This window comes from Nesoenas mayeri, assembly GCF_963082525.1.
Source record: "Nesoenas mayeri genome assembly, chromosome: 8".
Classification (NCBI taxonomy): Eukaryota; Metazoa; Chordata; class Aves; order Columbiformes; family Columbidae; genus Nesoenas; species Nesoenas mayeri.
Window position 1 is genome coordinate 11,788,786 of NC_137554.1, and position 60,948 is coordinate 11,849,733.

General features: G+C 38.0%; 5 protein-coding genes across 5 annotated transcripts in view; 4 read left to right on the forward strand and 1 right to left on the reverse strand.

Moving 5' to 3' along the window:
• MTF2 (metal response element binding transcription factor 2) overlaps positions 1-1,249 on the forward strand; it is a 25,311-nt gene extending 24,062 nt beyond the window's left edge. The window contains exon 15 of the mRNA XM_080348935.1: positions 1-1,249. This exon is cut by the window's left edge and continues 1,408 nt beyond it. The gene's annotated coding sequence lies outside the window, so the exon portion shown is untranslated.
• Positions 1,250-6,866: 5,617 nt separating this feature from the next.
• Positions 6,867-15,659, reverse strand: TMED5 (transmembrane p24 trafficking protein 5). The gene is made up of 4 exons (XM_080349250.1): positions 15,439-15,659; positions 13,046-13,143; positions 12,245-12,428; positions 6,867-9,864 (listed from the first exon to the last, which is right to left on the reverse strand). Exons 1-4 carry the CDS (start codon positions 15,628-15,630, stop codon positions 9,646-9,648), a joined length of 693 nt encoding a protein of 230 aa, XP_080205376.1. The 5' UTR covers positions 15,631-15,659; the 3' UTR covers positions 6,867-9,645.
• A 515-nt stretch (positions 15,660-16,174) lies between these two features.
• On the forward strand, positions 16,175-37,514 carry CCDC18 (coiled-coil domain containing 18; the record flags this gene model as incomplete). The annotated part of the gene is made up of 23 exons (XM_080348688.1): positions 16,175-16,966; positions 17,128-17,284; positions 17,488-17,655; positions 18,468-18,577; positions 19,208-19,336; positions 21,281-21,377; positions 22,076-22,197; positions 23,589-23,898; positions 25,216-25,319; positions 25,404-25,564; positions 26,217-26,437; positions 26,886-26,996; positions 28,161-28,292; positions 29,015-29,149; positions 29,739-29,816; positions 31,256-31,372; positions 32,722-32,889; positions 33,353-33,495; positions 33,964-34,127; positions 34,954-35,167; positions 35,736-35,835; positions 36,753-36,869; positions 37,332-37,514. Exons 1-23 carry the CDS (start codon positions 16,836-16,838, stop codon positions 37,512-37,514), a joined length of 3,372 nt encoding a protein of 1,123 aa, XP_080204814.1. The 5' UTR covers positions 16,175-16,835.
• Positions 37,515-40,330: 2,816 nt separating this feature from the next.
• Positions 40,331-46,104, forward strand: LOC308043239 (retinol dehydrogenase 8-like; the record flags this gene model as incomplete). The annotated part of the gene is made up of 6 exons (XM_080349180.1): positions 40,331-40,439; positions 41,651-41,816; positions 43,060-43,235; positions 43,580-43,673; positions 45,432-45,615; positions 45,871-46,104. The coding sequence occupies exons 1-6, from the start codon at positions 40,343-40,345 to the stop codon at positions 46,102-46,104; spliced, it is 951 nt and encodes a 316-aa protein (XP_080205306.1). The 5' UTR covers positions 40,331-40,342.
• Positions 46,105-48,139: 2,035 nt separating this feature from the next.
• Positions 48,140-59,843, forward strand: DR1 (down-regulator of transcription 1). Its single transcript, XM_080349183.1, has 3 exons — positions 48,140-48,728; positions 54,325-54,488; positions 57,726-59,843. The coding sequence occupies exons 1-3, from the start codon at positions 48,509-48,511 to the stop codon at positions 57,870-57,872; spliced, it is 531 nt and encodes a 176-aa protein (XP_080205309.1). The 5' UTR covers positions 48,140-48,508; the 3' UTR covers positions 57,873-59,843.
• The last annotated feature ends 1,105 nt before the right edge of the window (positions 59,844-60,948 follow it).

Sequence of the window (60,948 nt, forward strand, 5' to 3'; positions counted from 1 at the left end):
TTCCTATGTATCTGTAGAAACAGTCATATTTTGATAAATGTAGTATGAACAAAGTGTATTATTGCACAGGGTCAACAGTTTGTTGCCATTTGAAGTAACGTTACTGATTTTATTACAACATTACCTCTTTTGTTTTTATAAAATGTACCAAGTTTTAAATTGATAAGTTTGTTTTACTTGTTAAAAAAAAAGTCGAAGTCTCTTGCCAGTATTAGATGTTTTTTCTTTGTCTGCTACTTTTCGAGGGGGTTTTAGCCAAAGAGTAAACAGAATACTTTGGTGGTTATTCACTGTACTGCGTAAAGTTAGTTTTCTTACATGCTTACGGTTTACCAGCGGAATAAGATTGTGACATTCACGAATGACAGAGTGGTTTAAATTGTACTGCCTAGGTTAGTACGTATTTATTCTATTACTTGATTATTTGACTTTTTCTGCTGATCTTGAACATCTTGAAAAGGTGACTACTTCTTTTCCTGTCACCTTATAGCCAAAGGATGCAGAGAAAGCTTTTTATCCTGTGCTTGGTTTATGGCTGGCTGAGTAATATTAGCTTTATAAAAATGCTAATTAAAAACTGCCACTTCTGTTTACCTTCACTAAAATGTGTGTTGATTTTCTCACACCCTCAGCTATTAATTTAATGTTGCCTTGCCTATAGCTGCAATATTTTGATAACACAGCAAATTCATGTTAATTTTTGAATGTTTATATCTTGGGATAATGCAAAATGTAAAGCCTTTGTAACCTTACTCACACCATCTGTATCTGTCTTTATTGTTTCACTTTATCCAAGTCCTTTAATTCTAACTGAACACCAGCAGTGTTTTTCATAAAGTTTCATTTAAAGATAAATATTGGAATGTACTTGGGGACTTTAGTGGGGAGGGGAGAAAATATTTGTCAAACTTAAGCTGTCCATAGACTTAACTATTGTGAATGTCATTGTTTCGTTTTATTATGGTGATTGACTTGACTCTGATGTTCAGTTTGTATTTTTGGAATTGCTTTTTTCTTAGAATTAAAAGACCAACATTAAATGTGTGTATTTTTTGAGAGAGGAATGAGTTCTGATTCTGTATTCTTGTGAAGTACCTGTTTGGTGGCATCTTCCCATCCATTGCTTCTCTCTCCAGCTTTCCTGCTGCTGCTCTGGAGACCCTTGCCCTGTGCATAGACACTGACTGGTGTTCCAGCTGTGCTTGAGGGATTCGTTGTTACAGGTGTCATGTGCTGGAAAATGCTGCAATAGTGCTGCTGAAGATACAGCTAGAGTAGTAATTCAAGCACACCTACAAATGCCTTTCTCTCATTTGATGTGAATTTCATTGTATGTAGTAATGGAGTCTCTAAAGGAAAAATACAAATGTTGCTGTATGTAAGGATTTCATTTTGGTACGGCTCGATCATTGTATGTATGCATGTGTGTAAATATATGTAATTCAACTTCATTGTGGTCACTGCTTTAGAAGCATTTCTGTGTGTATCAGATTTAATATTTTTCCATATATATTATTTGTGTTACAGTGGTATTTAGGTAGGTGATTGTATCTAGGCATCACATGAACAAGACAGCAAAGAAATAATGGCTCATTACTGATCGGAATTGTAAAATAATTGTCACAGCAAACTTCTTGTCAAATCATTGTTCTCAACAAAAAGTTCAAAAGGAATTTTGAATAAAAGCTATGCTTTTCTATGCATAACAGATACTTTGAGATTACAAAGGAATTTTGAAAAATCTCTGTGTGATCTGTGAAATGAAGGTCAGTATTTTACTTTATTGTGAAGACAGAAATGAACTGAAAAAGGCCTTGAATGATATGACTTAGAGCATGGGGGGAAGGTGGATAAATAGAAAAATAGTCGTGCCTTTGGAACATCCTGCTAAAGTGATCTTTAGTGTTATATTTTAAAAGGAAATTGGTGAATTGAGATGGAACATGCCAAGGCTGGAGATGGAGCAATAGTCAGGACGTAGTGACAAGGATGAGCTGGGCAGCAGCATCAGTTCTGTGCACAGAGGGAAGAGGATGAATCTTGCAAATGCTGTGCAGGTAACACTTTCAGGCTTGAAATTGGGTCACTTCTCTGGTTCCCTCACATCTGCCTGAATGAAAAGTAATGCTGCAGTTAAGGGTATGATGGCAGAAAAAGGTGTTTTCTAGAAATGCAGAAAAGGGTTTGGGATGGTGAGTTGTGTTTGATGCTGAACTTCAGCTGCCACCTAAACATCCGTGTGGAGGTGTCAGATCTATTGAGATCCCAGTTACTGCATTTTTTTGAAATGCATGAGGAAAAAAAATCCCAAGTTGTCAAACTAAAGTTTACAGAAAAGCTGATTTCTTTTTTTGTAAATTGGATCATCTATGGGTGAGGTATAAAAGAGAGAAAGGTGGAGGAGGAGACTCCTTTGAAGTCCCTGCAGAAAGTTGAAAGGGGAATGACTGTCTTCCAGGAAAGGTAGTGCAGGACAATAGAAAGAGAAGCAAAAGATGAGTAGAAGCTGTGCACAGTCTGAGAATGGACTTGGAATTCGATGCTTTTGCTAATCTTTTGCTTCTGTTGTTCAGCAACAATGAAACAGAAGAATTTTGTATTGTCACAATTATTTTTTTCTGTTTTTAATTTCTGAATCCCTTAATATTCTTCTCAGGTAGCTCACCTCTGCTATTTTTTTTCAAGTTTTTTCATATTCCAGCATTGAGATCCATATACCATAACATCAACGGTTGTTCCCATTTTCATTGATACAAAGATATTTTGCCTTGCAGATCCTAGTTTTTAAAATACTGTTGTAGCTCATATAGTTCATATCCTCTTTCTCCTAATTTGTTCACTGACATTATTTTACCAGTGTATATTTCTTTTCACTTGTTCTAATTTATGTTTCCAGCTTCTAAATTGGAAATATTCTTTAATCTTTGCATCATCAGCTATATTGTGTTTGGCATTAATTGACTTCCATGTGGTTTTGTTTCCTAGTCTTCATGTCCAGTCTGGTGGCATTAACTTGTGATCTTGATATCTGCAGTTTTACTCTAATAAGCTCACTTGCTTCAAAACCTGTTTTGTAGCAAGAAGCTACTTAATAGCTCTATCTTTCTCTAAATAAAGTTTGTCATTTTATAAGCACCATTTCAAAGTACTTCATTTGTGCTCTGCCATTCCTAAATGAATATTCACAATACTGTTGCGATTATTGCTTTCACTCCTGTCATTATCCAGTGCGATAGTTACTGTTTTGCTGTGTACATGTTCATGGGCACTAATCAGGTTGCCTACTTTGTGTTTTGCCTGCTTGCTCTAACTCGGTATTTGTAGCTTCACGAATTGTTTGCATGATAGCTGAGATAGTAAAATCCTAGAGAATGATAAGCAGTGGTTGGAAATTCAGGGGAAGAGAAATAATGAATGATTGGGAAGGTTTTCAGGCTGTAGGATCTTAAGATATTTTCATAGTGGCAGCAGGAGGAAAAGGTGAGCTTAAAAAGGGTGAGACTATAAGGTAAAACTAAGAATTGATTAAGGTAACAATGGAGGATTTCCCTTTATTAGGGAAAGTACTGCTTGTTTTACAAAATCCACACTCAGAACTCTCCTTTCTGACAAACTGGCTAGGGAGACTGACTGGCTTGTTGCAGGAAAGTACATATATATAAATATATGTAATGTGTGTACTTATGTGTAGAAATACACAAGTCCAGGTAATACAATGAGAAACAACTTGGATGTATTTATTTACAATGGAAATCATTAGTTTTTAAGGAAGTTTAAATGGGCTATGAAATGTTCATTAAAACCAGCTTTTGGGCTGTAAAATATATATATATAATTTGCTAATTCAATCATTGCCTTCTTTCCTCCTGTGCATTTCCTGCTGTGGTAATGAGTCAAGGTATCGTAGGTGCTTACCTGCATGCTGGTCATTCAGAGGTAAGTGCTGAAGCTTTAGAACTCCTACTTGTTCAGCCGCTTGGCCCCTGAGCCAACTTCTTCTTCCCCGTCTTGTGGTGCCAGCTTGTAGGAGAGAAGTGACGGGAAGAATGGTGTCAGGACAGGCAGCATCAGTTCTAGGGGCTGGGTCTGCCCTCTTCCTGTCCAGAGAATGCGATCAAGAGTCTTCTCAGTAACTGTTTGGAACTGGAATTGCTGGAATTGACTGAAGCTTTTGGTATAGACTGTCATAAGTATTTTTCAACTTAAGACTTTGATATTTACCACTCCCTGAAATCCTCCAGCATAATAGAAAAATGTCCTTAATCAAATGGTTAATGTCAGGTCCTTTAACATAATGTCAAAGATACAGACTACAGATATGTGCTTTTAGAACTCTTCTTGGCAGCTCTATGCCTTCCTTAAACATCTGTGTTCCAATTTGGCAGGTAGCAGATGGAGAATGGAGGATATCTTGTTTCTAGAAACTCGTCATGCTCTAAGGGAAGAAAGGGACTTCTGAGCTGGGTCAGTTCCAAATCTCATTAACTGTCCTCAACTATAGCAATTGAAAGCATGAGAGAAGATGATGCTGTTTAGGTGCTTCTGGTGTAAGTTCAGCGGTCTAGGTGTGTTTACTATTGTATTTTAATTATTTTTTTTTTTTAACCATTTTATTTGTCTTTATTTGTGACAAAAATCAACAGGTACGCAAAGTAAACTGTTGGTTTTGAAAACAAAATCATAAAATAAGGCATATAGCTTTCTATTTGTTCTGCAAGAATTTATGAATGTGGTGCTTTCTCCCCTCTGTGGTGGCGTTCCTCCTGTCCAAATAGTGAGTTCCTGTGGTAGGATATTACTGCAGCAAGGAGAAAGCTAGGGAAAGGAAGGGGTTAACATAAGCCATTTCTCAGCGGTAACTAAAGCTGCATGTTTCCTGCCTGTGCCAAAAGTTGGTAAGTTTTGACATTAAACAATCTCAAAGAGAATTGTTCTTGTAGGGAAGGCACAGGAACTGTTAGTTTTTAAAGGCATCAGATATAGCTCAATCTACTTGGTCCCAGGCTGTCTTAAGTAACTGTTGGGGATAATGAGTCTTAGGACAGATTGCCATGTAAGTATTTATTTTAAAAATACTCAGGAAAGGGAAAAAAACTGTAATTGCTGTGGCTGATGGAGTAAGATTTTTAATGTAGTGGTGCCACCGTACCACGTGGTCCTGTACTCCCGGGATAGTGCTGCAGCCCGCCAAAGGAGCTGACTGAACAGGCAATGCCGCTCTGCGGGCACAGGAGGTGCTGCCGTGGGCTCGGGCCAGTCCGAGGGGCGCATGGTCTGTAGAAGGTAAGGCAGATGGTGTCTCCTGTCACGGTTGAGGGACCAAGAAAGGGAACTTCTGCAGGTGTTTCTCATGTCTATCCAAAATGGCTTTGGAGAGTTTTCACTGCATGTGTACCTTTTCAAGTCAAACCACTGTTTCTTCTACCATTAATTACACAATCTGGCAGCATAACATTGTACCTTGGTATTTTATTTTATCTACTTCATACACAGTACGAGAAGGAAGTTCCTGTTTCATTATTGGAACAATGTAGTTTGCAGGCTTCCGGGCCGGCCCAGGTTTCTCAGAAGTCTTATGAAATGGTAAACAAGCTTGGATTTGTCATGTGCATTAGTCGGTAAAGCTGGAAAAACTGCTCCAAAGTTCTGAGCTTTCAGTCTCAGGATCTTCCATATTCTCTTAAGAAGAACGTGAAATTATTACATATTAGTAATCATAGTAACGGCATTGTTAATTGCTAGAGTTTGATATTCTGTGATATTAGTTTCCTGTTTTCCTTCTGTTTTTCCCTATGTTTTTAATGTGTTTGTTATACCAAATCAGAAATGAAAATACATCGTGAAATTGTTTCTTTAGAGGAGAAAAATGTAAGAATTACTGGAAGCACTCAACAGGTCATCAGATTGTCTTGATATGTTATTGTAACTTGTATACCTGTTTGTGCATTTCCAACTAACAGCGGTACATAAGTCGCATGAGACTATGAGAAGAGTTTTAAAAATTTATTTTTCAGCAGCAAACATCAGCAGATAAAGTACCTTCTGTAAAATCCTTTTTAGAGTGAGTTTGTGAGGACAGATGCCCACTGGGTTAGAGCAGTGAAGTGTTTTTGGAGCTCAGTCATTACTTGCTGCTGTCTTTCTGTGGTATCACAAGTTTACAAATTCCCTTAATCTGTTCCTTGGGATACTTTACTTTTGGGTTTTTTTGAGGTGAGAAACTTTGGACTTAGTTACTAACAAGTAACACTCACCTAGACAAACAGTTTCCCAAACTTACAGGTGCTGATTTAATACCAAACTATCTTGATTTAGGCTGGCCTGAGAGTCTTATTGTCTCTTGTTTTGAATGCAGAACTCTACAAGTCTCAGTAATATTATTGACCGCTACAATAATTTTGTTCAAGACAGTACCTGCTATCCCTTCTGCAACTGTTCCTAATCTTATGGTCTGCCTAACCGGGAGCTATGCTGTTCTGCTTAATAAGCTGCAGGTGCCATATGGAATAGAAGTATTAAGGTGCAAATATTGGGGGGGGGGGAAAGAAAGGTTTGTACCTGCCATGCATCTGATAACTGCAAAACTAAGTGTATTTTCTGTTACAAAGATTGGACGTTGGTGTCATTCTGATCTGACACCTATGTAAATCTTCAGTTATTTGCACTGATAAAGTTGATTTTTGGGTTACAGTAAGAACAGGATTTGAATGCTGCATGAGGAAGAAATTTAAAAGCTGCATTACTATAAGTGCGTGTTAGCTTAGTATCCTTGATCTTTTGCAGCATTCATAGATAAAACATTCTTCCTTTGTTATAAAATAAACACAAACACAGGTTTGAACTTTATTTATTGAAAATTTCAGTTTTGCATAATTTTATTCAACACCTGCAAGTCTTAAAACATTTAATTCTGAATAAAAAGTCCATTAAGAAAAAAGTATATTCTCCTCTGTAAATTTTATACAATCAAAAACAATCTACTCTTCAAAATCCTAATGAAATTTTATTTAACTGCAAGTTGAAATGCCAAATTGTTCACCTTTTATAAACATATTCCAGCTGCCAAAGTCAAAGCACTGTTAGCCTTCTAGTTATTCCATTTCATTTTCTGTAAAGAACCTTGAATGGGGAGAAAATACAGAGCTCTTGGTTGCAAAATAATAATTTCTTCCAGATGAACTCCGCTGCCAATTGCTTTGTTATTTTCCTTCTAGCAGAGCCTGCTATGTGTAATCCGAGAAACCGCTGCAGTTCAGTCTTGTGCCTTTGATCAGAAGTCTGCATTCATTAGCAGCTTAAGCTAATACCCCAGGCTGTTTCGCCACCGGCTTTATAACCACAGTCAGGGAGCCAGCAGAGCAGCTGGGGAACCAAATCCCCTGAGGTGCCCTTGCAAAACTTGGCAGAGCTCACCTGGTGGAGGTCTAAGCTGCAATCTAGTTGCTTTGCTGTGAGAGGTAGATGTCTTAGTGGCAGCTTCACAGAGCTGGTTCAGCGTTTTGCAGATGGTTTGTGGCACCACGCTCATGGTGGTGCAAGGGAAGATCGCTCTCCTCTTTCTTCTAGCGAATAGGGCGCAGCCCTAAGAATCTTATTTGCCTGTCTTGAAGGAACCTGATCAAAACCTTGCAAGTAGACTTCGGTAAGCTTTGGCTTATGCCCTCATGTAGATATGTGGTATATTGGTACTGGGAGATGTCCAGGGAAATGGCAGAAAAATATTATTTGCCACTCTAGCAGGAAGAATTGACTTTTCCTAGACTTGTCCTGATCACAGACATAAGCTTTCTAGTTCCAGGCAGTTCAGTATCAAAAGCAGCATGTGGGAAAAGAAAATACCCAGAACCATAAAGAAAAACAATCTTACTTTGGACAAAGCTTTGCTGAAAAAAAAAAAAAGGTAGCTCAACAGCCTTTGAGCATTCAGAGCTCTCTATAGCAAATTCTGTGAGGAATAATACATCTGCTTATAAAAACTATTTAGAAATATTATTGCTATGTCCCATTGTCTGAAGTTAAAGCTGAAGTGCTGTTTCTATGTACTGTAGCACTTGCTAGCATCTGCTTCACTTGAACAAAGTGTTTCTTCATGCAGCTATTGACCCTGTTTTATCTCCATAAAATCATTTTTAATCACAGAAAGTCTCAAAGTTGTAATTCTGCTGTTCATACCCAGATGACCCAATGACTGGCAGAACACTAATACATATACTTTTTTTTAAAAAAGTGGGTTGTTTTTTCTTTAAAGAAAGTTTTGTTTTTTTTTTTAATGTGACAAAATGTAGTTTAACACATTTATACAGGAAATGTCAGTGACTTGGCACATTGTAAAAATGACTAACTTTGAACTAGTAAACGTTAATTCTTGCACACTGGGGTTTTGGCAAAAGTTCTCTCAATTTGGCAAAAATACCCTCACTACATTCTTAAAAGCCACTTTGTCTAGAAATTACAAATTGCTGATCTGAGGATAAGCTTTGCTTAGTTAAGTGATATTACATATTCAGTTGAGCCTAAAATTTGAAGCTTGTATTTATTGTTCGTGTAATTCATGACTTACTCATATAAAGAGCCAGACAGGAAAATACTGCACTGTACTTGCACAGCTCAAAGACTTAGGAGGGACAGCAAAAAGGGAAAGCTTAGGTGAACAGCTTTGGTTTTTCATGCCTGTGTAAGTCACCCTATTAACTGCTATGTTAGTCTTTGATGTAGTAGACAAAAACAAATAAAAAATAAGTTGGCAAATAAGAGGGATTTTGAGCTTACAAAAATTAATGTGCAGATAATGTTTTCACATACTGTGACACCCCCCCTTTAGGAAAGGGAAAGAATAATATGGAAATCAGTTATTGGAAAATTATCTATTACATGAGGTTACAGTAACTAAAAGTTTGCAAAGCATAATTCAAGGTCTGTGTGCATTTCTTTGTGTATCATATGGTCACTGTCTCTTGAATCTCATGTGACAGTCAAAAAGGAAAATAGGGCTGTACAACTACAGGACAGAAAGATTTATGAACAGGAATTGCACCTATTTTCTCCAATTCTTTTCAACACTGACTCTATCACATTGACTGTGCTTATTTAAAGTGCTAATGTTAGTCATCCGTATATAAAGAGAGTTGCCATTTTGTTCTTACATGTTAGCCCAGTGTTTCTCCATGATGCCATACAACAGAAGCTGAGGATTTTAAAAATCATGTAACTTTGAAGATAAGGGACAGTAACTACAGACCACCCCTGTAAACACTTAGGCACATGTCAATTCACTCAATGTTTAACAAATAAACCAATGTCTAAGTTACCATTTGAAGTCTTATGTGAACACGAAAAAAAGGCGGTATTAACATTACCTTGCATATGCACCAAGCATCCTGTGCACTTTGCAGAAGTTAGTCATTAACAAATGCTACAAGTACAAAAAAATAGTTAGTAGCACTTGCAAAAATGGAAGAGCTTGGGGGCAAGGCCTTCTGTTCATGTTAAAAAAAACCCCAAAATAACTAAAAAGCCCACCATGAATTGAAAACCTGATGTCTACTGCCTGTTCAAAACAATCTGAAAGGTCATGTTTTCTTTTTTTTCTTTACTGTGGTAGTTTATTGCTTCCCCTCTCCCATTATATTATGGTCATACTGAATGTTAAGTTCTACTTTTCCTCTTCTCTTCAAAGAGACTCTTCAGCATGTAAACCTGAACCGCTGATACCACCACCATTACTCCCAGGTTGACCATGGACCAGAAATTCACTCGGTCAAAGTTGCTTTCTTGGATATTTCGATCACGAGCTTCAAATGCTCTCAGCAGGGTCTGTATCTGGACACTTTTGCTTAATCTGGCTTTGACACTGTTGATGGATTCCTGATAAGTAACAAAAGAATATTTGTAGAAGAAAAAAAAACAACAAAAAACATTTAATTAAATGTATAGCTTGCAACACATAAAATATCAATACTGTGTTACTACCTATAATCTAAGTTCTTGCCAAGTGGACAGTTAATTTCACTTTAAAATATATACCTCATCACAGAATTTTCATTAACTTGTCTAGCTTGTGTATTGTGTATCACCTAAAAAGGCTTAATTAACATAGGATTAAGGTTCTCTAGTATGGCGTGTTTCAAAAAGATGGACCAAATTTGAAACCACACTGCTTTGAAATTGGGTCCATCTTTTTGAAACACCCTGCAATTTGTTTTTTCACTTTAACAGACTAGGGAAGTGAGACAGAAATTAAACCTAAAATAGTTTGTGTTTGTTTGTTTTAATAAGCCATGTACCTTGGAACTGTGATTCCAGGTATTCACACAAGTAAAAAGCAGTGATCTCTACGGGAGTCTCTAAGCGAGGTACAGAGCTGCAGGCAAATATAGGATATTTTTTCCTGCTGGATAATCAAATGAAGGCACTTTAATGCAAACTACCATGAGGACTCTAGTTGTAGCAAAAGAAAATTAGAACAATAATCTTATATTTCTATCTTATTTTATGCTTTCCCTGTGGTGGCTATAAACTGCCACTTCACCTTTGACAGAATTTCAGTAATAAATCAAAGGATGTGCACTGTGTCTCTGGGAACCAGAGGAAATACGTGAACACTGTGACCACAACAGCAGCTCAACATCCACTCCTTATGCTGCATTTACAAAGTAAACAACTGATGCTATGATCTATTAATGTTTAATCTACCGCATAATAGTCACAACCTAAAAGCTCATCTCACGAAGTGCTGACTTATGTTCTTGATATAATTTTGGACCCTGAAGTAACTCTTAGTGAGAAGAGTAATGTGTGCACTAACAGGAAGCTATACATTTAAAAAAAGAAAAAAAAAAAGCTAAACCCAGCAGTAACATTTTCTCCATGGACATTTCCTCTATTGCATATTTCGCAAATATTTCAAAAGAGCTATTTTTGGAAGCCAAATAATTTTATGGTGATACTAAAGTTCATATATTACACAATAAGGAACATCAACACCATAAAAGAGCTTTAAAAATAAGACTAATGGTAACTTTACAAATATTACCTACTTTATAATATCTGCAAGGACCTCAAATAAAGACAAGTTCTGCCCCCCCCCCCCCCCTTTTTTTTCTCTTTGGAAGAGATACCAATATGTACCCAAAAAGCTATCAAATCCATTCAAATATTTATGGAGATTAGTGTGAGAGGGATTTTCTTTACAATTTCCCCTATAAACTTTGGTTTTTTCTCATTGTCTAAATGCCAATTTTAAAGATCTGGCCAGCTTTTCAGATGCCGTATTTGGTTTTAACTATTTAAATGTGTATTGAACCCCTACAAAAGATCTTAAACATTAACTCTGTTGTTTTAAAAACCTGCATTTTGTTTACTACAAGAAACACAATACAAACAATGTCATTCTCTACACCAGTGTCTTCATTAAGTGTTTGTGCATGGTGGCTTGGGTTTTTTGTTTGTTTGTCTGCAGCTATGAGCAAACAAATGATAGCCTACTGCATCCTACCAAGCACTAACACCACCAAATAATCCTCTGTTTCTAAAGTAATCTCAATATTTAATGATTGTGAAAGGAAATAAAAGCTTTGAGTCAGCAATAGTCTTCATCCTACAAAAAATGGGGTCTGCGTACAGTTGAAGCAAATGTTACCATTCATAGAGTGTCTGCAGGAATGAACCTGCAGTGGACTACAGATTAACTCCTGCCCTGTTTACTAGTTTGAAAAGATGGAAATAAAAATGTTGGGGGAAAAAAACCAAACAAAATAATGTATAAATTACTGAAGATAGAAATATGAATCCACATGCTATTTGGAGCCCTTCTGCAAAGGTGGGAAGAAGAGTCTGAGCCAGTACTTTATTTTCAAACACATGATAAAAATCTACGCAGTGATTCCAACTACACTGTTGAGATTAAGCACTATGTTAATATTATAAATATGCATTTCATTGCTGCTAGGGAAAAATGCCCCATTTCAGCAGAAGGAATAAGAGAAACTGGATTGGAAACAGAGTGACTGAGTGCTATGCAGTTTCTTCTTGCTGATCACAGGGTCTTTCTGAAAATACTGTCAAGCTTCTGTGTGGAAGCAGGAGATCCACAGTGCGGGGCTTCATGTGTCAGTAAAAGCAATATATGGAAATGGAATAATTTCCAGGATGACGCACCACCAGACCAAGGCAGAATGGCTAAATGACACTGAGGGGTTTTTAAAAAGGTTCTTCCATTCAAAAGAATTAAAGATCAAATACTAACCAAAATGTCTTCCAGTTTCATATCTAGGAGATCCGTGCCCGTAACATACTTCTTCCAATCTTCCTGATCTTCTCCATCTTCTCCCATATTGTCCAGAATCAGTTCAAAGAAAATCACCTTTTCAGAAATTGTACTGAATGTGTTGTCAAAGCAGAACATGTAATCGCCATCTTCTGTTTCCACCCTGTGTATAAAAGCAAAATATAATCAAATTAACTACAGTTTTGTGCTGGATAACCTTTTCATATGAAAATAAGAACTCTAAAGACATATTACAGATTGCAGACAGAGCAAAACAATCTCACTGACTCTAAAGGCTTAAAACAGCACTTTACTTTCATTTGCCTTTATCAGGAGTTTGAATCACTGTTAATCATGACAAAAAAGCTATAATATGAGTGGAATTCTTATACTTTATAGTACATTTACAATAATTATTACATATGTTGATAGGAGACTGGAAAAAATACAGGACTTTTCAGCTTATTATTTAGATGACCTACAAGATATTTTGATATTACTAAATGCAGAGACCTTTTTCAGCTCCACAATAATTATTTTTGTTCACTGACCATTAACAGCTATCATTAAAACAAAAATATCCTTCACTTCATGATAAAATCCATGTAAAAAGTACTCAGTGTTTATCAAAAGGTAATGGGTATTCTCAAACTGTCCTATTAGAAAGTCTTTTGTAAACTAAGGAATAAAAAGTATTCAACCTTTATTTTAGTTACATTTGTTAAAGAAAACAGAAGTTTTACATAAAGTACTTTTTAAGTTTGAAGATTTTAAACTTACGTATGAACTCCATCTGATTTTCTTTCCTCAAAAACTAGAGTTTCACCTTTTGGAGACAGTAGATGAAAATCAACATCTAATCCTGCTCCATCTAGAACCTGTGAAATAAAGAAAAACAAGCTTCCAGCCAGTGAAATTCCTGTTTGCATTGCTGATGGCAACATTTTTATGCAAGGCAAACGTTTTTAGGTAAGGGAACTGACACAGAATCTGAAACCTGAATCTGAGTTCACACCAAGTTAATTGGAAACAGGTGAAAAACTGGTTCAACCCAAAAGCATTTTAGCCATTTAAAATCTTAAACTAAATATGATCTAATCATGCTAGGCTGGATTATACTGAACCTTTCCCTAATGGTTTTTAAGGCTGCACACAATTTTATCAACAGGCAGGGTTGGACAACCTGTAAGAACACCAACAGATGGCTAAATCGAGCATTTCTCTGGCAGCTATCATCGATGGGTAAGTACCAGTGCTAGGTCCAGTGGTAGAGAAGAAACCGTATAACAAAGATGTCACATTTATGTATATGCACGTATATATTTGTACAAGAACACAACCTATGCCGTGTCATCCCCAAGATCTTTTATTGTGTGAATTAACAGTGTAGATGACAGGAGCAGACTCATGGCAATCCAAGCTGTACCACAGATATTTTCACTTTTTAATGCAGGTTTAATGTCTGAATTCTCCCAGGGCATTCTCACTTCCCAAAGGGAGAGGGAATTCAAGTTATTTAGCTTCCTAAGCTGATCATAAGTGTATACAGTATTACAAAGCTGTGCTGCTTTAACTGTATAACAGACTACAGTTGTATCACCACATTGGTTGTGTTGTAGGAATTCTCTATAGGGAAAGCAGTAACTGCATAAGGGGGCAGAGTGGGATCATTTTTATGACATTACTAAGGCCCATGCTAGGGGATTTTTTTGTTTGCTTGTTTTCCAGTGAGCTATTTGAGTATAGTGGTCTGCTCCTGCAGAAACTGAGGGCAAAGTTTACACCGACTCAAAGTGACACTGGAGATGTACCAAAAAAGGGAAAGGACGATGACAATTAGTAGCTAACAGCTGATCAAATTAAAAACCATACATAGTGATATACCTTTAGGGCTAAACAAAACTTTATATCTGTGTTTATTGCACTATGTCTTTGGAGAACGACCTGCATCTCTGTTAAATATTCCTACGTTTTAGCCACTAAGAATTCAGGATAATTAAGTACAAAATAAATATATATTTCCAGTAACATACAGAGGTCCATTTGTACACATTCAAATATAAAGATGAATTGCTACTGTTTGCAGCTGTGCTGCGAAATTTACGCCCGAGTAGATATAAGTTCACTGTTATACACGTTGGTTCTCTCTGAAACATTTTTTTATTATGATTAAAAGAAAGCCCTACTTTGTTGGTGCAAAATAAACTTCTGTATTTCTTAGCCAAGGCTCTGAACAAAGCTTGAACACCTCCATCTTTCTTGTTCAGTTCTGCGTGTAACAATAACTAGAAAATAATCAAGCATTGTATTTTTAGTTGGGAAGCACAGAGGAAAAAAGCAGGTGGGTAAGACAGATCCCAGACAACTCTGAGGCACAGTAGCAGGATGGGAAAATATTCAGTGCAGCTTCTCTCACTGTGCCTGTTCTACTGAAAAAGGTCTTTATTTTAAGGAAAGAAAAAAAGAAAAAAAAAAGGCCGAGATCTTTCCCCGAGGTATTTGGGGAACTCTGCTCTTCCCAAGAAGGGCATCAAGACTTTAATGTTAGTCTGTTAAATAAGTCTGTTATATAAGACTTTCTGAAAAACTTTCATCATTGAGATAAAAGGTGTTTAATATCAACACAAAGATAGGTGAGGGTTTGTGCATCACCGTCAATTCTGTTGGTGCTTTAGAGCCACTGCACAAGGTCACAGCCATCAGCTTTCTACCTCCTTGCCGTTCTAAAGGACGGCACCCTGAGATCTTACAAAGAAAAAAAAAATAAAATCTACTAGAATTTTTTGTTAAGTTGCTAAAGTATTTTTGTTCTCGCAGAGACAGAGTTTTCAGCGGTGTGCACCGGCAGCGCGGACCAGCAGCGGCGCCCAGCACCGCGGGCAGCGGGGCGGCCGCCGGGCAGCGCCCCGGGGAAGGCGGCGGGGCCGCCGCTGGAGGAGCGCAGCGAAGAGCCGCGGGGAGGGCCGGGCCGGGCTGCCGGCAGCAGGGGCGGGCGGTGCCGCCGCCGGGGCACCCTCGCCTACGTAAAAGGAACCGGCAGCCGAACCGCCCAGCACCGCCCACGGCCCGGGAAAGGCAGCGAGGCCACCGTGACAGGATGCGGCGCCCTCCAAAGCTGCTTGGCCGGGAGGCCCCTCGCCTCCCCAGGGAGACCGCGGCCGGCCCCGCCCCACCTGGTACTCCAGCTCCAGCGAGGCCTCCTTGCGCATGGGCTGGTAGAAGCACTCCTTGCGGCCGGCGGGGAGCGTGAACGTGAAGTCGCTGTCCAGGGAGGGGCTGAACTCCGCGGCGCGGGGCGGCAGGAGCAGCGCCAGGCACCCGAGCGGCAGCAGCAGCCGCGGCCACGGCAACAGCGACCGGCCCATCGCGCTCCCGCCCTCCCTCCCGCCGGCGCGGAGCGAGCGAAGGGCGGACCCTGCCCGCCCCGCCCCCCGCGCCGCTGCCCAATCGCAGCCCCGACAGCGCCGCTCCCCACCGCCCACAGTGCACCGCGGCGGGGAGGCGGGGGCGGGTTTGCCTCCGCTCCAGCGGCGCTTCCGCCTCCCCGGTGCGGTCGCGGCGGCTGCGCACGGTGCGCGGGGGGCGGGGCTGCGCGTGCGCGGTGGGCCGCGCGGGGCGGGGTGGTGCCGGCCGCCGGTGCCCGCGCTGTTTGAAGCGGGTGAGGCCGGGCCCGGGGCCCTCCCGGCGGCTCTCCTCAGGCTGAGGTACGGCCCCTTCCCGCCGCTCCCTTCCCTGCGGGCCGCCGGGCGGGAGGCGCTGAGGCAGGCGCGGGCCCGCTGCCGCCCGCTCTCAGCCGGCCTGGGCGCTGTGGTTCTGGGTCCTCGGGGCGCGGCCCCTCCGCCGCCGGGCACCCTGCAGGAGCAGCGGCTGCTGTCGCTGAGCAGCGCCGGTGCCGGTCTGTGCGGGGGAGGGGCAGCCGTGGCTGAGGGCGGGCGGAGCGGCGCGCAGGCGGGCCGGGTGCCGGGCAGCTCCGGCCTGCGCAGGCGGCGGCCGAGGGACGGGAGTGCTGGTCCCTCTGAACCCCGACTCGTTCCCCATCAGAGCATCTCCAGGCTTGTGTGCTGTGGTGGAGCGGCCCGGCCCGGCCCGGCGGCCCGTGCACTGTGCGCGGGCGAGTCCCGGCCGCCCGGGTTTGTTCGGTTCCGCTGGTCGCCGGATGGCACGGCCGGTTCGTGTGTTCGCTCTGAACCCGCTGTCACCTTTTCGGCACCTGCCAGCTGCATCGGACTTCTCAGCTGAGATGTGTTGTATAAGACGCTTTTGGCAACCAACGTATAGCAGATTTTCCCAGTTTTCATAAGTTCACGAAGCTTCTTATACTTCATGAATACATACATAACATTTTTTTTTTTTTTCCTTCAAAAAACCAATTTCTACAGAGTAATTTTTATCTCGTGAATGTGGAATAGGTTCTGTGCAAAATGCATGTTTACATTTGGAAATTCAGTTGTGGCTTTTTTTTCTGTTTGCCTTATTTTAGTATCTTTAAAAGTATCTTTGCAAATAGTATTCACATACATTTAACGATGTTTTAATATTAAATATTCTTTTAGCTATATGTGTGGTACCAATGGAATATAGTATGTGGACTTGCTCTAAAAGTGCTGCTGCTGAAGACCTGCTTGCAAATTTACAGTCATTACAGAATCAGCTGAGGAGAACTGAAAAAGACCTACAGACTGTAGAGGAAGAGCTTTCCAGGTTTGAGAACAGCCTATTTCTTGTAGTGTAAATCTGTTTTAATCAGTGTCATAGGTTATTGTAAGTAACTCCTTTTGTGCTTTTCTTTTGAATGCTCTTTGTGAGCAGTATGAAAATTCTAAAGAAAAAATGGTGTAGCGACTTTCTGCTCTCCCTCCTAGCACAAGTACAAGCGATCATTGTGGTCACTGCTTTGATGAGGCTGTAGACCTGACTCTGGAGGACCTTGCTCAGCCTAATTGCAGCTATCAAGGTATTTCCAGCTGTAAGAAGAATGCTGCTAAAACATCTTGCCAAGATTTTCAAAGAAAATCCAAAGTAAATGTACTTCATTATTTTTTCCTTCATTTAGGGCTTGTAGTTGATGCACTGTAGTATTGGGCAATTATATAATGCAGTGCTGTTAAAGGTAGCATGGTTTAGATATGTTTGTTCTGCAGAGTTTCCGTTGATGTATATATTGCTTACATGTGCATGTATGAGAGAGTGTGTGTATGTATATATAACTTTTTTATGTCTAGTCTTACTCAGTGTCCACAACTCCTGATAAAATTGTGGAAGAAAATGAATGTCTTAAGGAGAAGCTGAATGCCCTTCATCAGAAAAATGCTTATTTGGCTTCTCAGAACTGCTACCTAAAGAACAGAGCGGAAACAATGAATGTTGAATTGATGCAGTCAAAAACAAGAGTAGGTATCTTTAGTGTATTTGTCAAAAATTAAATTTTAAAGTCTAATATTCTATTTCTTCATAAAATTCAACATGAATCTTGGAACAGAGTAGTTTGGAATCTATTTCTCCATGAGCAAAACAACTATATTAACTATGAATTCTACCTATTTGTGTTCCAAAGTTTAATCTAATGCCACTAAGTCACAGAGTGAAGAATACCTTGTATAAGAAAAACGCTTCAATAATGGATTTAGTACTGTACATTCATGTGTCTGACCTACATTAAGATTAATGTAGGAAATGAAAAATGTTGTCATTTCATGTTGGATTAATACTACTGTTTTGAAAAAGTGCAGGTGAGTTAGAAAGAAATATTGTATCTAATAAATTATTACTGATTTAATCTCCACTTGTATGTACAGTGTTTTTCAGGACAATAATGTTGTGTGTGTAACATTAGTATAACATAGCAATGCTTAATGCTTTTTCTTTGAGAAATGTTATCTTTAAGTACAAGTAAGTAGATAAAAGGTTTGACTGTCTGGCATGGAAAGAAGAAATATCGGAATCTAAATTTTTGAGGAAAAACAAGAGACAAGATCAACATATAAAGCAATCATCTACTAGACAGTGTGTCACACTGTAATGGTGCTAGGGAACTGGAAGGAGGTTAAATGAGGGGAAAATTGGAGGTCAGTTTGTATAGATGAACAAGCATGTTCTACAGGAAGGGTAAGGGCACCGTATCATTCAGTGCGCAGATTTTTGTGTCTCACTTGAAGGTATATATGTAAGTGTTAATGGAAGCCTAAATGTGTCTGTATTTCAGATTTCTTATCTTGAATCGACTGTAGGTACACATTTAGTCAGCATTCCAAAGTTAAAAGAACAGATTATAAACTTGGAAGCAGAAGTTTCAGCTCAAGATAAAATTCTGAGGTAATAAATGTACTTCAAAATCAACATTTTATTGTGGTATGTTTGCTAGTCCAATCTCTTTTTATGGATAATGTAATTACTGGTAGTGTGTGCGTCATGTAATCTGTGGCTCGAAGCTTTCATTTTGGAGCCCTTTTTAGGAGGAGGAAGGTGTTTTATTTTGTATTGATATTTTGTGTGGGGAATGTACTTCAGGAAATGGTGAAAAATAATAAAGGATGGTAAAAGAAACCAGTTTATAATGTACATGAAACATGAATGTGACTAGAGTGATTGTACAGCACATGACTGCACATCTTCGGTAGTAAATTAACATAAACTTTCAAACATGACAGGTACCTAACAAAGTGAATAACTTATGATGGGCTAAAACAGTGATTTCTGTGTCCAGCTCTCATGGCACACAGTCAGCCCCCTGGGTCCTTGGCAATCGTGACACCTGATGCTTTTTGATGAGGTTTGGGCATCACTCCAGGCTGCAGACACACTGCTATGGGTGTTCCAAACCTCCTTTTGAGAGTTGCAGTGTGTTTCACTAGTGCTTCTTAAACGTGCAGAAAAGAACAACAAAAGTATAGTTTCTTTACCAAAAAGTTCCTATTTTTAAATTATGGTTTGTTTATTTGCTAGAGATGCAGAAGATAAACTAGATCAAAGCCGGAAAATAGAAATGGAAAAAGAAAACATCCTGCAAAGATATAAAAAGGACTATAAAAATCTGAAAATTGAGTTAATTGAACGAAGCAAACAAGGAAAGAGGTAGCTAAGTCATTTTAATAAATTGAATACAAAATAATAGTGCATAAATGTTTCTTTTTATTGGCAGATATTTACTTTGTGGGATCAACTTATTTCTTTGCTTTACGACTGTTATTTAAAAAAATGAGGAAGTTCTGTGTGAAGACACTACTTGAACAGGCACTTCTAACATCTTGAAATTGCTGGTAGTTACAAGCTGATATTATACATTAGTAACCAGTTTATCACCTGTTTTTTCCCCTCAGAATAGATGTACTGCAGTGGAAAGTCAAAATGTGTCCAGAATATGTTTTTCCTGAGTTATTTTTGACTTTGTCTTGCAAGAACCTACAGCGTATGCTCAGTATTCAACAGTACTGAGTGCTGTATTTTTGGGCTTGGTGTGAGGAAAGTGATTGAAGCATAACTTAATTCAGAGAACACTTTATGTTATCCTTTATCTTATCTGGCTATATGGTATTATTGAAAAGGGTGCTGTGATTCCATCCCCATTTCCCTTTCCTATTGCATCCTTTAGCATAGTGGTTGTGTGGCTGCTGGGAGGGTTAGGTAATTTATTTTGACTGTTGCAAGTTACCATGTACAATCCTGTCATTTCCAAAATGTAATTTTAAAGAAATGAGAGGTATAAATAAAAATACTTCTACGTGCCCAATTCATTTAACTGCGTTACTTGGGGCCAAAATTAACTGAATTAATGAGCTATGAAAGCTTTTCGTGAGCCTTTTGAATGCAAAACCCTTGTTTGCTTGTGTATCTACCCATGAAATAACCTGTAACATTCCCATGCTAGGCAGATGGAAATACTGTGCGGCTTGCACTACTGGTGAAGAAATATACCTTGATTTATGTTCACTGTTCATTCAGAGCATGTGTGGGGTTGGAAATTGCTGTACTTAGTTAATAGTTGCAAATGTAAATATTTAAATACTTTAGAAAAGCTGAGCTTCTGCCAGGTGTTAAAGGCAACATGTAATGTTATGGTTAGTATTAACCATTATTACAGTTTGCTTTAAATCAGTAATTACAACTACTTACTATTCTTTGGCCAAGCAAACTGAAGTGCTTTAGACTAACACGGTTTTGTTGTTTATTCTGAATTCCCTGAATACTTCTACTGTCTCCAAATTGGCAGTGATCCTCAGTGTGAGAAACGCCGATCTGAGCGTGGGCTGTCATTCCTTAGATGAGGCACTTGCTTCATCCCCACAGTTCCCTTAGAAATGTTACTGACCAGTGGTAATTCTTGTGTGTTTGTGCTGGGTGTCCAGAACAGACTCCACACCTGACCTGTCCCCAGCTCACTATTCCAATTTCTTCCCTAGGGAGTAGTGACAGGGGAAAGTGAGAGAGGGCCAGGGGTGCGGAGTAATAGAGAAAAATAGTAGTCAGTCTGGGTTGGTGCTTTGAACAGTTCCTCACCTGATAGTGTCCCCGTTTTAGCTTCCTTTACTATGATTGATGCCATCTCTCCAGTATCCCTCAAACAATTTATCATTTGAGCAGTTCCTGTCAGTCTCACCATAGCTCCACTGCGAGAGCTCCCTTCAGTATTGAAGCCTTTTCTAGATCCCCTCAAGTAGTCTGAATTTTAAGCACTGCTGTCTTTTCCTTCCTTATCATGCTATCCCAGTCTCTAAAATGGGCTCCCTACTGGTAGGAACAGGAGGATGATTTGAATCAAACTCTTTTTGAAGGGAAATCAAAAGTGTTTATTTTTATATCCTTGATCTTATTGGAATTCAATTTATGCTAATATGCAAAAATTGTATTTAAAAGTAATTTATACCTTGTGAAACTTTTTTTATCTAGGGCTTAAAAGGTGGAAGAAGAAAGGATTTTATCTGGAACAGTTAATTTAGTAGTTGTTTTTAGTAACTGGAGGAAATAGTTACATAATGACTGAAATTTGTGGGTTTTTATAATTTATATGCTTCTTTGCAGAGCCGAACAGCAAAGAAATGAAGCTTTGTTGAATGCAGAGGAGCTGACAAGAGCTTTCAAAAAGTTTAAAGAGAAAGCAACCGAAAAATTAGAAAAAGTAAGAGATTTTTTCTTTGTTTTTTGCCATGCAGGCAGCAAACAGCAGGGGGTTCACCAGTGGGTCAATTGTTTCTGCTTGTTGGTTGCAAAGTCTTAAGAGAGTTGAGACAGGGTAAGCAACTGTGGTGATAACTTCAGTTATCCAGTTTTAAACTGTCTTCACGCAGTTTGGACAGTCTGCATCTTTGAGGTATCTCGATACTGCTGCGGTTTCTTCTGTTTCCTGCTTTCCAGATGGGACTTTTACATTTTAAAAGCATATCATCATTTTAAAATAATTCTTTTGATTCCTTCTACATAACCTATTCAATGAAACATGAGCTAGAGAAGAGCTGGGATGAAAATGAAGTCATCTACCAAAGTTCCAGTGGTCAAAATTGTTAGTGCTTCCTGCTTTTTGAAAGGAGAAGAATAGAGGCCTGAGACAGTTAGCTTTTACAGAGATTTTTTTATTTGATTAGACTTCTCTCCTTGTGGAAGGAAATTGCCAACTATAAATATGCCCTAAAATATTAAACCAAAATAACATTACTTTTTCCAAAATGACATAGAAACTGAAAACTTATTTGCCCTTATCTACAGGCTTACCAGAATTTAAAAAGAAACAATGGAGTATTTACAGTATTCTCTTTAAAAAGCCTATTGGCCATGGAAGCTTTGATTATTGTACAGTAACAAAAAAAATGCTTTTTTAAGGTTAAAGCTGAAGAAGTACTCTTAAGAAAACGTTTAATAAATTGTGAAAAAGAAAAAGATAAGTTGAATGAGAAGTGTGACAGCTACAGAAAGGATCTAGAGAGCCTAGAAGAGCAATTAAGGTAATGCAAAAGCTTTAAAAAATTTCTGTACAGTTATTTGGGAAGAAATTACATGTTAAAATTGTTGCTGTGAACGTGTTGATCGATTCACATAGTTCAAACCAAATCAGGAGCAGCATCAGTGAACATTTCGGATCAGTATCAGCAATACAACAGCCAAACCATAATCCTAAACAGGTAAAAAATGTTAACATGCACTTGCAAATTTCTAAATGCTTTTTTATAACTAACCCTTAAAAGTTCTAATCCCACACGCTGCCATAGCTGCAGTGAGAAGCAACACCACCAAGGCTCCTGGGAGCACAGGGAGCGCAGGTTCCCTTGCCCACTGCTGCGGTGGGAGGTGGGTACTCTGGCTCTGCTGCCTGCAGCTCGCTAATGTGTGTGCTGATGAGAAAGCTCTGTGAGTTCACTTACACGACCAGGTCCAAGTCTCTACTTGCTGCACAGCATTTTGTCAGTCCCTAGGTAGAATGAAGGATACTCTTGGCATCTGATGGGGAGGCTGCACTCAGGTTTGAGCAGAGGTTGTGATGCAACTTCTGGAAGTGTCAAACCAGGTTTTGACTGCTACTCTGTTCCCACTCCAAGGTCCTTTCCCACTGTTACAAATTTTTCTGCTCCTTGTCTGTTTCTTCTCAAACTGAACCCCCCTTTATTTCATGTGTCTTTTGCTAATTCCCTCATTACTTTCATGAGGAAAGACAACCATCAGCATTATTAGGTTTGGACAAACACTTTCGCAGACAGTTTTGGGTGTCCCCCTCACACACCCCACTCAGATCCACATTCTTGTCTTAACAGTTGTTCTTCAAGCTTCTTTTGGCAAGGGTGGGCAGCATGTGAGCACCCTTACCCTAGCCTGAGTCTATTTAATAGCTCTCTGATGCAGACTGGGGGTCTTTCCTGTACCCTGTCCTTTTTTCTGTGTGAACTTGCACTTAGTTTGGCACTCATCTGGACCTTTGCAAAGCTAAATCAGTTTGCTAAATCAACAGGTACCTAACAAAGTGAATAACTTATGATGGGCTAAAAATTGGCTCACTATACAGTCAGATATGAAGCAAGAGAAGAAATAGGACCTCTCTCTCTTGTTTGTAGCAGAATGCTAGACTAGCTCAGTCTTAGTATGTTTTCTTCATCTATGGACATTTTAGGTATAGTTATGTAGTTATTTTGTCCTGTTTTTAAATTTCCTTAGAAAGAGTGTAAGCTTAGTGAAGTGGTAAAAATCTTTCTGTCCTTTAAATAGAGCTAATCCTAGATTATGAGAGGGAGGAAACTAGTAAAACAGTGTAGTTATGGTGTCTTCTAGTACTTCTAATAATGGAACTCCTATTCTACTTCTCTTTGTTGAGATATACCTTTTAAATGGATATACTTTTTTTTAGGCAATTAAAGGAAGAGAATCATAGCACAAAAGAAGAAATTAGGACTCTAGAGGCAAAGAATAGTGAAATGGTATCAATGCTGACTTGGTCTGATGAGAAGATCATTGAGCTTGAGAGTGAACTTGGTGAAAAAGAAATCGTACTTAAAGAAAAAAATGCTCTAATAAGTGAAAATGCAGAGCTGAAAGCACTTACTGCACAGCAGCATAACTGCTTGAAATTATGCCATCAAGAAATTGAGGATTCAAGAGAAGAGCTCAACATACTAGAAACCATTATTTCCCAGTTGTCTCAAAGTGCATCTGAAGAGGTACGGTAACTGATACACCCTTACAGATTTTATTATGTATCTCGAACAACTCTAACTGACATTGTGTAGAAATCATGTGATGTTCTTGAGAAATAATGTGGCTTGTGAGGAGCAGCTAAAGTCACTTGGTTTGTTCAGCCTGGAGGAGACTGAGGGGAGAGCTCATGGTGGCTACGTCTTCCTCACAAGGGGAGGAGGAAGGGCAGGCACTGAGCTCTTCTCTCTGGCAATCAATGACATCACTCAACGGAATGTCAGGAAGATGTGCCAGGAAAGGTTCAGGTTGGACATTAGGAGAAGGTTCTTCACCCAGAGGGTGGTGGAGCACTGGAACAGGCTCTGCAGGGAGGTGTCACAGCCCCAAGCCTGACAGTGCTCAAGAAGGATTTGGACAATGCCCTCAGACACATGGTGTGAATTTGAGGGTTGTCATATGCAAGGACAGGAGTTGGACTTGATGATCCTTGTGGGTCCCTTACAACTCAGGACATTCTGTGATACCTGTGAGGACAGGCTGAGAGAGTTGGGGTGTTCAGCCTGGAGAAGAGAAGGCTCCAGGGAGACCTTATTATGGCCTTTCAGTACTTAAAAGAAGTCTATAAGAATGATGGGGACAAAGTTTTTAGCAGGGTCTAGTGGTTTTAAACTAAAAGACAGGAGAGATACACTAGGTACAAGGAAGAAATTTTTTACAATGAGTGTGGTGAAACACTGGCCCAGGCTGCCCAGAGAGGTGGTGGATGCCCCATCCCTGGAGACATCCCAGGCCAGGCTGGACGGGGCTCTGAGCAACCTGATCTGGGTGAAGATGTCCCTGCTCATGGCAGAGGGGTTAGACTAAATGAGCTTTGAAGGCCCCTTCCCACCCAAACTAATATATGATTTTCAGGAAAAATTTGGGATTTAATGGAATATTCAGAAGCCTTCTGTAACTTGAGAAAAAACTGGTATTAAATGCAGTCATCAAAATCTGTAAGGAAGCATGATGTGAGAAGTTCAAAAAATGGAATTACTGATAGTATCTCCATTTATTTAATTATTCACAGCAAAAATGTTCATGCTTTTAGTACCTGTACAAAGATCTCTGAAAGAATGGTCTCCATTTTAGAGGGCCTTAATGCCTATAATTTCTACTAATGTGAAACAAACCTGTAGCACTCTGCAACACTTAGGAGAATAAATTTAAAGATCAAGTTATCCAAACTTTCAACATCCTGGAATATGTGTCTAAAAACTTATATGCTGGTATAACACATGCATTGTGAATCAATAAAAAGTAATTTTTTGCATTGATCTTGGTTTCCCCTTAACTTTTAGTTTAAATGGCACCACTTGAAACACCAGCTATCCAGTTCCTCAACAGAAGAAGCTCTCTCTGAATCTTGTGAATCAAGGTATAACGTTCTGGTTACTGAATTATGGCAAGAATAGGCAGATAATAAGGGTGATACTAGAACTGGCATGTAGAAGGAATGTTAAATAATTGTCTCCTCCTTTAATAATAGCATTAAGCTGGCAATGAAAGAAGTAGAAATTCAAAAGCCTCGTGCAAACTTAACTGTCTGTGATGGTGCTGAGCATCTTTCTAATGATAATGAAGGACAAGAAAATAGTGGGTTATGTGGCCTGGAAGCAGATCTTGTCAAATTGATCAGAAGCCAAGGAGGTAAGCTGACCCAAACAGTTGTGCAGTTCTGTCTCATTAATCCACAGAGTAGGATTTCTTTTTTTTTTTTTTTTTTTCAGTGGGGTTTAAATTGTTTTTATAGTGTCTTTTAAAATGCATCTCTGTGAGTCAACAGTTACGGTTTGTTTGAACAGGGAGCATTTTGCCACCTTGTAATTCTGGAAATTGTCATGTTTTCCAGGCACAATATTCTTCATCCTTTTGCTATTGTAGCTAAGCTATGTGTTCAGCGGTATCCAAGCTATGAGTTGTGTTGAAATAGAAACATATATTTTTTTCTTTATGCAGGTTATGCTAATGTCTCCATATTTTATTTGATTATTTTCTGTCTATCCTGCTGTTGCAGAATTTCTGTAATCGCTTCTGCAACTCCTATTAGGACTGCTCCATGAAATGACTTCAGGGCTCCTATATAATGATGATGTCTTCATTTTTTTGTTTGGTTTGTTTTCATGAATCACAGCCTTCAGTTACATTACAAGGAAAAATATATCTGAATACTGTATTTGTTAGCTCAATATGCTGTCATTAAATTATATTCCATTACTCTTTGGTTTGTGTGATTATTTGCTAGAGTACTGGTTTGTATGTTCTCTTATAAAATAATCTTAATTTTTTTTTCTACTTTGAGAGAGAAGAAATTGTCAACAGTTGGAACTTATCAGCAAACAATTTGAAAAGGAGAGGCAAAGATTCCAGAAAGAAATAGAAGAGTTACACACTAAACTGACAAAAGCAGATGATGAGAACTCTTCTTTGAAGACCAGCATGGCTCAGAGAGCCAGTCAGTTTCAAATCATACAGGAAGACTTATTGAAGAAGGCTTCAAAAGCTAGTAGCTTAGAGAGAGAAGTAAGTTTTTAGTAGCACTGAAAAAATACGTCACTTTTTGTTTAGTTCAATAATCAAAGATAGTTAAGACAGTAGTTATGGAAAAGCTGCATTTGCCATATTCATTTTAAAATCTGGCATATCTAAGAAAAATTCAGCCAGCTCTTTTCTGGTTGAATAAGTTAAAGTGATAATGTTTACATTCTGATCCCAATGTGTTTGTAGAATTCCAGCATAATGGCATTTGCAGTATTTCTATTAATGGCCATACATGTCATAAATCTGTAATAGTTAATACACTTGTATTATACACACTGATAATTATAATGAATTGGAAAAATTGGGGTAGTTGTCCTGAATTGTTCTCTTTAGGTAATAAAGTGAATTGATGGTAAGAAAGTAGATACAAATACTTGAACAAACTCAGAATAGTTGTCTTCATGCTGTTTTGTGCCATATTTAATTTCAGATAACAAAGAAGTCTTCTCAACTTTCTGCACTTGAGAAACAATTGGAAGAAAAGACTATTGCTTATTCTGCTGCTGCAGCAAGAAATACTGAGTTGGAACAGGAACTCATGGTACCATGTTCTCAATGAGAAACTACATTTATCTAAAGAGACATAAATAGAGATTAAAGTTTAAGTTGAAACAGTGGTATTCCATGTATTCAAAATGGATAGACTTTCCCATCTGCTAAACAATCTCTGCAATTTTTAGACAGTGACGTTCTTAGAAACAGAATAATCTTGCATCAAATAAAATATCCCCTTTTTCCTGCTTTTGAACATGTTAAGTTATTAATGGATATGTTACTTTTTCCTTATGATGATGTGTGCAATGAAGATCTGGTCATATTGAAATCAGTTGTAGCATCGCCATTAGTTTTAGTGAGATCAGAATTTTATCGTCTCTATGAAAAAATGAAGATTTTTCCATCCTTTGAGCTCACTCTCTAAATCTTGTTTTAATCCTCACTTAGTGAAACTGCCTTCCCTCCCTGGAACAGAACAATACTACTCCTAAAATTAGCATATACACTACTGGTTTGGTGTATAGGATGAGTAGGTTAGAATGTACTGTGTTGGCACTGTTCTGTTTCTTTTCCTGAAGTTCTCAAGTAGTCTTCCACATTAAATTATTAGGGTAGAAGGTAACAGAGGCGGATTCCAATTGTTAACTGGGACATTGGATAAATCACTTTTCTGTTTCTTTTTTTGTTGTTCTTCTTTGCCTGTATTTTCAAGAAATAGATGTAGACCTGTGAATAAGAAAAAGTCTTCTAAGTGGTAATAAGTGAAGGTGGTCTAACGTTGGAGCGCTGTAAATTCTGGTCTGGGTATTGTTATACAAACTTTTTCAGTTTTGAGAAGGGATCTAAGGTTGCTAGAAAAGGAAGTTTTTCATGTAGACCCTTTCAAATGGAAAGCTGCATTTTAAAGATTCCATCTGTCCATGTGAACATGGAATTTCTTTTTGTCTCTGTGAGAAGTTCCTTGCTCTAGTTGCTGCTGTGCATCATCCACCTTGGCAGACACCTTGTCTCTGTGTAGTGGCTGCATTTAGTGGCATTCTCTGCCTATATTATAGGTGTGACATCCTTTGAGATGACACATGTATATAACTTCAGCATTTTCTGTGTTGTTCTTCTATGAAATCTAGGAACTGTATCATCAAATAAACCACTATTTAATATCACAGCTAAATATTTTTATTAAGTCTTTTTTGTCGTTGCTGTTACCCAGGGAAAAAACAGACGCATTCATGAGCTGGAAACAACTATCAGTGAAGAACATAAGCAAATAACTTCTGCTTTTGAAAAAGAAAAGTTGGTTCATCGTGAGCAGCACAAAGAGATGGAGAAACAGATTGAAATGGTAAGGCCTTCCTTGTGTGCTAGTATGTATGAGTGATACACTTGGTAACATTTTTCCTATGGCAGATGTCCAATTAAAAAGTTATATTGTCTTCTCCCTACATTTCCTGATTTTAGTTCGTTTTCCATCTAACACTACACAATCCCATGATTTCCTTCTGGGATATTAATATCCTCTATTCTCCTCAACTGAAGAACAATAGTGATTTAGGAATAATACTGTTGTTCTTTGCTCGAAATACCTAGCACGAGAAAACCCGTAGCTTTTTTTGCCTACCGGGGTTAAACCTTGACAACTTCTAACAGTATTATCTCATTTGCTGAACCTCTGCCAGCCTGAGCCTTATGTGCATCTGTGTTCAGGGGGAACTGTTGGTAGGGTTTTCAGTCTTTAGAGAAGAATTGCATTGCTTCGTGTGATTAGAGATGTAACTGTGGCTGTTTGTAGCTGTTCAAGAAGCTTGTCGTCTTTTACTAAAGAATGTATATATGTCTCACTGTCTTGGCTGATGACGGGCAATGACACACTGCCTCCCCTCATTCTCTTAATTCTCCTCTTGCTTTAAAATGTTAAGGGCTCAGGATTTCTTGATATTTTTAATACTGTGCAATACTGCTGACTGCAGGAATGTAAGTGATGGGTGAATAGAACTGAATGACATATTTAGATGCACAAATGCTCTGAAAAAGCTTATTAAATAATAAATCATTACTTACGGACAGCTTCAGATACAGCTAGAGAAGAAACATCAACAATTCATTGAACAAGAGAAAATAATATCTATTTTGCAACAAGATGTTATACATAAACAGCATCACATTGAATCATTGGATAGGCTGCTGATAGAAAGCAGAGAGGTAAGGCTGGATCTTGACTTTCTTTAAATGTAAATCAAACAGCTGACTGATAATGGTGAAAAGCCTATACATGAACACGTGGAAAAAAATGAGAAAATAAAAGATGCTTAAGTTCTTTCTTGTTAATTCTTGTTTGAGTAGTTGACTGAATCTAGTATAAATCCCCAGCACTAGTACTATAATATAAATTGTATGAACTTTAATGACCTTTCATTATATTCTGCCTCAGTGTTCTGTTTATGCCTCTGGTTTGCCCCTTGGGCTTCTTGCTTTAATCAAAGGAAACAGGTCTGGCTAAAGAACGATTGCATCTATTCTGCACTAGCTGGAAAACCAAGAATGCTCTATTATGGCAATGTTTTATTCCTTTTACTAATACCTACTGCTGCAGAATATGAAGGGACACCTATTGAGAACCAAATTCACTTCAAAGTATGATGCACACAAATACAGTATACAAGCAATTGTGTTTTAAAAACATTGATCTCTTTTTTTGTGTTTTTTTTTTTCTGATTCTTAGTATGAATATTTACTAGTTAAATTACTGTAACTATATTTTGTTCTCTTGCATAAAAATGTGTACACACAGGAAATAGAAAGTCAAAATATCAAGAAAGATGAAGGATTGAAGGTACTGAAAAGTCAGTTAACAGAAGAAAGAATCAAAGTTAGTAAGATCTTTGTAATTTTCAATTAATAGTTTTAAAGTTTGCAGTAAACGTGTATTTCCATTTATCCTCTATAGAAAAAACTGTATCAAGGCTGCTTTATAGAAATTTGACTCATGTAGATATTTTGGAAGTCATTAATCTGAAGTATTTCCATTTTTTTTTAATTGAAAGTATGATGAAACTTGCAGTAAGAGATATTGCACAATGCATAATTGCTATATAAAATTACTGTAGTTACAAAGAGGGCAGATTTGTTCTTGTACTCTTACAGTAAAATGCTGTCTAATGAAGATAATGTTATGTTGGTTTTTGTTCTAGATAGGACATATATTTTAGATGTGCTATTGTAAAATTGGTCATATTTTTTGTCATCTATACCTCTTCCTAATGTTTGCTCTGTACTTTCCGTGCAGCATTTGCAAGAGTATTTTAATAAGCCATTACCATGTAGTGATTTACCAGAGTCAGGTTTCAAACAGCATTAAATCTTCAGGTTATCACTAGGAGAAGATACTGGGGCTGGTAGCTCTTTCTGAACTTGTGTTGCACCACTTTTCTATTTGTAGTATTTAGGAGGTTTTTCAGAGATTTAAAATTAAGACCCATGATCACTTTTTTTCATAAAGCTCTTGACTTGGGTGGGGAGAGGGCTGTGAAATCCAACATGGTTTAGAAAATCGGTAGCATTGAAAGCATTAGCCAATCTGCAGCTAAATTCAGCACAACTCTCATTGATGGGAGAAGCCGCCTTAGCTTTGAAACCAAACAGTTGAGAAAAGTTTAATTACTGTGGCTTAAGACCTCTGAGGGTTTATTCGTTATAATTTTTATCTGTTTGAAGTTATAGGAGATTTTATAGAGATGACTCAAATACAAATCAATAGTAAAAGGGTAAAATAGATTAAGAGCGTTGACATTGCTAAAAGCTTTTCCTTTCCCTTTTGGTAGAACTCAAGTGCTGTCTCTCAGTGCAGAAGGGAAAAAAAATGCTGCTTAGTAGCTTTATGAGAGGAATTGTATTGAGATTTGAATGTTATGCAGGCTGTGACAAGTCTTTTTCAAAAATATGATGATTATTCCAAATTTATTTATACAAGTCTATATGTAATAAAACACGGTGGATTAATGATTTGGTATGTGACATATGTTTGCTTTTAAATTGTAGCTGCTGACAAATACTGGAATAACTTCTAATAACTGATCTCATATGATTTAAATGCAGACTAAAATATTTTAATTTCACAAATAATTTTAATTTCTGAATACTGTTTCAGTTTTCAAGTGTATCATAGTCATCTGTGCCTGTTTTAATACTCTTAAGATAAAAATGTAACTTTTCAGGCATTTTATACAAAGATGGTTTTTAACATTTCAGTTAGACTAGTTAATAAAAACTATGGTATGCGATTTTAACTGATCTGTTATGTTCAATTAGGTGGGACAACTTGAGTCAGCCCTAGACATGTGTAAGGAAGAAGTTGCACTGTATTTGAGTCAGTCACAAGAAAATAAGGAGATATTTGAAAATCAGCTCAAAAAAAAGTCTGAAGAGGTAACAGCTTGCTTTAATAATTCTTCTGTATTGCAGAGAACGCTTGTGACAAATTATTTAATCTAAAAGTTTGTCTGTGAAACATTTGCAGCAAGAACTGTGAATAAGAAGTAAGCTGGTGAGGGTAAAGGGGAAAATCAGAACTAAGAAACACTGGATAAGCATAGGGAAAGGAAGTACTGAGATAAACTAATTGTTGAAAGAAGTGACAAAATCAGAATGAAGTAAAAGAAAACATTGTCTTGGAGAAAATGGAGAGAGCGCTACTGGAATTTAAACATAGGTGCATATAATTGATTTGTGTCTCAGGTATCTTAATGGGGAAGAAGTCCTGGACCTAAGAAAATTTTTACATCAAGGCCTGAGTTTTATCATACTTTCCCTTACTATATGAAAACAATAAATTATGAAATTTACATATTAGTAGCATTAATTTAATTTGTGGGATGACTGACCACATGAACAGCCTACTATGATAATTAGTTAATGTCGGTGCTGTCCTGCCTGCTCAGAGATGGGCTTTAGTCAGCCAGAGGTTACTAGAGCCTGTGCAGGAGGAGGGATGGAAATCTATGGTCTGTGTTACGCATAAGCTTGTGATAATTACTGCTGCTTTCTAAGCCCTAAAATCTGATGTTGTTATACTGCATTAAGAGACTGGATGTTGTGTGAAACCTGAGGGCAGCAATTGAGGTTTTGCATTTGCGACCAATGTCTTCATAAGTGACAGAGTCACTACTTCCACTTTGGGGTGAGCAGTTAGTGATTTTTTTAAATTCATTTTTTTGAAGAACATTTGCTGCTTCCCACCCACACCCTCCCTCCCTCCCTGAAAATTATTGTTACTCATCATTGAGAAATCAGACCATTCAACACGTGGCAACTTATGCACGGAGAATTCCAGTTTTTTATTGGAATGAATGTGGTCATAGAGGGAGGAAGAAACAAAGGGGAGGAATGAGAACAAAATCTCAAGGGGAAAACAAGGACTTTCTGAGAAATAAAGCAGAGTGACAGAAAGAAAAACAGTTCACTAATTTAGAAATGAAAAATCTTTGTTATATATGTTTTTAAAGTATTGGCCAGTTTAGATATATTTAGAAAATAATAAGACAACAACTGGGGCTAAGAAGTTACTTCTTTCCTCACTTTATAAAGCACAACTCATCTCAGTGATGAATTATGAGATATTGTCATGTACTGTCAAAACTGTAATGCAACATAAATTCAGAGTCAGAAGTTTTATTGAATCATAGGTATGATTCTGTGCTCATTAAGAAGGAAGAGAATACCTGATGCAAATGTAAATAAAAATGTTTTATTGTAATGGAAAATAAATGTGTTTTCAGGTTCATTATTTACAGAAAGAAATAAAACTAAAAGATCAGAATATTCAGGGTACAAGTGAACAAAATATTCGCCTACAACAAACTTTGCATCATCAGCAGCAAATGTTGCAGCAAGAAACTATTAGAAATGGGGAGCTGGAAGATATTCAAATTAAACTTGAAAAACAGGTACAGTATGGTGAGAAGTGTCTACATAAAGACAGATAATTAAATGTTTTAATATAGGTTTTTCTAATACCTTTAAAATCTGAATGTTTCTTTGATATTCGAGTTGATAGTTGTAATTTTAGATATATCTAAAATAAAGAGTTTAGTGGTTTGGTTTGTCTTAAACCAGGTTCCATGCTTTCAGATACTCTAGCTAGCATTAGAGTGGCTAACCACTTGGAAAATCAAACCGTAGAATGCAATTAAGGAGAGGTGTATTGAAATTCAGAAAGTTGACTCTTGTTAAATTTACTAGAAACTATTTGTCTTTCAAATGCAAAGTTCTAGTTTTAAATTATATAAAATTTTAGACTAAAGAAATCTGTGTTAAAACTCTCACTATATGAGTTGCAACACAAGGATATATGTTTCTTTGGAATGTAATTTTGAAGTACCAACATGTTTAAAATACCTTTTTACATAGGTATCTCATTTGGAACAAGAGCTTCAGAAGCAGAAAGCGTATGGAGAAGATGAGCTGAGAAAGGCAGAGGAGAAACTTTACTTGGCTGCTCAGGAAGCAGATGTAAACAGACAGAAAGTGGATGAACTTAATGGTACAGTCAGGTAGGTTTAGAGTAACTGAGAGGTATATTCTGCAAATAGATGTATCAATAAGAAAGATTGCTGTCTGAAATGGTATTCAGCTGTGTAGTCATACAGTTCAGTTTCTGTAGGAGCATAAGGGAAATCAGAAGGGAAGTTTCTAACTAGCAGAGACATGAGTTTCTGGAACAGTCTTCCACTGGAATTTAAGTGTGTCCTGGCAACCTGTTTAGCCTTAAGATACGACTTCATAATGCAATTCAATTCATAAATGTATCAAGTTGCTTGTAATTTTAGATAGTACATTCTAGGAGAGCTTAGTAGTCTGAAAGAATATGGTTTTAATTGTGAGAAAAGCCTGCTTAACTTGAATTTTTTTTATCCCTGTTTTATTCACAAGTGCTTGTTGTCTTGGAGCCAGAAAGGACATAAGTATGTTGCTTTTGTTATTACAAGGTTCAATTTGTTCTGGTTGCTTCTTCTATTTAGACAAATTAAATTGGAGATGAATCAGTGCAAGAATGAACTTACTGGTATGGAAAAAGAAGTAGCGCAATTAAAACAAGACTGTGAAGACAAAGCAATGCAGATAAATCAGTTGGATATTACCTTGGAAGAAGCACGATCAGAGCTCAATGAAAAGGCAAACAAAGGTAATTTTGTTATTTTGTTTCTCAGGCTTCCTTTCATCATGCTACTTCTCTGTATGTATTAGACTTTTTTTTCCTCTGTTTTATAAACAAGTACATGAGAGTCAAAATATGTTGTGGGTTTTTTTGTGTGTTGGTAATTCCATAATTTAAAAACACACACTAAACCTTCTTGCCCCAAACAACCCACACTCCCAAAATCCCACAAACTCCTTTTTTACTGTAACTTTGCAAATTCTCTCTTTTGTGGGATGTACCTTTACCCCAGGTGAGATGAATAGGTAGTGTTCCCTATAAGTTGGTCATACAGATTCTTAATGTGGTAATCAAACAAGACACATAGATTTAATAAAGGCATATGGTATTCCAAAAAAGACAGCACAGAATACAAACAGAAAACCCCACAAGAGAGTTTATGGAAATAACAAACTCTTCAGCCCCTCCTCCTCTATTATTTAATTTAATTTACCGTGCTTTTAACCGGAGGCTTACAAGCAATTCTGCAGGTGTTTTTCGTAGCACTACATATTCAGTTACTATGTTGTCCCTGTACTTTCTCCTTGGTGAAATGTTTTTAGATACATCCTCACATTTCAAGTCAATTATATATTATGAACTGAATAAAACCAGCAAAGACTTAGGTGTCATTAAAAGGTTGTTTATAACCTCATAAGTCACTGTTCTTTTAGATTTTCCTAAAGATGGTGATACCAAAAATTGATGATGACCACAAACGGTTGTAGGCAGTGGTGTTGCATAAAGACTCTGACACAGCTAATGATTAAACGTTTTGTGTTTTCTGGTGTGTGTGTATGTGTGTGTAAAACAGTGAATGATTTAGAAGATAAGCTGCTTCAAAGTGAGACTTGCCATAGGGAAGCCTTACAGAAAACAGCAGAACTAGAATCTGCGTTACAGAATGCCCATGGAGAATTAAAAGTTGCTTTAGCACAGCTTCAGGAATCGCAAGATACATTACAGAATGCACAGTCCTCTCTGGAGGAGAAGCATGTTGCTATTAGGGATCTAACAACTGAGCTCAGGTAAGCTGGTGTCTCTTCTGTAAGGAAAACTTAGTTGTTACTTAGCAAATAGTTTGGATGGTCTTTTTAAATTTTCTTGCCAACCCTCTGTATTTTTTAGGTGGTTTGTGGCTGTAAGGTACCTTGACATAGTAGCTCCTTGGCTCACTTTTAATTTGTAGAAGTGCTGAATTCTTTTTTGTGGAATTCTATTTTAAAATCTGCTACAATTATTTTCTGAATCCCAAAGCTGTGAAATAATTGTAAGAGAACTACTTTCTTTTATAGTGAAATTGTCCGGTTTCCTTTCTGACTGTAATTTAATGATACTTGCTTCTGTAGTTTTCTTTTTTTAAGAACAGTCTTCCTGGTAAACAATTAAATAACTTGAATAAGTTGTTATTGGGAGATGTCCACCTGGAATAAAGTTAAAGAAATTCTTCCATTTGGGGTGGGTTGTTGTAATCAATTAGTTGATAAACGTTTTAGAGTAATTTGGCTTTAAGTAATAGATCTCATGATTTTCAAGCTGGATACTTGAAGCTAAGCAACTGAATGTGCATTAAGCAATTAAACATGAGAATTTCAGGTATTGCAAGGGAGAAATTGAAGACAAAAACCAAGAACTCCTTGACATGGACCAAGCATTAAAAGAAAGGAACTGGGAACTGAAACAAAGAGCAGCTCAGGTCAGATCATTTTAAGTATGTTACTGACGATTATTCCTATTATATAGCAGGTAACTTATAAAAAGCCTGCTAGGTTGAATTGCCTTCAGGTATCGTTCCAAACTGTACTGTTAATATAGCCACAGTGTCAACCTCAAAACCAGCTGTATGTTACCGAAGACTTGTGGTACCAGGGAAATCCGGTTGTACTCCTCCAAGGGAGCACAGGCTACAGTTTTGTTTTTGTTCTGTTACAGGACAACTGTTATGTTGATGTTTGATAAAATGAAGGAAAGATCTGCGCTGAAGTGTGCTTGGAGACGAGAGATTTCTTTCCTTGTTTAGACTGGAGCATGTTTGATTAGCCTCAAAGCAGCGTCTAAATATGAAACAGCATCTTTGTTGGGAATAAACTTCTGTAGTTCAGTCTTTTGGTCTGCCTTCAGGATTTTATACCCGTCATGGCAGAACTGTTCTGTCACTTATAATTAGCCTTCTAACAGCTACTTCCTGCAGGAGTTACCAGTCTTCATATACAAGAATATTTGAGGTTCAGAGAGAAGGGGTGGCAATTAAAAAAAAAAATTCATCAGAGCAATAGGATTTTTTTTTGCTCTGGCAAAATTCGGCACTTTCTAACAAGATGCATTAGTATAATAAGCCACTCATTATATGCCATTTAAAATGAGAAATAGGTTTGTATTCTGTGCGTCCAAGGACCAAACATGCTCAGTTACAGACTTTTTCCCCATTTTCCACTTGTCTGTTTGTGTTTGACTCTTATTTTTTAAAGAAGATAGCTGGGGTGCATTTTTATATTGGCTGCTTGAGACTACAAAGGATATGTTTCATTCCTTTTGCTATCCTATTTTGTAATATTACCTCAAATCTGCATACTAGTTCAAAATAAAGTATTTCCTTTTCTTTTTTACCTCTAGATTACACAGTTGGATATGACAGTTCGTGAACATAGGGGAGAAATGGAACAACAAATAATTAGATTAGAGTGCAATTTAGAGAAGTCAGAGTTAGAAATTAAGGAATGCAACAAACAGGTAAGTCTTGCTTAAATTAAAACCCAGTTTCCTTAACAAAGGGCAGCTAATTCTATGAGAAAGTCTGGTCCACTGTAGCTGGCCACGTTTAATCTAGAAGAGTAGAACTGGTTCTTATTGTAGGGAGAGGGAAGAAGGGAGCATCTCAATGTGCTAGCAAAAATATGTAATGTTTGTCAATTAAAACTAAAAAAATTGCAGGAATATATCAGCATAAAAATGAAAATGTATTTTCTTTTACTTGATATAGTATAGCTCCCAAACTGATCTATTAATAAAGGAAAATGTTGACAAAAATAAAATGAAAAATGTACAAAGGAGTCCAAAGTCAGAGGTAATATTGACAGTATTTGTGAGGTTTTCGGGTTTGTTTTGTGTGTGTGTGTTGGCTTTTTTTCACCTTTAAATTTGTTCTGATTTTGGTAAAATATCTGTTCTGATTTAATTGCATTTTCTGTTCAGATTCAGATCTTAGAGAAGAAACTTCAGCGCTCTAAAGATGAGCTTCGTGAAAAAGAGTTTGAGTTGCTCCAGAGAGATCAAGAAATAAATCAGCTGAAGAAGAGAATAGAAAGAAAACAACAGAGCCCAGGAGCTCTTGAAAACGTAAAATGTTCCTTGGATACAGAAATTATCAATTTTTAATGCCATTACTGTAACTGTCTAGAAGGAACAACACTGTGTCTCTTTAGAATAGACGTCATTACTTCTCCCCATGTAATTCTATTTTATATCCTGGTATTCGCTGAATCTTAATCCAGTTTAATGATTTAAAAATTACAGTTTTAATGGCACACTCTTAACTGTTTGCTTTATGGAGAAATTTGAATATAGATTAGTAACTTGAAGTTCTGGCTATGAACATGGTCTTCCTTGAAATGAAATGAAACAATGCACTGTATGATGCGATACAGTAAATTGAGTGCAGAAGTTCAAAGAAATGTTCTGATCACAGGTATTTTGTTTCAGGGTCAAGAACTGTGAAGGAAGGAAGGAATGTTTCCCATTGGATAAGCAGCAACCCAGGAATGCTGTTGCTGGCAACATAATTGTGCATTCAAAGAGGAAACTTTTTTATTGTATTTGTAAATAATACAGGGGATTTGTACTGACACAAATGACAACCTTTTTATTTTTCCAACTGTTTTTGAGCATATCGTCTTGCTATAACAACATAATTTATTTTTGAGAAATAAATTTTATTTTTTAAGTATCTTGAGTTGCGGAAATTAATTTCAGCTGTCATTTTTTCCCAACTATTTTAAACTGTTTACTTGTGTTTCACATCCAGCTTCTAATTAAGAGCACAATGGTATTACCTTTTTAACAATTTTTGTTTGGAAATATATATCTACATTTATTTTTTTTTAAATTTTTTTTTGACACATAAAATGTTGCAGACACAAAATCCTACAAGTCGACCTGTTTGTAAGATGGTTTAGGACACTGATTTGATCATAGACACCAGCAAAAACATTTTTGCTTTACTCCAGACATATCTTTCAAATGTAAATGTGGGTGGGCCAGCGCCATAAAGCTTGAACTCTTTTTATCTTCCCAAGCCAAAATCCATACAAAAATTACCATTGATTAAAATGGCACCATAACTATGCATTCTAAAACATATTTCTTTCCAGTTTTCAAAAAATACTACACAATTTAGCTAGTACATATGGCTAAGTGGACACACTTTCTAACAATAATAGTCTATGTTTATATAAGTGTCAGAAACTGTAAATATGATTATGAGGCCTAAATCTGAGTCTGATTAACGCAAACATGATTTATGTGCATTAAGATGTGATTCCTACTTCAGAAAATCAAGTTAGTAAAGTTATTTGATACAAAGCAGAGGAACAGAATTCAATGTATTGCAATTTAAAGATTAGGCTCCAGTGTTTTGTTAAAAGTGCATCTCAGCCAACAAATGTATCTGTTGTATTTCAGCAGCTCTGCAGGTGGAAGTGTGATCAACTCCTTGGGTAGTAGGTAGGTCTTTCACGGTTTATAGAAACACGTTCCACAAATGCAACTGTTCAGCTTTAGGCAGTTATGCAAAGCCAGGCACACATTTTGCTACCTTTGACAAGGTCAAGATACACTCATCTAAAGTATTCCTGCAGTTTCAGATTATTTATTTTGCTACTACGAAAATTACGATGTAGCAAAAATATACTGTTTACTTACGGAAATAAATATATTGTGTGTTTTAGATCAAGTTATTTGTTTCTCTCCATGATAGTAAACGAAAAACATTAGAACTAGGGTGACCAGTGTAATAATTGAAAAATATTAAACTATGACTTTTTTTCCTCTCTTTAGGTAGATCAATTTGCCTTTAGGCTAGAAATCTATGCATTGAATTTCAGGAAGCTTTTTCTTTTTTTTTTTTAAGCAAAGGAACATGTAAGCCCTTCAAACCAGGATTTCAAGTGGAAAATATAACCAATCTGGAATCACAGTTGCATCATACCACTAGTGGAATTCTACTAACGTAGCATTGCATAAAGCCTCACTTGCTCCTCCTACATGCACTAAATATAAATGTGCATGAGCAGCAAAAGCAATTTGCCTAATATCTGAATCAGCTAAATAGCATTTGCACTAAAATTGTGTATCTCAATGCTAACTTCTCTGGTAGAACTCTGGGGATCAAACCTGATAAATGAATAGAATCATAATTACATTTTCTCATTAATTTTTGATGCTGTCTTGCTATTTTGTTGCTTGTCTGAGAAATTAATGATTCCATCTGTTATACCATTCAAGTAAATTTGTTTGTTTGGATAAGGAGGGGCTTTTTGTTTCCTAATATCATAATTTCAGTTAAATGTTTCTGTAGAGTCCTACTTTTCTTAACTAACTAACCAGTTTACATCTCTGCAAATCCTGTATTGCCTCAACGTGGAGTTATTCAATCTTGGAAAGCATTTTTCTATATATAATGTCATTGCAATTAGCTGAATGCTGTTCAGAAGGCTAATTGCTAATTAAGTTGGTTCTTTTTCTGTCACTCAAGTTGGTTTATAACACAAGAGTGAACACCTTTAGCAGTGGGATCCAACGTTGGGTGCAGTTTATTTTCCATAGACATGAGTGGAGGACTTGACACTGCAGACCAACTGTAATTGGGCCAAGGCTATTCCTGCCAGGAGTATAGAAACTGGTTATTCCACTATTTTAAAAAGTCCATGTAGTTTATAAATGTCTCATTTTAAAGATGAATCAAGTTTCTGTTAAATATAGCCCATGTTGATAATGCAGATTAAAAACTCATGCAGGAGCATGTGCTTGTGTTTTTGTCTAGTTGGAGATTATCCCTTAATCATGTGGGGCCCAGGTGTGCATTTTCAGATCTGTTGACTCAGGAAAGCTGGAGATAGCATTAAAGGCCAATGACATGATACTGGAGCTACATTTAGGTTGTTGCTCCTCTGAACAAGAACTGTTGCTTGAACCACCTTGTGGAAAGAATGGCGAGAAGAAATGTCCTTATCACAGGTTGCTCCTCAGGAATTGGATTTGCCTTAGCTGTAAAAATGGCAAAAGATGAACAGAAAAGATTTAAAGGTAACAATATATCTGTTATTTATCTTTATAAAATACATTCTTCAAGGCAGTACTGCTTTTTCCTCTGTGATCTAATAGGTGTTTGTACTCAGTTTGGTGACTTGTTTCTTGTTAGTTTCCCTTCTCCTACTGTCATGAAAATGCAATACAGTGCAAATATATTGCTTTCTGTAAGCAGATGCTGTTTCTGTACCTGTATTGAAGCTGAACAGCTACTTGAACTGAATAGTTTGCAAAGGAAAAAAAAAGCAAAACCACTAGTATAAAAACAAATAGCTGAAAACGTCTGAGGTATGCTACCTTGGATATACATTCACAGTTGTAGTTAGCTTTGCTTCTGGCTACTAAAATCTTTGTTGAATGAAAGGTACATGCCCATTTGAGGACCAAATAAAAGAATTTAGGAAAACAGTTCTTAAATTTGCAATTTTGTCCTTAAAGTAAGTTTTATTATTCCAGCCCTGTGTAGGCATAACAGGGTGAAAAAAGGGGTTGGGATTTGTCTTTCTGCTGCAAAATGAGAGATTTGCTATGATTTAAAATGGCTGGCAAGGCAAATACAGCAATCTCTGGTAATTCAGTTTCTCACACTCTTACAGTATTTTACTCCTAACTGGATGCAGATTCACAGTCTTCTGGGCCACAGTCTTCTTCAGGCCACAATAATGATAAACTTAATCTCTGTTTTGAGAAGTAGCTTGCAAAAATAGACATTTTTGCAAACCTAAGGAAGCATCTGATCCCAGTTTGTAATAAAATTATGGTTGTTCTGCTAAACATGTTGACGGTGTTTAAAAACAAAACCAACCAACCAAAACCCACCCCCAAAAAAACAAAACCAAAAATAAACAACAAAACACTACATCTAGAATCCAAAATTAGGCTTTAAGTACCTAAAAATTATTTGGTGGCATAACTTGATACTCGTTATTTGAAGTTTTGGTGATAATATTATCTTCATACACTCTATGTTTTTCCTGTGCATAGTGGTTTAATTCTCCTTTTGAATTTCATTAAGGTTTCAGAACAAGACTCCAGGAAATCAGTGGCAATATATATTGAAAATAGATTCTTTCTACCTTAAATTTTGATCTGGGTTCTATCACTGATATTTAAGATATAGATGTAAAAGCAATATTCTTTAATGCTTCTCAGTAAGACTGCCATGGCAAGTTTTACTTCTGATAACTATTGCTTCTGGTGTGTTGCAGTGTATGCCACGATGCGCAATCTGGCCAAGAAGGAGCCACTCGAGGAAGCTGCAGGTCACAGGCTGGGCAAAACCCTCGAAATTAAACAACTGGATGTTTGTGATGAACAGTCTATTAAAACTTGTGTGAATAGTATCCCTGACAGAAGGATTGACGTCCTAGGCAAGTACAGGATGTGCATGCCATGAACAGATAGCAGTTTTCTATTAAACAGCTTTTCAGATGCTCTGGAGAAGTTTCATTAGTGTATTTTTTTAAGGATCAAAGTAATAATAATTATATAGTGTATTCTGCTCAAGATTTTTAAGGCTTCATGCAGACATGAATGCATTAAATCTCATAATGCTTCCATGAAGTAGGGAAGCTTGTTCGCCATGTTCACAAAGGAGAAACTCGATCACAGAGAAGTGTCTTGCATGATACAGTTTGTAGTAAATGTGACAATTTTTGCCTAAATTGGCATCTTCATGTACAAGACTTTCTGCATTATCGATGAAGCGTAGCCCTATGTACAAGGAAGGCAAACCGCATTTGGGAACTGGAACAATGCAAAGAACGTTAAGGGTACTTCCATTTTGTCTTGAGAATTGTACTTTACAAATCATTCAACAAGAAGTGTTTTCAGACTGCTTGGCTAAAAATAAATATTAACGTGTTAGTAAGATGGAAATTGCTTACACCATCAACTATTAAATCTTCTCTAATAGAAAGTTTTGGACCTGCCTTTATTTTGATTAATTATTAAAGCACTGCTTAACAAGCTGCTTCTGCAAACTGTATTATACTCTAATTTGACACACTGTTTGTAGTGCAGAATGCCAGTTCTATCAGTCATTTCCCACTCATAAATATCCAGGAGACAACAATGGAAGTGTGTGGTTTGTTTTTCTTTTGTTTTGTGAGGGTTTTTTGGTTTGTTTTTTTGGTTTTGTTTTTGTTTTACCTTGCAGATGTGAATGTTAACAAAATGAAAAGCAGACCAAAATATGGCCTGGTCCACCAATTTTTGGAATGGAGATTTCTGTTCATTCCTGTGGGTGTTGTTTGTAGTCCCTAATCCTTAACACTGGATTATAAACAAATATAGATAATTCTTGGCTCATTTTCCTGTAATCTTTTTATAATTTAAAGAAAAATTACTAGTCAGGAATAAATCAGTTAAAATGCAAAACATCAGATAATTTAAATTGGATTAAAAGCATAATTAAACATTTTAAAAATGGAAATTTCAAGTGTATTTGCAAAGGTTTAGTGACAGAGTAACATCTTTTAATCCTTTCTTTAAGGATTATTTAAGGATCATTTAATCCTTAATCCTCATTTTACTTTCAAATGCTTTCCAGTAAAGATTGCAAGTTAGTGTTTATGGAGGTTGTGGCTCACTGTTGTTTTCCATTTTGTGCAGTCAGTAATGCTGGAATGGGGCTCATTGGACCTATTGAGTGTCAGACCATTGAGGAAATGAAAACTGTGATGGATACCAACTTCTTTGGACTGGTTCGACTCCTGAAGGAGATTTTGCCTGACATGAAGAGGAGAAAGAGCGGCCATATAGTTATAATAAGCAGTGTTATGGGAATACAAGGCAAGTTGTGAGTTTTTGTTTGTTTGAACTAAGAGTTCAGCATTCAAAATCTAAAGCTTACCTCTTTTTATCTGGAAAAAGTATGAACTAGCACATCTAACTATTGTGCTTTGTAGATTTAACTATAAAAAGCACAGCACTTAGACCTGATTTTTATGTGTCTAGGTAGAATGGTACTACACATCTACTCTCAAGACATTTTAACAACAAAACCTGCCGAGTGCTGATTTTTTTTTTGTTTTAACTCAGATTCTAGTGATTTTTATTGAATTTTTAAGATGTTATTATTTTTATTATCTGGAAAAAAGGGCTTTGTGGCATTACTTTTTTGTTTGTACCCTCAGGTATCTTATTTAATGATGTTTATGCTGCATCTAAGTTTGCTGTGGAAGGATTCTGTGAAAGTTTAGCTATACAAGCACTCAAGTTCAAGCTGCAGTAAGTATTCAGCCACTGGTGTAAACTGTATTTTGGATAGTTTTAAATATATTCAGAGCTAGCAAACAGATTTTTTAAAGCTTGCTGTTATCTAGCAGAAATAGGTTGAGGAACCCATGGAAATGGAACATCACAAAAGGCATAGAAACGTGCAGTTTCTTCACACTACATAAGCAAATAAAAAGATCTAGATGCTAAAATAAACATTTCCTCTTGAACAGTTGAAGGCTGTTTAGCTTTGGATAAAATACAGTTTATGTAACACTTCTGAAAACAGATTCTTGTGTAGACTATCATAGGAATAAAGTTATAATATCAACCTGTAATATTTTCTTTAGAAAGGATAACAAACTTCTTAGGCAATTCACAGATAAAAAAGTTAAAGGGCGCATCATAGAGAGAGACCAAATGGAAATCCATCTAAATGGAACACAGAGTGAGATACCTGTAAGGACAGGAGGTGAGGCGTTCCTGCCTCTGGCAGGGGGATTGGACTAGATGATCTTCTGAGTTCCCTTCCAATCCCAAACATACTGTGATACTGTGAAGGTGGTGTACCTTCTTAATGTTTAAGGCAGTATGTGGGGTCCTGTTCATCATCTGTGGGACTTTGGAGTTTGATTTGTCACATGTATATTTACATTTGTGTAATTCTGCTACTGTTCTTCGTGTGAAGTCCAACAATTGTTAAATATCCATTGCATCTCTGTGTGCATAAGCATTTAGACCTTGTGCTCTGGAAGCAGAGACAGCTGCTGCCATGGGATTTTAGAGACAAAGCAACATCAAAGCTGTGATTTTTGCATACAGTTCTGAAAAGTCTGGAGGAATTTAAAATAAATATGTTGTAATGATACACAAGGATATTCCAGAATTCATAAGATTTCATAAGATACAGAAAAAAAGGGGGTTAAAAAAATGTAGAATGAGAAAAGTTCCAGGGACAGTGTGAGGAGTCATGCAAAAGAAAAGGCTTTAGTTTCAGCAGCCTTTGAGGGGCAATAGCCTGATATACTTCTAAAGAAGAGCCTGATCAGAACTCAAGTCTAAGAAGAGGTCTGATCCTGAAGAGTGTTTTGATAAACACAGTGGCTGGGAGTAATTACTGCCCGAGGAAAAGAACCAGGAAAGAACTGACCAGTATTTGAGTGATTTGCTATAATGTACTAGTGAGCAAAAGAAAGTTTTTCAGATTTGGCAGCAGTCAAAATCTGTTCACCCAGAGCAAAATTCTCTATATTGTGTTTTATTAAAATATTGTAGATGGATCTTGAATTATGTAACACTGACAGCTTGAAAAAGCAAATCCATGTTTGTGTAATTCCTCCCCTCTCTTTCAGCTACTTCTAGTATTATTGTGCGAAAGCTGTAACAAAGAAATCTGTGTAGGATTTTGTCCAGAAAGTCACGAATTTTGTTATAATCCTTTTAGTATTTTTCTTAATATTTGGTAAATTCTTATGGATAAATCATCCTTAGAGTCCACAGCTGTGAGTCAGCAGATAACAACTGCACTCATTTCTGCCATGAACTAAATTACAGCACTTCCCTGAAATGTAAGCTGCGCTGATTTCTACTGCTACATGTGGTTGAGAGGAGTGTGTGGTGTGCATTGCCTTTACAGAATGTACTGTTTAATGTCACTTGTTAACAGGTACTCACAGTGCAACTCTTCAATATTCTTTTCTGAGAAGCTCAGAGAGGTACATTTCCCACGGAGGACAATCAATAACCAGTATAACTTTGATTTTTGAACAGGTTAAGTTTGATTGAACCAGGCCCGGTAGTTACAGAGTTTGAAAGAAAAGTGTTTGAAGATGGAATGAAAATGGATCTTTCAGCTGCAGATGAGGAAACAGCTGAGATGTTTACTAATATTTACCTTAAAAATTACAAACAAATTTTCCAGAGCCTGGGACAAAGTGCTGAAGACGTTGCAGAGGTAACTCATCAAAAATTCTCCATCTTCTTTTTTCTTTTTTGTTTTTCTTCTTTGTAATTTACAATGCAGTGCATGGTTGGTGGGGTTTTTTTGGTAAAAGCATGAGATTTGATAAGATTTAATTAAATGTAAATTACACATACGTACTTCTAGTACTTTATTCTTCCACTTTTCCTCTGCTTAACTGAAAACTAGGTTTTTACTTTATTATTTTGGTAAAGGTTCTTTAATAATTCTATTTCTTGTTCTTGACAGCATACAGTAAAGATAATTCTTGCAGACAACCCACCTTTTCGCCATCAGACCAACACCTTGTATACTCCAATGACAACTCTAAAATACGCAGATCCAAATGGAGATCTACCCATTGATATATTCTACAAAATGGTTTTTCATCATGACAAAATCTTCAGCGCGAGTCTTAACTTTATCAAATTGCTAAGGTGGAGAAGTAGAAAGAGCTTTGACCTGGGAAAACCCTCACAATGAGATTATACAGTGCAAATTGGAGTTACTTCTTGTAGCCACTGATAACATGGTATGTTGTTATTCAAATGCCTTTGCTCTGTAATTTTGAAAAGGCACTCAAGATGTTTATTTGAGCTTAGCTAAGATATTCAGCTCAATGTGTTTATCTTGAACTTCACAGTTTGCAGAACCTTGAAATTAAAATCCTCTAACTATAGGTTTATTCTGTTTAGTGTATGATTTTACAGCAATCTGTTTTCATGGGAGCATGAGCATTGACTGATACTTGCATATACAACATACTTGCATATTCAGTATTAACCCAGTCCCCTTCACTTATTAAAATAAAATACATACCGAGACGGGTACTGTATGTAAATTTAGATACTTAATATAATTTAAATATTTTATCTTTTTACTTATTAGAATAGAATTAGTATAGTCATCTCTCTATTACAATAGCATTCTTATATTCAGAAATCAGGTCTACTTACCAGTCGCTTAAGAGAAAGCCTCATCAATCTTAAAATGTCACAACTAGATTATTTATTATTCATATATATATATATATATGTTATAATACTCTGAATGCTTCCTTCATAGGCAATGGCTACTGGTGTATTACACATAGTGAACAATAAAATATCTTCTTACTGTCTGGGTACTATTTTTTGAAAAAAAAAACCAAAATATTATCAGTAAGAAGTAATTTAAATCCATTAAATGCCTTCAGTGTCTTGAGTGGCTGAAGCTGAGCCACAAGCTCTCCTTTTCCAGGCCATTCTAGCATGAGCAGAAGGTCTTTTCCCTCTCTTTATTCCACCCGAGTCCTACAAGTCAGCTGAGGCCAAGCTGGGGACCTGCGTTTAAGCACTGTTCCTGCACAGCACTCTTGTTCCCTGAGCTCCAGCCTTGCCTCAGCACTGCCCAGTGCCCCAGGCTGCAGTTTCCCAGCACCTTCCAGAAGCAGTCCTGGTTTCACTGGGAAAGCCTGGCTGGAGCTCACTGGGGACACAGGAGTTGGCTTCCTCCTTCCTTCAGTGCTTTTCCACTGAGCCTAAATCTAACGCTGTGCTGGGACTTGCAGTGGCCCTGCCTTGCCTCAAAGGGCCAGCTCAGAGCCAGGCCGCTGCACACGCTTCAGGTAAGGCTGGGCTTACTTTGTAGTCATGACCCTTTGGTGGGGCTCAGGGTGTGGGGGTGCACAGGGACCTCCCTAGGACTGCAGGTTGGGGAGAGCCTGGAGGACAGTGCCCACAGCAGCCCTGGCACACAGCTGGACACCTTCAGAATACAAGAGGCAATGGCCTCAGGTTGCACCAGGGAAGGTTCAGGTGGGATATTAGGAAAAAATTTCTTCACAGAAAGGGTTGTGAAGCAGTAGAACAAGTCATCATCCCTGGAGGTGTTTCAAAGGCACATAGACAAGGTTCTTAGGGACATAGTTTGGTGCTAGAGTTATGTTATGGTTGGAATTGATGATCCTGAGGGTCTCTTCCAACTGCATGTTTCTATAAAATACCCAGCTGGTGCCTGCACCCCAACACCAGTGTGGGGGTGGGGCAGAGGTGCAGCTAGCGGCTGGGCTGCAGATGGGGAGGCAGGAATGAAAGGGCAGCAGAGTGCTGTGGGGCTGAAGCGAGCACGGTCACTCGCCACTTCGGCACCCCAGGGTGCAGCCAGAGACCCCGTTGCTGCCTGCCCAGGGTGGAGGTTTGTCGCGGGGCAGAGCCATCTCAAGAGCAGGACCTGTCAGCAGCTTGGGGTGCAGCTGGCGTCCCCCCTCTGCGTGGCTCGGGTGGGGCTGTCCCTGGGCTACCCTCTCCGGGCACGGGCTGGGTGAGGGCGCAGAAGCGGCCGGTACCGGTGCCGGTACCGAACCGAGGGAGGGCGGCCCGAGCGCCCCGCCCCGCGGCGTCGCCGCAGCCCCGCACGTGGCGCCGCCTCGCAGGCCGAGCGCCGCCAGCGCTTCCGGCGCTCCCCGGGCGGGTGGGGGCTAGGCGGCGGAGGCTTGTTCCGGCTTCCGGCGGAAGCGACGTCGCTCGCAGGTCGAGCCCGTAGCCGGAGCGTTTCCGCCGCGCGGCCGCGCTCCCCGCCGGGCCAGACGCCGCCGGGGCTGAGGGCGCCGCGCCGGGCCGTGTGTCCGTTCGCCGTCCCGCGGGCGGTTCATAAGGCGGCGGCGCTCGCGCCCGAAGGATGCGGCAGAGGCGGCAGTGGCAGACGCCGCGGCCGAGGGAGCCCTGAGCCCGAGCAGCGCTCCCGGCTCTGCGCACCGGCGGCCCGGCCCGCTCGCCCTCCGCAGCGTCGCCTCCCGCGGCCCCGCCCGCCCCTCGCCGGCTCCCCGCGCGCTGGAGCCCCGGGCGGGGGCTGAGGCAGCTCTGAGCGCGGGAGCTGATCGCTTCCCGGGGAGCCGGCGGCAGCCAGGATGGCCTCGTCGTCGGGCAACGACGACGACCTGACCATCCCCAGGGCTGCCATCAACAAGATGATCAAAGAAACGCTCCCCAACGTCCGCGTGGCAAACGATGCCCGGGAGCTGGTGGTCAACTGCTGCACTGAGTTCATCCACCTCATCTCCTCCGAGGCCAACGAGATCTGCAACAAGTCGGAGAAGAAAACCATCTCCCCGGAGCATGTCATACAAGGTAGGCGGTGTGCTCCTGCCCGCTGCGCCGCGGCCCCGGCGGGCTCCGAGCCGCTCCTGCTCTCCTGCCGCTTCTCCCTCGGTGCTGTCGTGTAACTGCACGGCAGACAAAAGGCAGGGTCTTCTGCGGGGCTGGAATAGAAGGCTGTGCTGTCTGGTTGTCAGTCGCATTGCAAGGGAAGGTTGTCTTTGTGTGCTCAGAGCCGCTGCTGAGTGTGCTCAAGACCAGCTCTCGTTTTGCCATTCAGGGAACTCTCTGATATTTCGAGCGAAGTCACCGAATCCATTCGTCTTTGGTACCCGTGAAAACAGGTCTGTTTTTCGAATGGTTCTGCAGGTCTCTTTTACAAATTGCTTTAAGGTCCTGGACTTGTTAAGTGCCTTTCGATTTGGAGAATGACAAAAGAGGTGTGATTGGGTATGTGGGGCCCAGGCTTTTATCCAGGGTCATCCTGTCTGGATCCCGTAAAGAGTGAAATATTTCTCTAGGGCTAACCTTGGAGTCTCATTGTTTAACATTAAGTGTTTGTTTCTATCGTAGAAAACATTTAAATGTGACTTATGCCCTTGCATCTTTTTCTGCTGTTGACTTCCACTTTCTGTTGCTCTCTGCCTCTCATTTGCTTTTCTTTAAATTTTGCCACAAATAAGGAGTTTTGTTACTTCATTGTTAAGTCTGCAACAGGCATCTTTTGTCAGGAGTAATTCACTTTGCTTAAGCAAAGGTTTTTGACACCATTGTCTGCTGGAAGGAAATTTATAGTGGTAATAGTGAAAGAGTACTTTGCTGCCTGGTAGAGATATTAAAAATAGCATCTACAGTAGAGCTAGTTTCAGGGCTGTGATGGTATCAAGTTAGTTTAAAAAGTGTGGGGGTTTTTTTGTTTGTTTGTTTGTTTTTTGTTTGTTTGTTTGTTTCTAATGATTCTCTGACACACACAAAAAGATTTGATTCCTTTGGATTGTATTAACTTGCTCACCAGAAGAGTTTTGAGCGCTTGACTGGATTATGAACAACAAAAGAAAATATGTAGCTTTTACGAGCTCTAATATTAAATAAAATACAGGTAAATCTAGAAGTTTAGCAGAGCAACTCTGTCAAAGAAGCTCAGGATATAAAGAGTAAAACTTGTGCTTGCACATGCAGGCATACTTTGGGTATGTTGCTTTTAAATACATGGATAGTTCCTTCAACTGACCACCCAAGCATTTGGGCTCAGTTCTCATTTCTCATTGGAGCTCACAGAAATAGACACGATCTTTAAGGTTAAGGACAATCAAGAATTCACGTATGAAGATATTTTTTTGCTCAGTAGCTGTGGTCCTTAGAAAAATATTTGACTTATTGCTGCGCTAGGGGTAGCCTGGATCCTCTGGAAAACACACTGAAACCAAAATGTGTGTGTATATACACACACAGGTGCATGTGCATATCATCATCAGATGGTCACAAACAAAGCATTTTGCTGGGTTCTATGTCTTCATATTACCAGATTTTAGAGTGAAGAAAAACTGTTTTCAAATTAGGTGTGTACTTTTAGTCAGTTATTGCTAAGGAGAACTTTGGCAATGTATCCATTTTTGTAATGCTCTGGATGTGGAAGGAGTTGTTTTGGATTTTTTTGCTGTTGTTGTCTTTAGGGAGGTGTGTGTGCTATTAGCTTCCTCCAGATGCTGGTCAGTTGGCAGATGATCACTCTGTGAGTTGTGAGGGTTTAGAACACTAACTTTGGAAACAGTAGTTGTATGTCTACAGGCGTAGCATTTCAGCTTTCATCCATCTTCATACATTCTTGGTCTTGGCTGTGCTAACTGCCTCTCAGTGTAGCTTCATGACAGTGATGCTAACAAATTAAGTGATTGAAGTATGTTTGTTGTGGTCATCCAGGTATCTTTTTCCTTTTGAATGCTTAAACTAGTTAATTTAGAAGTAAAGTGAGACTGATGGCCATTGCATCACACCTGGTCCAGTCTAAACACAGGCTGCTGCCAAGAAGAATCTCTGTAACCTCCCTAGAGATGGATCTCGCAATTGCTGGTCCAACTGACCCTGTTGCTTTTTGAGAATCTAGGAGGAAGTGGAGCTTTCTGTCAGGTGACTTTGCTGACCTGACTGTCCCTGTGAAAAAGAAATTACTGGATTGGAAGCAAGGAGCAGGAAGGGTATTTTGCTGGGAAGGAGGAGGGGAAAGGAGACATTACAGTTGGTGATGCTCAGCCATTGGACTGTATTAGAAGTAATCTGAAACTTGGTCACTGTTTTAGGTGTTTGGCAGCAGTGGTGCTTAAGACGCCTCTCCTTTGCGGCACTGTTAAATGATTGTGTGGCCATGTGCTGAGCTAGAATGTTGCCACTGGGTTATGCTTCAGATGGGTGAAGTGCCTGCCGTGTTTCATTGTGTGGTAGCACAAACACTTGCCTGGCACAGTGCGGTCAGCAGCACAGGGAAAGGAACGGAGAGGTTTCCCGCATCCTGTGAGAGATCTGATGTGGTAGATGTACTCAGACTATGCCAAGCGCTCACTGCTAGTGATAAAACACAAAGCAGCTTCCCTGGAGAGTACCCAAAGGCGTCAAGGCTACATCATACTCATGAGTAGAGATAGTCTCCATGTTTATTGTTGAATCCCACCATCAGGAACCTGAGTGTGAGTCTGGGACTCTAATATGGAAATGAATATCCTTCCACCCTGGAACAGAAAATAGCCTTATTTGATAGGTATGTGAGTTGTGACAAGCAGGCTTTTAACGAGAAATTAAATTTCCATTGAATTCTGAAATTGTTGAGATTTTAAATCACCGTTTTTATAAGTTGATTACTCTGATTACTTCATTTACATAGAACTATTGTGCAGTAAGGTAGTCTGTGGATTGATGGCAAATCCTGTATCTTCTTTTCATGGACTATTAGGTTACTAGCAGTGTTTATGTTAGCATTTAAGGTTAAAAAACCCCAAACAACTGTTAATGTTCGAGATTTTACTTTGCAAGTTGATTTTCTTTGAAAGGAGCATAAAAAGGTAAAACCCGCAGATATTAATGACCTGATTTTATTAAAAAAAATCAAATGTAGAACTAATTATGCTTAGCTGATTAATTGGAGATCTGCACCTTCATGCAGTCTTTAAGAGTGGGAGGAAACTGAGGAAAAGTTGTGATTTGGTGTTTTTAAATATGAGAACTTCCCTTCTTCCTGCCAAAAAAAAGATGCTGTATTTTGGGATTCAGTTGTTTAAATTTCATGTGATCATTCTAATCTCAGTAAGGTACTGAATTTTTGGCGATCTGGTTAGTCATGTAGATTTCAGACTCAAGAAACAGAAAGACTCTGAGTTTTGGTGGAACAGTAGCTCTGCTAAATTAGTGATCGCTTGCCCCACATTTTAGTGCCATGCTGCTGTAAAGGGATTCACAGTCCTTCTGTACAGGTGTTCTATAAAGCTGTGATGTGTTTCAACAAGATAGTACATTTCTGAAGTCGATTCACAGCCAGCAGAATTTTGATGCACTACACCTATGGTGCAGATATGGCTCTTCATAGCTTTATTATGTTGAACAATTGTACAAATCTGTCTTGGTTATATCACAAGTTTTCTTTTGGGTGTGTGTGTGTGTGTATATATATATACATAAGTCTCTACATTTAATACATAATTGGAAGTTCTTTCCATTAGTTTATTTTCTTTTAAGGGCCATTTGAAATTTCTATAAACACACGTCTTGCTGGTGACTTCAGATTGTGCTGTTGTTTATATTCTGATGCAACAGACTGCCAACCCTGATCACTGTGAATGTTCTTTTGATGAACACCTATGTATTTGCTTTATTGGTTTGTCTTAGTGACATTAGACTTGTTGAGTTCTTAAAAAATTAGACTTGGTTAAAAAAATTATGACTTTGGATAGTTCACTGCATATGAGGTTTACCTTTTAAAATGCATTCTTAAATATTTATAGGCTGCTTAGCTAACCAGTTCTGGACCGTGAGACATGGATTTGCCTCCTATCTGCTGAGGCTGGATTAAACAAGTTACTGAACGCTTTTGGTAATTCTGGTAGAAACTGTGAGCTAATTGAAAAAAGTCTTTCCAGTGTCTGCGTGTGGGCTGAGGCTGAACTGACAAACTGTCTCTGTAGTCGTTTGCTTATCTCTAAATCAGTTTCTTTTAACTTTGTTTTTATTAATAATTCATTTTTTGTAAGATTTGCCAAATGTTATCTGTTGAAGGAATGGTGGTCCTGCATGACTAGACAGCTTCCCCATACTGCCCTAGTGAAGACAGCGTATTAATGGTCTTCTTGGGTACAGGTTGGAAGCTGAAACCTTACAGAATGCCTTTGGCTTATTGTGTAGGTGTATGATACAATGGCATGCTGCTGTAATTATGGGTAGGAAAAGGTTGCTTAGAAAATTAATGTTAGAATATAGTCTGAGTTAGTGTAACCAAGAGCTTGTTTATGACAAGTTGTTGATGGCTGTTGTGCAGTTTATTTTACTGCTATTTCTTGAATAGCTTGTGACTTAAGGTTGAAATAAAGTAAGATAAAAGTACAAACAGCTATGATGCTGTAAAGAAAACTGATTTGTGTGAATACTGGAAATGAACCAGGTGTTTTATTAAAATGGGACTTCTTTTCCAATATGATTGACGTTTATGTAATATGTCTGGCATATTCTGTAACAGGTTATGCTGTGGGGTGTGTGTATATGCGGAGGCATGTCGTACTAAATGATGAATAAGGAAACAGAGTGTGCCTTTTGTCACGTGTTCTACCTGGATTTTTATAATCCTTCCTGTTACTCTTATGTTCTTTAAAAAAACTGTTATTTTATGATATAGCTGCATTTCAGATTTCTTTGGGCAAATAAAAGTGCAAGATTTTAGTTTCTGAATATATTTTCATGTGGAGATAAATGAAAGGGTTTCTGTTGAGAAATAAAACAACAAAGAACTCATACATAATTTTATATAAATCTGTATGTGTGAACTCTGCATTTTTAGCTTCTTGGCACTTGAAATATGAATTTAGGTATTAAAAGGCAAATGCTGAAATTCATAGGTCTAAGGTAATATTAATGATCTCTATCTTAATTGAGGGATCTGTGATCATTTTACATGCATCACTTTTGCTCTGTTATAGGTTGCTAATTTACCTTCTACGGAAGACTTGCAACAAAACTGGAAAGATAAAATCCCTGAGAGATTAAAGGTTAACAATCAGATAGGAAGGACTTCTTGGTTAATAAATTATTGATTCTGATATGTAGAAGATGGGGAAAGATGTCTTTTGAAGAATATCTGTCTCTAGCAAAATAGGTCTGAGAGCCCTGAATCCTCTGCAAGTGCACTTATTTGGTTGCATTTGACTAACCTTAATTTTTCTAGCTGAAAACATACATTCTTAAATGGCATAGGAGAAGACACAGGGAAAATAGCTGCCAGATCTTCTTACGAACACAGATTTTTCATCACCAGATAGAAGAGTGATCAAACTTCTTACTACTTTTTTTTTTAATATTTTAAATAAACAAATTGATATCTCTAATCAAAAGTTTTACAAAAGATGAACAATGTGTTTTCTTTTTTTCTTTCTAGCGCTAGAAAGTTTAGGGTTTGGCTCCTATATCAGTGAAGTAAAAGAAGTCTTACAAGAATGCAAAACAGTAGCACTAAAGAGAAGAAAGGCCAGTTCACGCTTGGAGAACCTCGGCATTCCGGAAGAAGAGCTTCTAAGGCAGCAACAGGAATTATTTGCAAAAGTAAGTGAAGCAATACTTGTGCTGATGAGGTTGGGATAATTAATGCTGCAGATATAGTGTCAAAAAGCATTGCACACTTCAAGAAGTGTCTCCTTCCTTGTGAGTTACTGTGGCATCTAAGATGCCATTGACCTTGGCCTGTTTGAACTGGGGAAAGTAAAGTCAACAAGTAAGATGCTGCTACTTGTTACTTCTGTGATTTGACATATGGGACTTCTTATACAAATGAATTTTATATTCTACATTTAAAAAGCATGGGTGTTTGCCACTACTGAGGTATTTCCATTCTACTATAGAGAACACATTAAGAATTACTTGGCTGAGAAAATAAAAGTATGACAGCTGGTGTTCTAGGAAATTACCAGTTTTGATGCATTAAAAAAGTGAAAGTATCCTTTTTGTTTCTGCCATTGCACAAATGTTATTTCTTAGGCTTTGAAAGAAACATTTAATTGTTCAAATTTTCTAATTTGTGCATTCTCATCTTCCTTTACTCTTGGCAAGACTCTGACTGGGTGAATTAATGCATAAATTTTAAAAGCAGCAGTTCAGGCATAGGAAAATCATTTGCCTGTGCGTGCAAACACACACGTGTGCACACATACACATTCTCTCCTTCATCTCAGCCTTCTCCACTCCCTGCTTTCCCAGGTAGTTTGTGACCATCTCCAAGTTTAAGTTACTAAAAGCCAATTTTATTTCTTTATCTTTCTACACCATTTTTCTCTTTACTATTCTCCTAGTTTGACAAGACCACCATTCTCTAATGTGAAAATTATCTTGGATTTCTCTCTCCTCTTAGCCAAGGCATGAGTCTTATTTTCTCAAATTACTCACTTTAGTTTCCTCTGAAAATGTTTATTTAGTTACCTGTTACCCTGTCTGATTCCTGTGACCTTCTCTCCCCTTCGCTATACTTGTATCTTGCCAAAACCTGTTGTTTTTCATGTTACAACATTCCAACTATTTTAATCGTAATTGCACGATGAATTTTAAGGCGTTTAAAATTTCAGCTGTTGTCAGCATGCAGTGAACTAGTTATGGTAAACTTATGTATGCCCAACTTTTATTTGACTGCTATCATTAGAAAGACCAGTATGGCTACTTCTGGATTAAGGGTGAGACTTACAAATAATACTGAGTTTGATACCTGTTCTTTATTTACTATTTTGTTCAAATAACTTGCCATAGTATACAAAATGAAAAAGCAGCAAAGATAAAATGTGTTGAGTACTAGCTCCTGAATAACATTAAAAAAATACTGAAACTATGGCCACCTTCTGTAACTCACACTTTATGTAAGGAATGACCCCTTGAGGTATGTTTTTTTTAAATTCTGTAATACTTTGCCTTAATGTTTAAATTACAGCAATGCATGCAAGTTGAGCAAGATTGTATGAATTACTTTTTTTAAAAAGTCTTTGGTAATATGGAAAATCTTTGCTTAGGTTCAAAGATGGCACTCTCATTTTTCAGAAATACTAGTTGTGATATGCTATTGGAGGTGCTGTAATTATTCTTATAAATAGTTACACAAGTGCATGTTTGTTTCTTTGTGCTAATCTTGTTTATATTCTAGAGCATGACACTAATGCTGACTTCTTGCTGTAGTTCTGAAGTACTTGCCTCTTAATGTTATGAATGTTTGATGTCTGTCGCTAGGATGATGTGAAATACTTGCAGTCAGTGGAATGACTTATCCCAACGTTCATGCATATCTAAAGGTTTCCATGCAAGACAAGGCCCTTAACAGATTTGGGGGTTGTTTTGAAGCTTCTTCACTAAAGTTCATCTGTGCAAGAGATGAGTTAAGGTTACCAGACGCTTATAGAGCTTCTTAGTCAATATGACTCAATTTTTCTTCTCGTTTTCCCTTTTTGAAATGGCTAAGGGATATTGTTATAAATATAGCAGCAAGGGTAGACACTGACAAAACAATCCATCCAGTGTAAAGTGCTGAGCCTCTGATTCCTGGTGCATGGGTTTGTATCACCTGGTTGAATGTACAGTAAACTTAATTGTTATGGGGTCAGTAGGGAGCCCTATTGTTATCTTGTGTGTGCTAAATATTGATGCCTCTCCTATGTGTACAGATACTGCTATCTTCCTTTGTTTAAAACTTTACAATGTCTTAAATTGTTTTCCAACGCTTGTAACTTTGCTGCCACTTGAAGTTTGAAATACTGAAGCGTCTTCATTAAGAAAAGTTTTCTACTACTGTAAAAAGATTTTATTTTAATGCTAGAACAGACTGAGGAAATGTGACATTTCTTATAAGGGAAGATGCCCATTTTTTCACATCACTAAGTAGGTAAAACTGGTTTTGGTTGTTTTCCAAACCATTGTCTTTTGGCATCTTAAGGTTTGCAAAACTGTAAAATTTGTCGATGCTTTGGAAAAAGATAGGAAAATTCAGTGAGTGCAATGGGATTAGAAAGGAAATCGTTAGTGTTTTAGTGAAGACTGTTAAAAGTAGAAAAATAGATTGAAGATTTTTAATCTTATAAACTTTTTCCTAATGTTCACTCAAAGTAGAAGTTTTAACTTCTAACACAATTGCCTAGTATACTGTTGAAATCAACAGGAGTTGCTGAAAAACAAGTGAAAACCCTGGATAGAAAAATGGGAGGTCACCAGTTAAACTATTTAAAATGCTTTGTTAGAACATCTTGTACCTTCTAGTAAAGGACTGTGCCTTCAATCCGCATACCTGAATTTGGGAAGACCTTGCATTGCTTTGCTTTCCAAAGATTGCTTAGCAAAGTAAGATCATGGCTTTACGTTATTGCAATAATGTGTGCCTTTGTAGTACAATTAGATGACTTCATAATTGTGAGTTTTAGTATTTGTAACCAAAAAAGTAAGAATGTTCTCATCTCTGAACTGTGATTAATGTTAAGATCCCTTGAAATAGAACCCTAAAATTTCCATTGCTTTACATCGCTTAATTTTTCCAGTAAGTGGTTCAGCGCAATCCTTACAATGGAGCTTGAGTACACTAGCTCCTGTCTTTTGTTTTTGTAACTGTTAATCCTCAAAATGGTCACTTCTCCAGAGGAAGAGAGAATATAGCTGAACATCTTGGTGTAAATATTTAAGGTACTTCTAGATGTGTTTTTGTATGTATAATTAATAAAAAATATATAAAAGGAATCTGCAGGTGCTTTTAAAGATGACTTGCTCTAGAGGTTGTTCACAAGCTATGTATGGCCTTAACAATTAAATTCATGTCTTTAGGCTAGACAACAGCAAGCAGAACTGGCGCAGCAGGAATGGCTACAGATGCAACAAGCCGCTCAACAGGCACAGCTTGCTGCTGCCTCAGCCAGTGCATCCAATCAGGCAGGATCCTCTCAGGATGAAGATGATGAAGATGATATCTGAAATTCACCAGCTGAGTTTGTCTTTACTAAGAAATATTTTTCCTGCACAATGAAAACAGTGAAATGAATGCTTACCTGTAAGTTTGTATGCATCATGGACTGGCAGTTGGTATTCTAGGGGTGTCTGCTGTTGTGTGCTGTACATGTATAAACTGTCTTTTTTTTGAACTCTTGAAGATTTAAGGTTCAGTATCATATCAACTTTGGATTTTTAATGGTGTATATGGAAATTTTAGATAGCAGTGCGTCATTTATTTGATCAATAAACAGTGTTACAAGAAACAACGAGTTTATAAAATATAGTGAGATTTATACAAGAAGCTCTAAATCCACATTTGCATTTCTTCCCTTTTAACTAAACTATAAAATCTTACTCAGAATTTTTAATTGTTTTTTGGGGCAGTGGTACAGTAGACATAATCTGTTAATGGGAAAAAAGTGGAGTTCAGCATAATAGAGTCTGAATTCTCAGTTCTTTTTAAATGAGGATGTATATGGCAATAAATATTATATGCTCAAATACCACACTTGTTGAAATTTGAAAATGATACATTTTCACCAAGCTAGGAAAAAGTATGTTTAATAGGAGTTGTACAAATTCAGTCATTTTTTTGTATAGGGGTGAAAAAACAAACCCATGGTTTTATTATGGCATCCTTTGACAGTCCTAACTGAAAATTTCACTTCAAAGACCACCTGGTTTGAAGAGCTAGCTCTTCTATTCTTTCACTCCAACTTAATGTTAACTGTTGTTGATGGTATTTTGTAGTCCAGATCTATTCATATTGTTGAAATATAAAGCTGGAACTTGATGAAACAAAACTGTTTTCGTTCCACTGACATAACTGGGAACGATAAAGTATTCAAACATAAGAAGGCAAAAGCCGAAGCTAAGAGCATGCTTACCGTAAAAGAGGGAATTTATTTAACTTTGAGTAGTCCTTGTTGTCAGCATAATGCTAACATTCTCCAGACTAGATTGACACCGAATTACTAAGATACCTTGTTGAAAGATAACACTTTCTTCATTCAGATTTGTTCATAGGTAAGTCCAGGTTTTTGATAAACTATTCCCCAAGAGTGATCAGCAATACACGGAAGAGAAGTGATGTTGTAGTCCTTTTGATAGTTGATTTGAAAATTCTGTTGATTAATGGATGAGCAGCTGTTCTTTGTGTTGAAATAAAGCACAGTAGTGTCCATTGCTGAGTTTTAATGTGTTACTTGAAGTAATACTGGCATATCTTCTGGTACACTAATCTGAGCAGACTAGAAAAGCCACTTGCATGCTGCTGTAGATGATCCCATAGCTCTAACAATGTGGATAGTTGTATTAACCTATGTCCTCAGAAGGTTGCTCTAGTCTGAATTCTTGAGGAGGGCTGCAGCAGTCTGTTTACATACAGCTGCAAACACAAAATGATATGTCCATTTTTACATATAAATCTGAACCAAGTACAATTGGCGTATAGTCAGATCTCAGTCACTTAGTGACTTTTTGATTTAAATTTGAGATTCATTAAGTTGCATATGGAACAAATGTGAACACTTCCTTAAATGCATTAATGTTGTGAAAACTCAGAAAGGTATTTGTTTGAATGTTTAAGTTTAAAAAAAGAAAAACAAAGAAAAAAAACCCTGTCATGGATACTATATGAAAAATGTTAGGCAAGGTTTGACTGAGGAAGTGGTTTTCTGTAAAGGTTTAAGTACCAAAGGTAGAAAATCTAGTCTAGTGATACAATGTTAATGTGCAGTGTTGGCTTTTCTAATTTGTACTGTAACACCTTCACACTTTCTATTTTAAGTGAGTCTTTTCCTTTTAAATAATATTAGGTATATTTTCACACCTTTCTTTTCTGATGCAGAATTCAGGTTAACATTTTACTGCATCTGGTATGTATGGTGTAATATGTTTGGATCCTTGTGACTTTTTTTCGACATTCTTGTGCTTTTTCATATGCTATATTCTTCAAGCAATAAAATTCTGATGTGTTTTTATAAAATTGCTTTTATATTTAATGAATAGTCTGTTTTCTTCATTGCATTTATAAAAAAAGACCAAGTTAAGACTATTTCAACTCTGCTGTTGTTTTGACCCACTGAACACTTCTTGTGACCAAAGTCTTTACAACCTGGGTGCTGTTGGGTGGCATTGCTGTTTACTGGGGTTCTTAATGCTTGTAAACAATATTTCTGGGCTTGACCTGCTCTCTTTCCTCTTGGGAATTGCATTTTATGTGTATGCATTTTTATAACCTGACCTTCTTAATTTGAAAAGCTGGACAAAACCCCTGTAGATCAGGTATAACCTACAGAAATACTTATATTTTAACAAAGTGAAAGACCACTGGCAGAAGCTGGGAAATAAGAATATATGTTAGTCTCCCGTTGAATTAATTTCATGTCGATAGTCTTGTGCAGAGAACACTTGACTTATTCAGCCATTCCGCCTCAAGTATGACAACTCTGGCAGTTGCAGGGGGAGAATCTTCACACTGAGCTTTCAGCGAACTAAGAATTTTGTGTTACTTTCCTATTGTGCTTCCATGTACTTGCTGTTCAGTGAAGACGGGATTTCTGAATTTGTGGTACCACTGACTTTTTATGGTACACCAGATACGTGTAAAGTTTGGTTGGTGAACTGTATTGTTACTTTGTCTCAGGAGAAACATGTGAGGATGTGTCTGTTTCTTGAATACTGAGTTGATGAGATGGTCTGTGGCTTTCCCCTAATTATTCCGACAGTCTGTTTCAGAGTGCTTTCACTAAGTGACTTCCTTGCAAAATCTTTCTTTTGTTACTTTAATAAAGCGTATGTCTGCATGACATTGTGGATAATGAATATAGTGGTATTTACTACACTGAGGTACTTTTAAAGGAGGGGTCTTAAGGATCCTAGATGTCAAATACTTAAAATGATATTTGAATTTTACTGCTTAAGTGTGGCTAGTTGAGTTTGGTATTGAAACACTGGAAAGTAATTTCTGCAAGATCGGAAAATGTCTCCAGTAGCCACAATTACAAATGGTGCTCTTCAGATTTTGTAAAAGTACCTCCATTAAGGAGGACTCTAC

Excerpts from the sequence above, each read along its gene's own strand:
- TMED5 (XM_080349250.1), bottom strand. The coding sequence starts at position 15,630 with ATGGGCCGGTCGCTGTTGCCGTGGCCGCGGCTGCTGCTGCCGCTCGGG. Across the intron at positions 13,144-15,438 it reads CGCTGGAGCTGGAGTACCAG|GTTCTAGATGGAGCAGGATT; the intron begins GTGGGGCGGGGC and ends TTTATTTCACAG. Across the intron at positions 12,429-13,045 it reads AAATCAGATGGAGTTCATAC|GGTGGAAACAGAAGATGGCG; the intron begins GTAAGTTTAAAA and ends TTTTATACACAG.
- DR1 (XM_080349183.1), top strand. The coding sequence starts at position 48,509 with ATGGCCTCGTCGTCGGGCAACGACGACGACCTGACCATCCCCAGGGCT. Across the intron at positions 48,729-54,324 it reads CCCGGAGCATGTCATACAAG|CGCTAGAAAGTTTAGGGTTT; the intron begins GTAGGCGGTGTG and ends TTTTCTTTCTAG. Across the intron at positions 54,489-57,725 it reads AACAGGAATTATTTGCAAAA|GCTAGACAACAGCAAGCAGA; the intron begins GTAAGTGAAGCA and ends TCATGTCTTTAG.